Source organism: Spermophilus citellus, assembly GCF_964194105.1.
Source record: "Spermophilus citellus genome assembly, chromosome: 1".
NCBI classification, from domain to species: domain Eukaryota; kingdom Metazoa; phylum Chordata; class Mammalia; order Rodentia; family Sciuridae; genus Spermophilus; species Spermophilus citellus.
This window is the reverse complement of record NC_138182.1, coordinates 105,534,948-105,607,036: the sequence shown is the minus strand read 5'-3', so window position 1 is coordinate 105,607,036 and position 72,089 is coordinate 105,534,948.

Here is a 72,089-nt window from a genome sequence, read left to right as displayed (position 1 = left end):
GAAATTTGGTGAGCCAAGTGGGATTGGGGTACTGATCATTACCTGAAAGTGTCATCAAGATTGGGTGAAAAAATGTGTGCTGATATTTCAGGAAACTCGTAGTTTTTTGGCAGCTTGGCAACTCCTTTCCATGAAAGTGATTTGCGCCAGTCTCTGCTTAGGGCTACATCAATAGGAAACAAACCATAGAGACAGAACTTGGAACCACTTTATTGTGTCAAGTTTCAAAGAGCTAGCAGAAACCGTGTTTGATTTAGAGTTCCAACTACATGTATCCATATAGGAGAAAACAGAGTGAAAACTAAAAATTTAAACTGTTACTGCCAACGAACGGTTTAACCTAGAAGAACAAAATTTGGTGAGCCAAGTGGGATTGGGGTACTGGTCATTACCTTAAAGTGTTATCAAGATTGGGTGAAAAAATGTGTGCTGAGATATCAGGAAACACGTAGTTTTTTGGAAGCTTGGCCACCCCTTTCCATGAAAGTGATTTGCGCCAGTCTCTGCTTAGGGCTACACCAATAGTAAACAAACCATAGAGATAGAACTTGGAACTACTTTATTGTGTCAAGTTTCAAAGGCCTAGCAAAAACCGTGTTTGATTTAGAGTTCCAACTACATGTATCCATATAGGAGAAAACAGAGTGAAACCTAAAAAGTAAAACTGTTACTGCCAACGAACTGTTTAAACTTGAAGAACGGAATTTGGTGAGCCAATTGGGATTGGGGTACTGATCATTACCTGAAAGTGTCATCAAGATTGGGTGAACAAATGTGTGCTGAGATTTCAGGAAACTCGTAGTTTTTTGAAAGCTTGCAACAGCTTTCCATGAAAGTGATTCGTGCCACTTTCTGCTTAGGGCTACATCAATAGAAAATAATCCATACAGATAGAAATTAGAACTACTTTATTGTGTCAAGTTTCAAAGAGCTAGCACAAACCGTCTTCGATTTAGAGTTCCAACTACATGTATCCACATAGGAGAAAACAGAGTGAAACCTAAAAACTAAGTGTTACTGCCAACGAACCATTTAACCTAGAACAACGAAATTTGGTGAGCCAAGTGGGATTGGGGTACTGATCATTACCTGAAAGTGTCATCAAGATTGGGTGAAAAAATGTGTGCTGAGATTTCAGGAAACTCGTATTTTTTTGGAAGCTTGCCAACCCTTTTCCATGAAATTGATTTGCGACAGTCTCTGCTTAGGGCTACATCAATAGGAAACAAACCATAGAGATAGAACTTGGAACTATTTTATTTTGTAAAGTTTCAAAAAGCTAGCACAAACCGTATTTGATTTAGAGTTCCAACTACATGTATCCATATAGGAGAAAACAGAGTGAAACCTGAAAATTAAAACTGTTACTGCCAATGAACGGTTTAACCTAGAAGAATGAAATTTGGTGAGCCAAGTGGGATTGGTGTACTGATCATTACCTGAAAGTGTCATCAAGATTGGGTGAAAAAATGTGTGCAGATATTTCAGGAAACTCTTAGTTTTTTGGCAGCTTGGCAACTCCTTTCCATGAAAGTCTTTTGCAGTCTCTGCTTAGGGCTACATCAATAGGAAACAAACCCTAGAGATAGAACTTGGAACTACTTTATTGTGTCAAGTTTCAAAGAGCTAACAGAAACCGTGTTTGATTTAGAGTTCCAACTACATGTATCCATATAGGAGAAAACAGAGTGAAACCTAAAAATTTAAACTGTTACTGCCAACGAACGGTTTAACCTAGAAGAACGAAATTTGGTGAGCCAAGTGGGATTGGGGTACTGGTCATTACCTTAAAGTGTTATCAAGATTGGGTGAAAAAATGTGTGCTGAGATATCAGGAAACACGTAGTTTTTTGGAAGCTTGGCAACCCCTTTCCATGAAAGTGATTTGCGCCAGTCTCTGCTTAGGGCTACATCAATAGTAAACAAACCATAGAGATAGAACTTGGAACTACTTTATTGTGTCAAGTTTCAAAGAGCTAGCACAAACCGTCTTTGATTTAGAGTGCCAACTACATGTATCCATATAGGAGAAAACAGAGTGAAACCTAAAAACTAAGTGTTACTGCCAACGAACCATTTATCCTAGAACAACGAAATTTGGTGAGCCAAGTGGGATTGGGGTACTGATCATTACCTGAAAGTGTCATCAAGATTGGGTGAAAAAATGTGTGCTGACATTTCAGGAAACTCGTATTTTTTTGGAAGCTTGCCAACCCTTTTCCATGAAATTGATTTGCGACAGTCTCTGCTTAGGGCTACATCAATAGGAAACAAACCATAGAGATAGAACTTGGAATTATTTTATTTTGTAAAGTTTCAAAAAGCTAGCACAAACCGTATTTGATTTAGAGTTCCAACTACATGTATCCATATAGGAGAAAACAGAGTGAAACCTGAAAATTACAACTGTTACTGCAAATGAACGGTTTAACCTAGAAGAATGAAATTTGGTGAGCCAAGTGGGATTGGGGTGCTGATCATTACCTGAAAGTGTCATCAAGATTGGGTGAAAAAATGTGTGCTGAGATTTCAGGAAACTTGTAGTTTTTTGGAAGCTTGGCCACCCCTTTCCATCAAAGTGATTTGCGCAGGTCTCTGCTTACGGCTACATTAATAGGAAACAAAACATAGAGATAGAACTTGGAACTACTTTATTGTTTCAAGTATCACAGAGCTAGCACAAACCGAGTTTGATTTAGAGTTCCAACTACATGTATCCATATAGGAGAAAACTTAGTGAAACCTAAAAATTAAAACCGTTACTGCCAACGAACGGTTTAAACTAGGAGAATGAAATTTGGTGACCAAGTGGGATTGGGGTACTGACCATTACCTGAAAGTGTCATCAAGATTGGTTGAAAAAAATGTGTGCTGAGATATCAGGAAACTCGTAGTTTTTTGGAAGCTTGGCAACCCCTTTCCATGAAAGTGATTTGCGCCGGTCTCTGCTTATGGCTACATCAATAGGAAACAAACCATAGAGATAGAACTTGCAAGTACTATATTCTGTCAAATTTCAAAGAGCTAGCACAAACCGTGTTTGATTTATAGTTCCAAATACATGTATCCATATAGGAGAAAACAGAGTGAAACCCGAAAATTAAAACTGTTACTGCCAACGAACGGTTTAACCTAGAAGAATGAAATTTGGTGAGCAAAGTGGGATTGGGGTACTGATCATTACCTGAAAGTGTCATCAAGATTGGGTGAAAAAATGTGTGCTGAGATTTCAGGAAACTCGTAGTTTTTGAGAAGCTTGGCAACCCATTTCCATGAAAGTGATTTGCGCCAGTCTATGCCTAGGGCTACTTCAATAGGAAACAAACCATAGAGATAGAACTTGGAACTACTTTATTGTGTCAAGTTTCAAAGGCCTAGCAAAAACCGTGTTTGATTTAGAGTTCCAACTGCATGTATCCATATAGGAGAAAACAGAGTGAAACCTAAAAATTAAAACTGTTACTGCCAACGAACGGTTTAAACTTGAAGAACGGAATTTGGTGAGCCAATTGGGATTGGGGTACTGATCATTACCTGAAAGTGTCATCAAGATTGGGTGAAAAAATGTGTGCTGAGATTTCAGGAAACTCGTAGTTTTTTGAAAGCTTGCAACAGCTTTCCATGAAAGTGATTCGTGCCACTTTCTGCTTAGGGCTACATCAATAGGAAACAAACCATAGAGATAGAACTTGGAACTGTGTCAAGTTTCAAAGAGCTAGCAGAAACCGTGTTTGATTTAGAGTTCCAACTACATGTATCCGTAAAGGAGAAAACAGAGTGAAACCTAAAAATTAAAACTGTTACTGCCAACGAACGGTTTAACCTAGAAGAATGAAATTTGGTGTGCCAAGTGGGATTGGGGTACTGATCATTACCTGAAAGTGTCATCAAGATTGGGTGAAAAAATATGTGCTGAGATTTCAGGAAACTCCTAGTTTTTTGGAAGCTTGTCAACCCATTTCCATGAAAGTGATTTGCGCCAGTTTCTGCTAAGGGCTACATCAATAGGAAACAAACCATAGAGAGGAACTTGGAACTACTTTATTGTGTCAAGTTTCAAAGAGCTAGCACAAACCGTGTTTGATTTAGAGTTCCAACTACATGTATCCATATAGGAGAAAACAGAGTGAAACCTAAAAATTAAAACTGTTAATGCCAACGAAGGGTTTAACCTAGAAGAACGAAATTTGGTGAGCCAAGTGGGATTGGGGTACTGATCATTACCTGAAAGTGGCAACAAGATTGGGTGAAAAAATGTGTGATGAGATTTCAAGAAACTCGTATTTTTTTGGAAGCTTGGCAACCGCTTTCCATGAAAGTGATTTGGGCCAGTCTCTGTTAGGGCTACATCAATAGGAAACAAACCATAGAGATAGAACTTGTAACTACTTTATTGTGTCAAGATTCAAAGAGCTAGCACAAACCGTCTTTGATTTAGAGTTCCGACTACATGTATCCATATAGGAGAAAACAGAGTGAAACCTAAAAATTAAAACTGTCACTGACAACGAACGGTTTAACCTAGAAGAACAAAATTTGGTGAGCCAAGTGGGATTGGGGTACTGATCATCACCTGAAAATGTCATCAAGATTGGGTGAAAAAATGTGTGCTGAGATTTCAGTAAACTCTTAGTTTTTGGGAAGCTTGGCAACCCCTTTCAATGAAAGTGATTTGCGCCAGTCTCTGTTTAGGGCTACATCAATTGGAAACAAACCATAGAGATAGAACTTGGAACCACTTTATTGTGTCAAGTTTCAAAGAGCTAGCGCAAACCGTGTTTGATTTAGAGTTCCAACTACATGTATCCATACAGGAGAAAACAGAGTGAAAACTAAAAATTAAAACTGTTAATGCCAACGAATGGTTTAACCTAGAACAACGAAATTTGGTGAGCCAAGTGGGATTGGGGTACTGATCATTACCTGAAAGTGTCATCAAGATTGGGTGAAAAAATGTGTGCTGATATTTCAGGAAACTCGTAGTTTTTTGGCAGCTTGGCAACTCCTTTCCATGAAAGTGATTTGCGCCAGTCTCTGCTTAGGGCTACATCAATAGGAAACAAACCATAGAGACAGAACTTGGAACCACTTTATTGTGTCAAGTTTCAAAGAGCTAGCAGAAACCGTGTTTGATTTAGAGTTCCAACTACATGTATCCATATAGGAGAAAACAGAGTGAAAACTAAAAATTTAAACTGTTACTGCCAACGAACGGTTTAACCTAGAAGAACAAAATTTGGTGAGCCAAGTGGGATTGGGGTACTGGTCATTACCTTAAAGTGTTATCAAGATTGGGTGAAAAAATGTGTGCTGAGATATCAGGAAACACGTAGTTTTTTGGAAGCTTGGCCACCCCTTTCCATGAAAGTGATTTGCGCCAGTCTCTGCTTAGGGCTACACCAATAGTAAACAAACCATAGAGATAGAACTTGGAACTACTTTATTGTGTCAAGTTTCAAAGGCCTAGCAAAAACCGTGTTTGATTTAGAGTTCCAACTACATGTATCCATATAGGATAAAACAGAGTGAAACCTAAAAAGTAAAACTGTTACTGCCAACGAACGGTTTAAACTTGAAGAACGGAATTTGGTGAGCCAATTGGGATTGGGGTACTGATCATTACCTGAAAGTGTCATCAAGATTGGGTGAACAAATGTGTGCTGAGATTTCAGGAAACTCGTAGTTTTTTGAAAGCTTGCAACAGCTTTCCATGAAAGTGATTCGTGCCACTTTCTGCTTAGGGCTACATCAATAGAAAATAATCCATACAGATAGAAATTAGAACTACTTTATTGTGTCAAGTTTCAAAGAGCTAGCACAAACCGTCTTCGATTTAGAGTTCCAACTACATGTATCCATATAGGAGAAAACAGAGTGAAACCTAAAAACTAAGTGTTACTGCCAACGAACCATTTAACCTAGAACAACGAAATTTGGTGAGCCAAGTGGGATTGGGGTACTGATCATTACCTGAAAGTGTCATCAAGATTGGGTGAAAAAATGTGTGCTGAGATTTCAGGAAACTCGTATTTTTTTGGAAGCTTGCCAACCCTTTTCCATGAAATTGATTTGCGACAGTCTCTGCTTAGGGCTACATCAATAGGAAACAAACCATAGAGATAGAACTTGGAACCACTTTATTGTGTCAAGTTTCAAAAAGCTAGCACAAACCGTATTTGATTTAGAGTTCCAACTACATGTATCCATATAGGAGAAAACAGAGTGAAACCTGAAAATTAAAACTGTTACTGCCAATGAACGGTTTAACCTAGAAGAATGAAAATGGTGAGCCAAGTGGGATTGGTGTACTGATCATTACCTGAAAGTGTCATCAAGATTGGGTGAAAAAATGTGTGCAGATATTTCAGGAAACTCTTAGTTTTTTGGCAGCTTGGCAACTCCTTTCCATGAAAGTCTTTTGCAGTCTCTGCTTAGGGCTACATCAATAGGAAACAAACCCTAGAGATAGAACTTGGAACTACTTTATTGTGTCAAGTTTCAAAGAGCTAACAGAAACCGTGTTTGATTTAGAGTTCCAACTACATGTATCCATATAGGAGAAAACAGAGTGAAACCTAAAAATTTAAACTGTTACTGCCAACGAACGGTTTAACCTAGAAGAACGAAATTTGGTGAGCCAAGTGGGATTGGGGTACTGGTCATTACCTTAAAGTGTTATCAAGATTGGGTGAAAAAATGTGTGCTGAGATATCAGGAAACACGTAGTTTTTTGGAAGCTTGGCAACCCCTTTCCATGAAAGTGATTTGCGCCAGTCTCTGCTTAGGGCTACATCAATAGTAAACAAACCATAGAGATAGAACTTGGAACTACTTTATTGTGTCAAGTTTCAAAGAGCTAGCACAAACCGTCTTTGATTTAGAGTTCCAACTACATGTATCCATATAGGAGAAAACAGAGTGAAACCTAAAAACTAAGTGTTACTGCCAACGAACCATTTATCCTAGAACAACGAAATTTGGTGAGCCAAGTGGGATTGGGGTACTGATCATTACCTGAAAGTGTCATCAAGATTGGGTGAAAAAATATGTGCTGACATTTCAGGAAACTCGTATTTTTTTGGAAGCTTGCCAACCCTTTTCCATGAAATTGATTTGCAACAGTCTCTGCTTAGGGCTACATCAATAGGAAACAAACCATAGAGCTAGAACTTGGAATTATTTTATTTTGTAAAGTTTCAAAAAGCTAGCACAAACCGTATTTGATTTAGAGTTCCAACTACATGTATCCATATAGGAGAAAACAGAGTGAAACCTGAAAATTACAACTGTTACTGCCAATGAACGGTTTAACCTAGAAGAATGAAATTTGGTGAGCCAAGTGGGATTGGGGTGCTGATCATTACCTGAAAGTGTCATCAAGATTGGGTGAAAAAATGTGTGCTGAGATTTCAGGAAACTTGTAGTTTTTTGGAAGCTTGGCCACCCCTTTCCATCAAAGTGATTTGCGCAGGTCTCTGCTTACGGCTACATTAATAGGAAACAAAACATAGAGATAGAACTTGGAACTACTTTATTGTGTCAAGTATCACAGAGCTAGCACAAACCGAGTTTGATTTAGAGTTCCAACTACATGTATCCATATAGGAGAAAACTTAGTGAAACCTAAAAATTAAAACCGTTACTGCCAACGAACGGTTTAAACTAGAAGAATGAAATTTGGTGACCAAGTGGGATTGGGGTACTGACCATTACCTGAAAGTGTCATCAAGATTGGTTGAAAAAATGTGTGCTGAGATATCAGGAAACTCGTAGTTTTTTGGAAGCTTGGCAACCCCTTTCCATGAAAGTGATTTGCGCCGGTCTCTGCTTATGGCTACATCAATAGGAAACAAACCATAGAGATAGAACTTGCAAGTACTATATTCTGTCAAATTTCAAAGAGCTAGCACAAACCGTGTTTGATTTATAGTTCCAAATACATGTATCCATATAGGAGAAAACAGAGTGAAACCCGAAAATTAAAACTGTTACTGCCAACGAACGGTTTAACCTAGAAGAATGAAATTTGGTGAGCAAAGTGGGATTGGGGTACTGATCATTACCTGAAAGTGTCATCAAGATTGGGTGAAAAAATGTGTGCTGAGATTTCAGGAAACTCGTAGTTTTTGAGAAGCTTGGCAACCCATTTCCATGAAAGTGATTTGCGCCAGTCTATGCCTAGGGCTACTTCAATAGGAAACAAACCATAGAGATAGAACTTGGAACTACTTTATTGTGTCAAGTTTCAAAGGCCTAGCAAAAACCGTGTTTGATTTAGAGTTCCAACTGCATGTATCCATATAGGAGAAAACAGAGTGAAACCTAAAAATTAAAACTGTTACTGCCAACGAACGGTTTAAACTTGAAGAACGGAATTTGGTGAGCCAATTGGGATTGGGGTACTGATCATTACCTGAAAGTGTCATCAAGATTGGGTGAAAAAATGTGTGCTGAGATTTCAGGAAACTCGTAGTTTTTTGAAAGCTTGCAACAGCTTTCCATGAAAGTGATTCGTGCCACTTTCTGCTTAGGGCTACATCAATAGGAAACAAACCATAGAGATAGAACTAGGAACTACTTTATTGTGTCAAGTTTCAAAGAGCTAGCACAAACCGTCTTTGATTTAGAGTTCCAACTACATGTATCCATATAGGAGAAAACAGAGTGAAACCTAAAAACTAAGTGTTACTGCCAACGAACCATTTAACCTAGAACAACGAAATTTGGTGAGCCAAGTGGGATTGGGGTACTGATCATCACCTGAAAGTGTCATCAAGATTGGGTGAAAAAATGTTTGCTCAGATTTCAGTAAACTCGTAGTTTTTGGGAAGCTTGGCAACCCCTTTCAATGAAAGTGATTTGCGCCAGTCTCTGTTTAGGGCTACATCAATTGGAAACAAAGCATAGAGATAGAACTTGGAACTAATTTATTGTGTCAAGTTTCAAAGAGCTAGCACAAACCGTGTTTGATTTAGAGTTCCAACTACATGTATCCATACAGGAGAAAACAGAGTGAAACCTAAAAATTAAAACTGTTACTGCGAACGAACGATTTAACCTAGAAGAACGAAATTTGGTGAGCCAAGTGGGATTGGGGTACTGATCATTACCTGAAAGTGTCATCAAGATTGGGTGAAAAAATGTGTGCAGATATTTCAGGAAACTCGTAGTTTTTTGGCAGCTTGGCAACTCCTTTCCATGAAAGTCTTTTGCGCCAGTCTCTGCTTAGGGCTACATCAATAGAAAATAATCCATACAGATAGAAATTAGAACTACTTTATTGTGTCAAGTTTCAAAGAGCTAGCACAAACCGTGTTTTATTTAGAGTTCCAACTACATGTATCCATATAGGAGAAAACAGAGTGAAACCTAAAAATTAAAACTGTTACCCCCAACGAACGTTTTAACCTTGAATAACGAAATTTGGTGAGCCAAGTGGGACTGGTGTACTGGTCATTACCTGAAAGTGTCATAGAGATTGGGTGAAAAAATGTGTGCTGAGATTTCAGGAAACTCGTAGTTTTTTGGAAGCTTGGCAAACCCTTTCCATGAAAGTGAGTTGCGCCAGGCTCTGCTTAGGGCTACATCAATAGGAAACAAAACATAGAGACAGAACTTGGAACTACTTTATTGTGTCAAGTTTCAAAGAGCTAGTACAAACCGTCTTTGATTTAGAGTTCCAACTACATGTATCCATATAGGAGAAAACAGAGTGAAACCTAAAAATTAAAACTGTTACTGCCAACGAACGCTTTAACCTAGAAGAACGAAATTTGGTGAGCCAAGTGTGATTGGGGTACTGATCATTACCTGAAAGTGTCATCAAGATTGGATGAAAAAATTTGTGCTGAGATTTCAGGAAACTCGTAGTTTTTTGGAAGCTTGGCAACTCCTTTCCATGAAAGTGATTTGCGCCCGTCTCTACTTAGGGCTACATCAATAGGAAACAAACCATAGTGATAGAACTTGGAACTACTTTATTGTGTCAAGTTTCAAATAGCTAGCACAAACCGTGTTTGATTTAGAGTTCCAACTACATGTATCCATATAGGAGAAAACAGAGTGAAACATAAAAATTAAAACTGTTACTGCCAACGAACGGTTTAACCTAGAAGAATGAAATTTGATGAGCCAAGTGGGATTGGGGTACTGATCATTACCGGAAAGTGTCATCAAGATTGGGTGAAAAATTGTGTGCTGAGATTTCAGGAAACTCGTAGATTTTGGAAGCTTGGCAACCACTTTCCATGAAAGTGATTTGCGCCAGTCTCTGCTTAAGGCTACATCAATAGGAAACAAACCGTAGAGATAGAACTTGGTACTGTGTCAAGTTTCAAAGAGCTAGCAGAACCCGTGTTTGATTTTGAGTTCCAACTACATGTATCCATATAGGAGAAACTTAGTGAAACCGAAAAATTAAAACTGTTACTGCCAACGAACGGTTTAACCTAGAAGAACGAAATTTGGTGAGCCAAGTGGGATTGGGGTACTGATCATTACCTGAAAGTGTCATCAAGATTGGATAAAAAAATATATGCTGAGATTTCAGGAAACTCGTAGATTTTGGAAGCTTGGCAACCCCTTTCCATGAAAATGATTTGCGCCATTCTCTGCTTAGGGCTACATCAATAGGAAACAAACCGTAGAGATAGAACTTGGAACTATTTTATTGTGTCAAGTTTCAAAGAGCGAGCACATACCGTGTTTGATTTAGAGTTCCAACTACATGTATCCATATAGGAGAAAACAGAGTGAAACCTAAAAATTAAAACTGTTACTGCCAACGAACGGTTTAATCTAGAAGAACGAAATTTGGTGAGTCAAGTGGGATTCGGGTACTGATCATTACCTGAAAGTGTCATCAAGATTGGGTGAAAAAATGTGTGCTGAGATATAAGGAAACTCGTAGATTTTGGAAGCTCGGCAACGACTTTCCATGAAAGTGATTTGCGCCAGTCTCTGCTTAGGGTTACATCAACAGGAAACAAACCATAGAGATAGAACTTGGAACTGTATCAAGTTTCAAAGAGCTAGCAGAACCCGTGTTTGATTTAGAGATCCAACTACATGTATCCATATAGGAGAAAACAGAGTGAAACCTAAAAATTGAAACTATTACTGCCAACGAACGGTTTAACCTAGAAGAATGAAATTTGGTGAGCCAAGTGGGATTGGGGTACTGATCATTACCTGAAAGTGCCATCAAGATTGGGTGAAAAAATGTGTGCTGAGATTTCAGGAAACTCGTAGATTTTGGAAGCTTGGCAACCATTTTCCATGAAAGTGATTTGTGCCAGTCTCTGCTTCGGGCTACATCAATAGAAAACAAACCATAGTGATAGAACTTGGAACTGTGTCAAGTTTCAAAGAGCTAGCAGAACCCGTGTTTGATTTAGAGTTCCAAATACATGTATCCATATAGGAGAAAACAGAGTGAAACCTAAAAATTAAAACTGTTACTGCCAACGAACGGTTTAACCTAGAAGAACGAAATTTGGTGAGCCAAGTGGGATTGGGGTACTGATCATTACCTGAAAGTGTCATCAAGATTGGGTGAAAAAATGTGTGCTGAGATTTCAGGAAACTCGTAGTTTTTTGAAAGCTTGCAAATCTTTTCCATGTAAGTGATTCGCGCCACTTTCTGCTTAGGGCTACATCAATAGGAAAGAAACCATAGAGATAGAACTTGGAACTACTGTATTGTGTCAAGTTTCAAGGAGATAGCAAAAACCATCTTTAAATTAGAGTTCCAACTACATGTATCCATATAGGAGAAAACAGAGTGAAACCTAAAAATTAAAACTGTTACTGGCAACGAACGCTTTAACCTAGAAGAACGAAATTTGGTGAGCCAAGTGGGATTGGGGTACTGATCATCACCTGAAAGTGTCATCAAGATTGGGTGAAAAAATGTGTGCTGAGATTTCAGGAAACTCGTAGTTTTTTGGAAGCTTGGCAACCCCTTTCCATTAAAGTGATTTGAGCCAGTCTCTGCTTAGGGCTACAACAATAGGAAACAAACCATAGAGATAGAACTTGGAACTACTTTATTGTGTCAAGTTTCAAAGAGTTAGTACAAACTGTGTTTGATTTAGAGTTCCAACTACATGTATCCATATAGGAGAAAACTGAGTGAAACCTAAAAATTAAAACTGTTACTGCCAACGAACGGTTTAACCTAGAAGAACGAAATTTGGTGAGCCAAGTGGGATTGGGGTACTGATCATTACCTGAAAGTGTCATCAAGATTGGGTGAAAAAATGTGTGCTGAGATTTCAGGAAACTTGTAGTTTTTTGGAAGCTTGGCCACCCCTTTCCATCAAAGTGATTTGCGCAGGTCTCTGCTTACGGCTACATTAATAGGAAACAAAACATAGAGATAGAACTTGGAACTACTTTATTGTGTCAAGTATCACAGAGCTAGCACAAACCGAGTTTGATTTAGAGTTCCAACTACATGTATCCATATAGGAGAAAACTTAGTGAAACCTAAAAATTAAAACCGTTACTGCCAACGAACGGTTTAAACTAGAAGAATGAAATTTGGTGACCAAGTGGGATTGGGGTACTGACCATTACCTGAAAGTGTCATCAAGATTGGTTGAAAAAATGTGTGCTGAGATATCAGGAAACTCGTAGTTTTTTGGAAGCTTGGCAACCCCTTTCCATGAAAGTGATTTGCGCCGGTCTCTGCTTATGGCTACATCAATAGGAAACAAACCATAGAGATAGAACTTGCAAGTACTATATTCTGTCAAATTTCAAAGAGCTAGCACAAACCGTGTTTGATTTATAGTTCCAAATACATGTATCCATATAGGAGAAAACAGAGTGAAACCCGAAAATTAAAACTGTTACTGCCAACGAACGGTTTAACCTAGAAGAATGAAATTTGGTGAGCAAAGTGGGATTGGGGTACTGATCATTACCTGAAAGTGTCATCAAGATTGGGTGAAAAAATGTGTGCTGAGATTTCAGGAAACTCGTAGTTTTTGAGAAGCTTGGCAACCCATTTCCATGAAAGTGATTTGCGCCAGTCTATGCCTAGGGCTACTTCAATAGGAAACAAACCATAGAGATAGAACTTGGAACTACTTTATTGTGTCAAGTTTCAAAGGCCTAGCAAAAACCGTGTTTGATTTAGAGTTCCAACTGCATGTATCCATATAGGAGAAAACAGAGTGAAACCTAAAAATTAAAACTGTTACTGCCAACGAACGGTTTAAACTTGAAGAACGGAATTTGGTGAGCCAATTGGGATTGGGGTACTGATCATTACCTGAAAGTGTCAACAAGATTGGGTGAAAAAATGTGTGCTGAGATTTCAGGAAACTCGTAGTTTTTTGAAAGCTTGCAACAGCTTTCCATGAAAGTGATTCGTGCCACTTTCTGCTTAGGGCTACATCAATAGGAAACAAACCATAGAGATAGAACTAGGAACTACTTTATTGTGTCAAGTTTCAAAGAGCTAGCACAAACCGTCTTTGATTTAGAGTTCCAACTACATGTATCCATATAGGAGAAAACAGAGTGAAACCTAAAAACTAAGTGTTACTGCCAACGAACCATTTAACCTAGAACAACGAAATTTGGTGAGCCAAGTGGGATTGGGGTACTGATCATCACCTGAAAGTGTCATCAAGATTGGGTGAAAAAATGTTTGCTCAGATTTCAGTAAACTCGTAGTTTTTGGGAAGCTTGGCAACCCCTTTCAATGAAAGTGATTTGCGCCAGTCTCTGTTTAGGGCTACATCAATTGGAAACAAAGCATAGAGATAGAACTTGGAACTAATTTATTGTGTCAAGTTTCAAAGAGCTAGCACAAACCGTGTTTGATTTAGAGTTCCAACTACATGTATCCATACAGGAGAAAACAGAGTGAAACCTAAAAATTAAAACTGTTACTGCGAACGAACGATTTAACCTAGAAGAACGAAATTTGGTGAGCCAAGTGGGATTGGGGTACTGATCATTACCGGAAAGTGTCATCAAGATTGGGTGAAAAAATGTGTGCAGATATTTCAGGAAACTCGTAGTTTTTTGGCAGCTTGGCAACTCCTTTCCATGAAAGTCTTTTGCGCCAGTCTCTGCTTAGGGCTACATCAATAGAAAATAATCCATACAGATAGAAATTAGAACTACTTTATTGTGTCAAGTTTCAAAGAGCTAGCACAAACCGTGTTTTATTTAGAGTTCCAACTACATGTATCCATATAGGAGAAAACAGAGTGAAACCTAAAAATTAAAACTGTTACTCCCAACGAACGTTTTAACCTAGAATAACGAAATTTGGTGAGCCAAGTGGGACTGGTGTACTGGTCATTACCTGAAAGTGTCATAGAGATTGGGAGAAAAAATGTGTGCTGAGATTTCAGGAAACTCGTAGTTTTTTGGAAGCTTGGCAAACCCTTTCCATGAAAGTGAGTTGCGCCAGGCTCTGCTTAGGGCTACATCAATAGGAAACAAAACATAGAGACAGAACTTGGAACTACTTTATTGTGTCAAGTTTCAAAGAGCTAGTACAAACCGTCTTTGATTTAGAGTTCCAACTACATGTATCCATATAGGAGAAAACAGAGTGAAACCTAAAAATTAAAACTGTTACTGCCAACGAACGCTTTAACCTAGAAGAACGAAATTTGGTGAGCCAAGTGTGATTGGGGTACTGATCATTACCTGAAAGTGTCATCAAGATTGGATGAAAAAATGTGTGCTGAGATTTCAGGAAACTCGTAGTTTTTTGGAAGCTTGGCAACTCCTTTCCATGAAAGTGATTTGCGCCCGTCTCTACTTAGGGCTACATCAATAGGAAACAAACCATAGTGATAGAACTTGGAACTACTTTATTGTGTCAAGTTTCAAATAGCTAGCACAAACCGTGTTTGATTTAGAGTTCCAACTACATGTATCCATATAGGAGAAAACAGAGTGAAACATAAAAATTAAAACTGTTACTGCCAACGAACGGTTTAACCTAGAAGAATGAAATTTGATGAGCCAAGTGGGATTGGGGTACTGATCATTACCGGAAAGTGTCATCAAGATTGGGTGAAAAATTGTGTGCTGAGATTTCAGGAAACTCGTAGATTTTGGAAGCTTGGCAACCACTTTCCATGAAAGTGATTTGCGCCAGTCTCTGCTTAAGGCTACATCAATAGGAAACAAACCGTAGAGATAGAACTTGGTACTGTGTCAAGTTTCAAAGAGCTAGCAGAACCCGTGTTTGATTTTGAGTTCCAACTACATGTATCCATATAGGAGAAAACTTAGTGAAACCGAAAAATTAAAACTGTTACTGCCAACGAACGGTTTAACCTAGAAGAATGAAATTTGGTGAGCCAAGTGGGATTGGGGTACTGATCATTACCTGAAAGTGTCATCAAGATTGGATAAAAAAATATATGCTGAGATTTCAGGAAACTCGTAGATTTTGGAAGCTTGGCAACCCCTTTCCATGAAAATGATTTGCGCCATTCTCTGCTTAGGGCTACATCAATAGGAAACAAACCGTAGAGATAGAACTTGGAACTATTTTATTGTGTCAAGTTTCAAAGAGCGAGCACAAACCGTGTTTGATTTAGAGTTCCAACTACATGTATCCATATAGGAGAAAACAGAGTGAAACCTAAAAATTAAAACTGTTACTGCCAACGAACGGTTTAATCTAGAAGAACGAAATTTGGTGAGTCAAGTGGGATTCGGGTACTGATCATTACCTGAAAGTGCCATCAAGATTGGGTGAAAAAATGTGTGCTGAGATTTCAGGAAACTCGTAGATTTTGGAAGCTTGGCAACCATTTTCCATGAAAGTGATTTGCGCCAGTCTCTGCTTCGGGCTACATCAATAGAAAACAAACCATAGTGATAGAACTTGGAACTGTGTCAAGTTTCAAAGAGCTAGCAGAACCCGTGTTTGATTTAGAGTTCCAAATACATGTATCCATATAGGAGAAAACAGAGTGAAACCTAAAAATTAAAACTGTTACTCCCAACGAACGTTTTAACCTAGAATAACGAAATTTGGTGAGCCAAGTGGGACTGGTGTACTGGTCATTACCTGAAAGTGTCATAGAGATTGGGTGAAAAAATGTGTGCTGAGATTTCAGGAAACTCGTAGTTTTTTGGAAGCTTGGCAAACCCTTTCCATGAAAGTGAGTTGCGCCAGGCTCTGCTTAGGGCTACATCAATAGGAAACAAAACATAGAGACAGAACTTGGAACTACTTTATTGTGTCAAGTTTCAAAGAGCTAGTACAAACCGTCTTTGATTTAGAGTTCCAATTACATGTATCCATATAGGAGAAAACAGAGTGAAACCTAAAAATTAAAACTGTTACTGCCAACGAACGCTTTAACCTAGAAGAACGAAATTTGGTGAGCCAAGTGTGATTGGGGTACTGATCATTACCTGAAAGTGTCATCAAGATTGGATGAAAAAATGTGTGCTGAGATTTCAGGAAACTCGTAGTTTTTTGGAAGCTTGGCAACTCCTTTCCATGAAAGTGATTTGCACCCATCTCTACTTAGGGCTACATCAATAGGAAACAAACCATAGTGATAGAACTTGGAACTACTTTATTGTGTCAAGTTTCAAATAGCTAGCACAAACCGTGTTTGATTTAGAGTTCCAACTACATGTATCCATATAGGAGAAAACAGAGTGAAACATAAAAATTAAAACTGTTACTGCCAACGAACGGTTTAACCTAGAAGAATGAAATTTGATGAGCCAAGTGGGATTGGGGTACTGATCATTACCGGAAAGTGTCATCAAGATTGGGTGAAAAATTGTGTGCTGAGATTTCAGGAAACTCGTAGATTTTGGAAGCTTGGCAACCACTTTCCATGAAAGTGATTTGCGCCAGTCTCTGCTTAAGGCTACATCAATAGGAAACAAACCGTAGAGATAGAACTTGGTACTGTGTCAAGTTTCAAAGAGCTAGCAGAAACCGTGTTTGATTTTGAGTTCCAACTACATGTATCCATATAGGAGAAAACTTAGTGAAACCGAAAAATTAAAACTGTTACTGCCAACGAACGGTTTAACCTAGAAGAACGAAATTTGGTGAGCCAAGTGGGATTGGGGTACTGATCATTACCTGAAAGTGTCATCAAGATTGGATAAAAAAATATATGCTGAGATTTCAGGAAACTCGTAGGTTTTGGAAGCTTGGCAACCCCTTTCCATGAAAATGATTTGCGCCATTCTCTGCTTAGGGCTACATCAATAGGAAACAAACCGTAGAGATAGAACTTGGAACTATTTTATTGTGTCAAGTTTCAAAGAGCGAGCACATACCGTGTTTGATTTAGAGTTCCAACTACATGTATCCATATAGGAGAAAACAGAGTGAAACCTAAAAATTAAAACTGTTACTGCCAACGAACGGTTTAATCTAGAAGAACGAAATTTGGTGAGTCAAGTGGGATTCGGGTACTGATCATTACCTGAAAGTGTCATCAAGATTGGGTGAAAAAATGTGTGCTGAGATATAAGGAAACTCGTAGATTTTGGAAGCTCGGCAACGACTTTCCATGAAAGTGATTTGCGCCAGTCTCTGCTTAGGGTTACATCAACAGGAAACAAACCATAGAGATAGAACTTGGAACTGTATCAAGTTTCAAAGAGCTAGCAGAACCCGTGTTTGATTTAGAGTTCCAACTACATGTATCCATATAGGAGAAAACAGAGTGAAACCTAAAAATTGAAACTATTACTGCCAACGAACGGTTTAACCTAGAAGAATGAAATTTGGTGAGCCAAGTGGGATTGGGGTACTGATCATTACCTGAAAGTGCCATCAAGATTGGGTGAAAAAATGTGTGCTGAGATTTCAGGAAACTCGTAGATTTTGGAAGCTTGGCAACCATTTTCCATGAAAGTGATTTGCGCCAGTCTCTGCTTCGGGCTACATCAATAGAAAACAAACCATAGTGATAGAACTTGGAACTGTGTCAAGTTTCAAAGAGCTAGCAGAACCCGTGTTTGATTTAGAGTTCCAAATACATGTATCCATATAGGAGAAAACAGAGTGAAACCTAAAAATTAAAACTGTTACTGCCAACGAACGGTTTAACCTAGAATAACGAAATTTGGTGAGCCAAGTGGGATTGGGGTACTGATCATTACCTGAAAGTGTCATCAAGATTGGGTGAAAAAATGTGTGCTGAGATTTCAGCAAACTCGTAGTTTTTTGAAAGCTTGCAAATCTTTTCCATGTAAGTGATTCGCGCCACTTTCTGCTTAGGGCTACATCAATAGGAAAGAAACCATAGAGATAGAACTTGGAACTACTGTATTGTGTCAAGTTTCAAGGAGATAGCAAAAACCATCTTTAAATTAGAGTTCCAACTACATGTATCCATATAGGAGAAAACAGAGTGAAACCTAAAAATTAAAACTGTTACTGGCAACGAACGCTTTAACCTAGAAGAACGAAATTTGGTGAGCCAAGTGGGATTGGGGTACTGATCATCACCTGAAAGTGTCATCAAGATTGGGTGAAAAAATGTGTGCTGAGATTTCAGGAAACTCGTAGTTTTTTGGAAGCTTGGCAACCCCTTTCCATTAAAGTGATTTGAGCCAGTCTCTGCTTAGGGCTACAACAATAGGAAACAAACCATAGAGATAGAACTTGGAACTACTTTATTGTGTCAAGTTTCAAAGAGTTAGTACAAACTGTGTTTGATTTAGAGTTCCAACTACATGTATCCATATAGGAGAAAACTGAGTGAAACCTAAAAATTAAAACTGTTACTGCCAACGAACGGTTTAACCTAGAAGAACGAAATTTGGTGAGCCAAGTGGGATTGGGTACTGATCATTACCTGAAAGTGTCATCAAGATTGGGTGAAAAAATGTGTGCTGAGATTTCAGGAAACTTGTAGTTTTTTGGAAGCTTGGCCACCCCTTTCCATCAAAGTGATTTGCGCAGGTCTCTGCTTACGGCTACATTAATAGGAAACAAAACATAGAGATAGAACTTGGAACTACTTTATTGTGTCAAGTATCACAGAGCTAGCACAAACCGAGTTTGATTTAGAGTTCCAACTACATGTATCCATATAGGAGAAAACTTAGTGAAACCTAAAAATTAAAACCGTTACTGCCAACGAACGGTTTAAACTAGAAAAATGAAATTTGGTGACCAAGTGGGATTGGGGTACTGACCATTACCTGAAAGTGTCATCAAGATTGGTTGAAAAAATGTGTGCTGAGATATCAGGAAACTCGTAGTTTTTTGGAAGCTTGGCAACCCCTTTCCATGAAAGTGATTTGCGCCGGTCTCTGCTTATGGCTACATCAATAGGAAACAAACCATAGAGATAGAACTTGCAAGTACTATATTCTGTCAAATTTCAAAGAGCTAGCACAAACCGTGTTTGATTTATAGTTCCAAATACATGTATCCATATAGGAGAAAACAGAGTGAAACCCGAAAATTAAAACTGTTACTGCCAACGAACGGTTTAACCTAGAAGAATGAAATTTGGTGAGCAAAGTGGGATTGGGGTACTGATCATTACCTGAAAGTGTCATCAAGATTGGGTGAAAAAATGTGTGCTGAGATTTCAGGAAACTCGTAGTTTTTGAGAAGCTTGGCAACCCATTTCCATGAAAGTGATTTGCGCCAGTCTATGCCTAGGGCTACTTCAATAGGAAACAAACCATAGAGATAGAACTTGGAACTACTTTATTGTGTCAAGTTTCAAAGGCCTAGCAAAAACCGTGTTTGATTTAGAGTTCCAACTGCATGTATCCATATAGGAGAAAACAGAGTGAAACCTAAAAATTAAAACTGTTACTGCCAACGAACGGTTTAAACTTGAAGAACGGAATTTGGTGAGCCAATTGGGATTGGGGTACTGATCATTACCTGAAAGTGTCATCAAGATTGGGTGAAAAAATGTGTGCTGAGATTTCAGGAAACTCGTAGTTTTTTGAAAGCTTGCAACAGCTTTCCATGAAAGTGATTCGTGCCACTTTCTGCTTAGGGCTACATCAATAGGAAACAAACCATAGAGATAGAACTAGGAACTACTTTATTGTGTCAAGTTTCAAAGAGCTAGCACAAACCGTCTTTGATTTAGAGTTCCAACTACATGTATCCATATAGGAGAAAACAGAGTGAAACCTAAAAACTAAGTGTTACTGCCAACGAACCATTTAACCTAGAACAACGAAATTTGGTGAGCCAAGTGGGATTGGGGTACTGATCATCACCTGAAAGTGTCATCAAGATTGGGTGAAAAAATGTTTGCTCAGATTTCAGTAAACTCGTAGTTTTTGGGAAGCTTGGCAACCCCTTTCAATGAAAGTGATTTGCGCCAGTCTCTGTTTAGGGCTACATCAATTGGAAACAAAGCATAGAGATAGAACTTGGAACTAATTTATTGTGTCAAGTTTCAAAGAGCTAGCACAAACCGTGTTTGATTTAGAGTTCCAACTACATGTATCCATACAGGAGAAAAGAGAGTGAAACCTAAAAATTAAAACTGTTACTGCGAACGAACGATTTAACCTAGAAGAACGAAATTTGGTGAGCCAAGTGGGATTGGGGTACTGATCATTACCGGAAAGTGTCATCAAGATTGGGTGAAAAAATGTGTGCAGATATTTCAGGAAACTCGTAGATTTTTGGCAGCTTGGCAACTCCTTTCCATGAAAGTCTTTTGCGCCAGTCTCTGCTTAGGGCTACATCAATAGAAAATAATCCATACAGATAGAAATTAGAACTACTTTATTGTGTCAAGTTTCAAAGAGCTAGCACAAACCGTGTTTTATTTAGAGTTCCAACTACATGTATCCATATAGGAGAAAACAGAGTGAAACCTAAAAATTAAAACTGTTACTCCCAACGAACGTTTTAACCTAGAATAACGAAATTTGGTGAGCCAAGTGGGACTGGTGTACTGGTCATTACCTGAAAGTGTCATAGAGATTGGGTGAAAAAATGTGTGCTGAGATTTCAGGAAACTCGTAGTTTTTTGGAAGCTTGGCAAACCCTTTCCATGAAAGTGAGTTGCGTCAGGCTCTGCTTAGGGCTACATCAATAGGAAACAAAACATAGAGACAGAACTTGGAACTACTTTATTGTGTCAAGTTTCAAAGAGCTAGTACAAACCGTCTTTGATTTAGAGTTCCAACTACATGTATCCATATAGGAGAAAACAGAGTGAAACCTAAAAATTTAAACTGTTACTGCCAACGAACGCTTTAACCTAGAAGAACGAAATTTGGTGAGCCAAGTGTGATTGGGGTACTGATCATTACCTGAAAGTGTCATCAAGATTGGATGAAAAAATGTGTGCTGAGATTTCAGGAAACTCGTAGTTTTTTGGAAGCTTGGCAACTCCTTTCCATGAAAGTGATTTGCGCCCGTCTCTACTTAGGGCTACATCAATAGGAAACAAACCATAGTGATAGAACTTGGAACTACTTTATTGTGTCAAGTTTCAAATAGCTAGCACAAACCGTGTTTGATTTAGAGTTCCAACTACATGTATCCATATAGGAGAAAACAGAGTGAAACATAAAAATTAAAACTGTTACTGCCAACGAACGGTTTAACCTAGAAGAATGAAATTTGATGAGCCAAGTGGGATTGGGGTACTGATCATTACCGGAAAGTGTCATCAAGATTGGGTGAAAAATTGTGTGCTGAGATTTCAGGAAACTCGTAGATTTTGGAAGCTTGGCAACCACTTTCCATGAAAGTGATTTGCGCCAGTCTCTGCTTAAGGCTACATCAATAGGAAACAAACCGTAGAGATAGAACTTGGTACTGTGTCAAGTTTCAAAGAGCTAGCAGAACCCGTGTTTGATTTTGAGTTCCAACTACATGTATCCATATAGGAGAAAACTTAGTGAAACCGAAAAATTAAAACTGTTACTGCCAACGAACGGTTTAACCTAGAAGAACGAAATTTGGTGAGCCAAGTGGGATTGGGGTACTGATCATTACCTGAAAGTGTCATCAAGATTGGATAAAAAAATATATGCTGAGATTTCAGGAAACTCGTAGATTTTGGAAGCTTGGCAACCCCTTTCCATGAAAATGATTTGCGCCATTCTCTGCTTAGGGCTACATCAATAGGAAACAAACCGTAGAGATAGAACTTGGAACTATTTTATTGTGTCAAGTTTCAAAGAGCGAGCACAAACCGTGTTTGATTTAGAGTTCCAACTACATGTATCCATATAGGAGAAAACAGAGTGAAACCTAAAAATTAAAACTGTTACTGCCAACGAACGGTTTAATCTAGAAGAACGAAATTTGGTGAGTCAAGTGGGATTCGGGTACTGATCATTACCTGAAAGTGTCATCAAGATTGGGTGAAAAAATGTGTGCTGAGATATAAGGAAACTCGTAGATTTTGGAAGCTCGGCAACGACTTTCCATGAAAGTGATTTGCGCCAGTCTCTGCTTAGGGTTACATCTACAGGAAACAAACCATAGAGATAGAACTTGGAACTGTATCAAGTTTCAAAGAGCTAGCAGAACCCGTGTTTGATTTAGAGTTCCAACTACATGTATCCATATAGGAGAAAACAGAGTGAAACCTAAAAATTGAAACTATTACTGCCAACGAACGGTTTAACCTAGAAGAATGAAATTTGGTGAGCCAAGTGGGATTGGGGTACTGATCATTACCTGAAAGTGCCATCAAGATTGGGTGAAAAAATGTGTGCTGAGATTTCAGGAAACTCGTAGATTTTGGAAGCTTGGCAACCATTTTCCATGAAAGTGATTTGCGCCAGTCTCTGCTTCGGGCTACATCAATAGAAAACAAACCATAGTGATAGAACTTGGAACTGTGTCAAGTTTCAAAGAGCTAGCAGAACCCGTGTTTGATTTAGAGTTCCAAATACATGTATCCATATAGGAGAAAACAGAGTGAAACCTAAAAATTAAAACTGTTACTCCCAACGAACGTTTTAACCTAGAATAACGAAATTTGGTGAGCCAAGTGGGACTGGTGTACTGGTCATTACCTGAAAGTGTCATAGAGATTGGGTGAAAAAATGTGTGCTGAGATTTCAGGAAACTCGTAGTTTTTTGGAAGCTTGGCAAACCCTTTCCATGAAAGTGAGTTGCGCCAGGCTCTGCTTAGGGCTACATCAATAGGAAACAAAACATAGAGACAGAACTTGGAACTACTTTATTGTGTCAAGTTTCAAAGAGCTTGTACAAACCGTCTTTGATTTAGAGTTCCAATTACATGTATCCATATAGGAGAAAACAGAGTGAAACCTAAAAATTAAAACTGTTACTGGCAACGAACGCTTTAATCTAGAAGAACGAAATTTGGTGAGCCAAGTGGGATTGGGGTACTGATCATCACCTGAAAGTGTCATCAAGATTGGGTGAAAAAATGTGTGCTGAGATTTCAGGAAACTCGTAGTTTTTTGGAAGCTTGGCAACCCCTTTCCATTAAAGTGATTTGAGCCAGTCTCTGCTTAGGGCTACAACAATAGGAAACAAACCATAGAGATAGAACTTGGAACTACTTTATTGTGTCAAGTTTCAAAGAGTTAGTACAAACTGTGTTTGATTTAGAGTTCCAACTACATGTATCCATATAGGAGAAAACTGAGTGAAACCTAAAAATTAAAACTGTTACTGCCAACGAACGGTTTAACCTAGAAGAACGAAATTTGGTGAGCCAAGTGGGATTGGGGTACTGATCATTACCTGAAAGTGTCATCAAGATTGGATAAAAAAATATATGCTGAGATTTCAGGAAACTCGTAGGTTTTGGAAGCTTGGCAACCCCTTTCCATGAAAATGATTTGCGCCATTCTCTGCTTAGGGCTACATCAATAGGAAACAAACCGTAGAGATAGAACTTGGAACTATTTTATTGTGTCAAGTTTCAAAGAGCGAGCACAAACCGTGTTTGATTTAGAGTTCCAACTACATGTATCCATATAGGAGAAAACAGAGTGAAACCTAAAAATTAAAACTGTTACTGCCAACGAACGGTTTAATCTAGAAGAACGAAATTTGGTGAGTCAAGTGGGATTCGGGTACTGATCATTACCTGAAAGTGTCATCAAGATTGGGTGAAAAAATGTGTGCTGAGATATAAGGAAACTCGTAGATTTTGGAAGCTCGGCAACGACTTTCCATGAAAGTGATTTGCGCCAGTCTCTGCTTAGGGTTACATCAACAGGAAACAAACCATAGAGATAGAACTTGGAACTGTATCAAGTTTCAAAGAGCTAGCAGAACCCGTGTTTGATTTAGAGTTCCAACTACATGTATCCATATAGGAGAAAACAGAGTGAAACCTAAAAATTGAAACTATTACTGCCAACGAACGGTTTAACCTAGAAGAATGAAATTTGGTGAGCCAAGTGGGATTGGGGTACTGATTATTACCTGAAAGTGCCATCAAGATTGGGTGAAAAAATGTGTGCTGAGATTTCAGGAAACTCGTAGATTTTGGAAGCTTGGCAACCATTTTCCATGAAAGTGATTTGCGCCAGTCTCTGCTTCGGGCTACATCAATAGAAAACAAACCATAGTGATAGAACTTGGAACTGTGTCAAGTTTCAAAGAGCTAGCAGAACCCGTGTTTGATTTAGAGTTCCAAATACATGTATCCATATAGGAGAAAACAGAGTGAAACCTAAAAATTAAAACTGTTACTGCCAACGAACGGTTTAACCTAGAATAACGAAATTTGGTGAGCCAAGTGGGATTGGGGTACTGATCATTACCTGAAAGTGTCATCAAGATTGGGTGAAAAAATGTGTGCTGAGATTTCAGGAAACTCGTAGTTTTTTGAAAGCTTGCAAATCTTTTCCATGTAAGTGATTCGCGCCACTTTCTGCTTAGGGCTACATCAATAGGAAAGAAACCATAGAGATAGAACTTGGAACTACTGTATTGTGTCAAGTTTCAAGGAGATAGCAAAAACCATCTTTAAATTAGAGTTCCAACTACATGTATCCATATAGGAGAAAACAGAGTGAAACCTAAAAATTAAAACTGTTACTGGCAACGAACGCTTTAACCTAGAAGAACGAAATTTGGTGAGCCAAGTGGGATTGGGGTACTGATCATCACCTGAAAGTGTCATCAAGATTGGGTGAAAAAATGTGTGCTGAGATTTCAGGAAACTCGTAGTTTTTTGGAAGCTTGGCAACCCCTTTCCATTAAAGTGATTTGAGCCAGTCTCTGCTTAGGGCTACAACAATAGGAAACAAACCATAGAGATAGAACTTGGAACTACTTTATTGTGTCAAGTTTCAAAGAGTTAGTACAAACTGTGTTTGATTTAGAGTTCCAAGTACATGTATCCATATAGGAGAAAACTGAGTGAAACCTAAAAATTAAAACTGTTACTGCCAACGAACGGTTTAACCTAGAAGAACGAAATTTGGTGAGCCAAGTGGGATTGGGGTACTGATCATTACCTGAAAGTGTCATCAAGATTGGGTGAAAAAATGTGTGCTGAGATTTCAGGAAACTCGTAGTTTTTTGGAAGCTTGGCAACCCCTTTCCATGAAAGTGATTTGCGCCAGTCTCTGCTTAGGACTACATCAATAGGAAACAAACCATAGAGATAGAACTTTGAACTACTTTATTTGGTAAAGTTTCAAAGAGCTAGCACACACTGTGTTTGATTTAGAGTTCCAACTACATGTGTCCATATAGGAGAAAACAGAGTGAATCCTAAAAATTAAAACTGTTACTGCCAACGAACTGTTTAACCTAGAAGAACGAAATTTGGTGAGCCAAGTGGGATTGGGGTATTGATCATTACCTGAAAGTGTCATCAAGATTGGGGGAAAAAAAATGTGTGCTGAGATTTCAGGAAACTCGTAGTTTTTTGAAACCTTGCAACCCCTTTCCATGAAAGTGATTGGCGCCAGTCTATGCTTAGGGCTACATCAATAGGAAACAAACCATAGAGATAGAACTTGGAACTACTTTATTGTGTCCAGTTTCAAAGAGATAGCACAAACCGTCTTTGATTTAGAGTTCCAAATACATGTATCCATATAGGAGAAAACGGAGTGAAACCTAAAAATTAAAACTGTTACTGCCAACGAACGGTTTAACTTAGAAGAACGAAATTTGGTGAGCCAAGTGGGATTGGGATACTGATCATTACCTGAAAGTGTCATCAAGATTGGGAAAATAAATGTGTGCTGAGATTTCAGGAAACTCGTAGTAATTTGAAAGCTTGCAAACCCTTTCCATGAAAGTGATTCACGCCAGTCTCTGCTTAGGGCAATATCAATAGGAAACAAACGATAGAGTTAGAAATTGGAACTACTTTATTGTGTCAAGTTTCAAAGATCTAGCCCAAACCGTGTTTGATTTAGAGTTCCAACTACATGTATCCATACAGGAGAAAACAGAGTGAAACCTAAAATTAAAACTGTTACTGCCAAAGAACGGTTTAACCTAGAAGACGAAATTTGGTGAGCCAAGTGGGATTGGGGTACTGATCATTACCGGAAAGTGTCTTCAAGATTGGGTGAAAAAATGTGTGCTGATATTTCAGGAAACTCGTAGTTTTTGGAAGCTTGGCAACGCCTTCCCATGAAAGTCTTTTGCGCCAGTCTCTGCTTAGGGCTCCATCAATGGGAAACAAACCATAGAGATAGAACTTGGATCTACTTTATTGTGTCAAGTTTCGAAGAGCTAGCACAAACCGTGTTTGATTTAGAGTTCCAACTACATGGATCCATACAGGAGAAAACAGAGTGAAACCTAAAAATTAAAACTGTTACTGCCAACGAACGGTTTAACCTAGAAGAACGAAATTTAGTGAGACAATTGGGATTCGGGTACTGATCATTTCCTGAAAGTGTCATAAAAATTGGGTGAAAAAATGTGTGCTGAGATTTCAGGAAACTCGTAGTTTTGGAAGCTTGGCAACTCCTTTCAATGGAAGTGATTTGAGCCAGTCTCTGCTTATGGCTACATCAATAGGAAACAAACCATAATGATAGAACTTGGAGCTACTTTCTTGTGTTAAGTTTCAAAGAGCTAGCACAAACCGTGTTTGATTGAGAGTTCCAACTACATATATCCATATAGGAGAAAACAGAGTGAAACCTAAAACTTAAAACTGTTTTGCCATCGAACGGTTCAACATAGAAGAACGAAATTTGGTGAGCCAAGTGGGATTGGTGTTCTGATCATTTCCTGAAAGTGTCATCAAGATTGAGTGAAAAAATGTCTGCTGAGATTTCAGGAAACTCGTAGTTTTTTGGAAGTTTGGCAACCCCTTTCCATGAAAGTGATTTGCGCCAGTCTCTGTTTAGGGCTACATCAATAGGAAAAAATCCATAGAGAGAGAACTTGGAACTACTTTATTGTGTCAAGTTTCAAAGAGCTAGCACAAACCGTGTTTGATTTAGAGTTTCAACTACATGTATGCATAAAGGAGAAAACAGAGTGAAACCTAAAAATTAAAACTGTTACTGCCAATGAACGGTTTAACCTAGAAGAATGAAATTTAGTGAGACAATTGGGAATCGGGTACTGATCATTTCCTGAAAGTGACATCAAGATTGGGTGAAAAAATGTATGCTGAGATTTCAGGAAACTCGTAGTTTTTTGGTAGCTTGGCAACCCCTTTCCATGAAAGTGATTTGCGCCAGTCTCCGCTTAGGGCTACATCAATAGGAAACAAACCATAGAGATAGAACTTTGAACTACTTTATTTTGTAAAGTTTCAAAGAGCTAGCACAAACTGTGTTTGATTTAGAGTTCCAACTACATGTATCCATATAGGAGAAAACAGAGTGAATCCTAAAAATTAAAACTGTTACTGCCAACGAACTGTTTAACCTAGAAGAAAGAAATTTGGTGAGCCAAGTGGGATTGGGGTAATGATCATTACCTAAAAGTCTCATCAAGATTGGGTGAAAAAATGTGGGCTTAGATTTCAGGAAACTCGTAGTTTTTTGAAAGCTTGCAACCCCTTTCCATGAAAGTGATTTGCGCCAGTCTCTGCTTAGGGCTACATCAATAGGAAACAAACCATAGAGATAGATTTTGGAACTACTTTATTGTGTCAAGTTTCAAAGAGCTAGCACAAACCATGTTTGATTTAGTATTCCAAAAGCATGTATCCATATAGGAGAAAACAAAGTGAAACCTAACAATTAAGACGGTTACTGAAAACGAACGGTTTAACATAGAAGAACGAAATTTGGTGAGCCAAGTGGGAATGGGGTACTGATCATTAAATGAAAGTGTCATCAAGATTGGGTGAAAAAATGTGTGCTGATTTCAGGAAACTCGTAGTTTTTTGGAAGCTTGGCAACCCGTTTCCATGAAAGTGATTTGCGCCAGCTTCTGCTTAGGGCTACATCAATAGGAAACAAACCATAGAGATAGAACTTTGAACTATTTTATTGTGTCAAGTTTCAAAGAGCTAGCACAAACCGTGTTTGATTTAGAGTTCCAACTACAAGTATGCATATAGGAGAAAACAGAGTGAAACCTAAAAATTAAAACTGTTACTGCCATCGAACGGTTTCTCCGAGAAGAACGAAATTTGGTGAGCCAAGTGGGATTGGGGTACTGATCATTACTTGAAAGTGTCATCAAGATTGGGTGAAAAAATATGTGCTGAGATTTCAGGAAACTCGTAGTATTTTAGAAGATTCGCAACTCCTTTCCATGGAAGTGATTTGCACCAGTCTCTACTTAGGGCTACATCAATAGGAAACAAACCATAAAGATGGAACTTGGAACTTCTTTCTTGTGTCAAGATTGAAAGAGCTAGCACGAAACGTCTTTGATTTAGACTTCCAAAATATGTATCCATATAGGAAAAAACAGATTGAAACATAAAAATTGAAACTGTTACTGCCAACGAACTGTTTAAACTAGAAGAACGAAATTTGGTGAACCAAGTGGGATTGGCGTACTGATCATTACCTGAAAGTGTCATCAAGATTGGGTGAAAAAATGTGTGCTGAGATTTCAGGAAACTCGTAGTTTCTTGGAAGATTGGCCACCCCTTTCCATGAAAGTGATTCGCGCCAGTCTCTGCTTAGGGCTACATCAATAGGAAACAAACCATAGAGATAGAATTTGGAACTTCTTTATTGTGTCAAGTTTCAAAGAGCTAGCACAAACCGTGTTTGATTTAGAGTTCCAACTACATGTATCCATGTAGGAGAAAACAGAGTGAAACCTAAAATTTAAAACTCTTACTGCCAACGAACGGTTTAACCTAGAAGAACGAAATTTGGTGAGCCTAGTGGGATTTTGGTACTGATCATTTCCTGAAAGTGTCATCAAGATTGGGTGAAAAAATGTATGCTGAGATTTCAGGAAACTCATAGTTTTTTGGAAGCTTGGCATCCTCATTCCATGAAAGTGATTTGCGCCAGTCTCTGCTTATGAGTACAGCTATAGGAAACAAACCATAGAGATAGAACTTGGAGCTACTTTCTTGTGTCAAGTTTCAAAGAGCTAGCACAAACCTTCTTTGATTTAGACTTCCAAAACCTGTATCCATATAGGAGAAAACAGATTGAAACCTAAAAATTAAAACTGTTACTGCCAACGAATGGTTTAACCTAGAAGAACGAAATTTGGTGAGCCAAGTGGGATTGGGGTACTGATCATTACCTGAAAGTCTCATCAAGATTGGGTGAAAAAATGTGGCTTTGATTTCAGGAAACTCGTAGTTTTTTGAAAGCTTGCAACCCCTTTCCATGAAAGTGATTTGCGCCAGTCTCTGCTTAGGGCTACATCAATAGGAAAAAAACCATAGAGATAGATTTTGGAACTACTTTATTGTGTCAAGTTTCAAAGAGCTAGCACAAACCCTGTTTGATTTTGAATTCCAAATACATGTATCCATATAGGAGAAAACAAAGTGAAACCTAACAATTAAGACTGTTACTGAGAACGAACGGTATAACATAGAAGAACGAAATTTGGTGAGCCAAGTGGGATTGGGGTGCTGATCATTACCTGAAAGTGTCATCAAGATTGGGAGAAAAAATGTGTGCTGATATTTCAGGAAACTCGTAGTTTTTTGCAAGCTTGGCAACCCGTTTCCATGAAAGTGATTTGCGCCAGCTTCTGCTTAGGGCTACATCAATAGGAAACAAACCATAGAGATAGAACTTGGAACTACTTTATTGTGTCAAGTTTCAAAGAGCTAGCACCAACTGTGTTTGATTTAGAGTTCCACCTAAAAGTATGCATATATAAGAAAACAGAGTGAAACCTAAAAAGTTAAACTGTTACTGCCAACGAACGGTTTAACCAAGAAGAACGAAATTTTGTGAGCCAAGTGGGATTGGGGTACTGATCATTTCCTGAAAGTGACATCAAGATTGTTTGAAAAAATGTATGCTGAGATTTCAGGAAACTCGTAGTGTTTTGGAAGCTTGGCAACCCCTTTCCATGAAAGTGATTAGTGCCAGCCTCTGCTTAGGGCTACATCAATAGGAAACAAACCATAAAGATAGAACTTGAAACTTCTTTCTTGTGTCAAGATTCAAAGAGCAAGCACAAACCGTCTTTGATTTAGACTTCCAAAATATGTATCTATGTAGGAGAAAACAGATTGAAACATAAAAATTAAAACTGTTACTGCCAACGAACGGTTTAAACTAGAGGAACGAAATTTGGTGAGCCAAGTGGGATTGGGCTACTGATCATTACCTGAAAGTGTCATCAAGATTGGGTGAAAAAATGTGTGCTGAGATTTCAGGAAACTCGTAATTTTTTGGAAGCTTGGCAACCCCTTTCAATGAAAGTAATTTGCGCAAGTCTATGCTTAGGGCTACATCAATAGGAAACAATGCATAGGGATAGAATTTGGAACTACTTTATTGTGTCAAGTTTCAAGGAGCTACCAGAAACCGTCTTTGATTTAGAGTTCCAAATACATGTATCCATATAGGAGTAAACAGAGTGAAACCTAAAAAGTTAAACTGTTACTGCCAAGGAACGGTTTAACCTAGAAGAACGAAATTTGGTGAGCCAAGTGGGAATGGGGTACTGATCATTTCCTGAAAGTGTCATCAAATTGGTTGAAAAAATGTGTGCTGAGATTTCAGGAAACTCGTAGTTTCTTGGAAGATTAGAAACCCCTTTCCATGAAAGTGATCCGCGCCATTCTCTGCTTAGGGCTACATCAATAGGAAACAAACCATAGAGATAGAACTTGGAACTTCTTTATTGTGTCAAGTTTCAAAGAGCTAGCACAAACCGTGTTTGATTTAGAGTTCCAACTACATGTATCCATATAGGAGAAAACAGAGTGAAACCTAAAAATTAAAACTGTTACTGCCATCGAACGGTTTAACCTAGAAGAAGGAAATTTGGTGAGACAAGTGGGATTGGGGTACTGATCATTACCATTAAGTGTCATCAAGATTGGTTGAAAAAATGTGTGCTGAGATTTCAGGAAACTCGTAGTTTTTGGAAGCTTGGCAACCCCTTTCCATGAAAGTGATTTGCGCCAGTCTCTGCTTAGGGCTACATCAATAGGAAACAATGCATAGGGATAGAAATTGGAACTACTTTATTGTGTCAAGTTTCAAAGAGCTAGCACAAACCGTCTTTTATTTAGAGCTCCAACTACATGTATCCATATAGGAGAAAACAGACTGAAACCTAAAAATTAAAACTGTTACTGCCACCGAACGATTTAACCTAGAAGAACGAAATTTGGTGAGCCAAGTGGGATTGGGGTACTGATCATCACCTGAAAGTGTCATCAAGATTGTTTGAAAAAATGTGTGCTGAGGTTTCAGGAAACTCGTAGTTTTTTCGAAGCTTGGCAACCCCTTTCCATGAAAGTGATTTGTGCCAGTCTCTGCTTAGTGCTACATCAACAGTAAACAAACCATAGAGATAGAACTTGGAACTCCTTTATTGTGTCAAGTTTCAAAGAGCTAGCAGAAACCGTGTTTGATTTAGAGTTCCAACTACATGTATCCATATAGGAGAAAAAAGAGTGAAACCTAAAAATTAAAACTGTTACTGCCAATGAACGGTTTAATCTAGAAGAACGAAATTTGGTGAGCCAAGTGGGATTGGGGTACTGATCATTACCTGAAAGTGTCATCAAGATTGGGTGAAAAAATGTGTGCTGAGATTTCAGGAAACTCGTAGTTTTTTGAAAGCTTGCAACACCTTTCCATGAAAGTGATTTGCGCCAGTCTCTGCTTAGGGCTACATCACTAGGAAACGAACCATAGAGATAGAACTTGGAACTACTTTATTGTGTTAAGTTTCAAAGAGCTAGCGCAAAACATCTCTTATTTAGACTTCCAACTATATGTATCTATATAGGAGAAAACAGAGTGAAACCTAAAAATTAAAACTGTTACTGCCAACGAACGGTTTAACCAATAAGAACGAAATTTGGTGAGCCAAGTGGGATTGGGGTACTGATCATTACCTGAAAGTGACATCAAGGTTGGGTGAAAAAATGTATGCTGAGATTTCAGGAAACTCGTAGTTTTTTGGTAGCTTGGCAACCCCTTTCCATTAAAGTGATTTGCGCCAGTCTCTGCTTAGGGCTACATCAATAGGAAACAAACCATAAAGATAGAACTTGGAACTACTTTATTGTGTCAAGTTTTAAAGAGCTAGCACAAACCTTCTTTGATTTAGACTCCAAAACATGTATCCATATAGGAGAAAACAGATTGAAACCTAAAAATTAAAACTGTTACTGCCAACGAACGGTTTAACCTAGAAGAATGAAATTTGGTGAGCCAAATGGGATTGGGGTACTGATCATTACCTGAAAGTCTCATCAAGATTGGGTGAAAAAATGTGGGCTTAGATTTCAGGAAACTCTTAGTTTTTTGAAAGCTTGCAACCCTTTTCCATGAAAGTGATTTGCGCCAGTCTCTGCTTAGGGCTACATCAATAGGAAACAAACCATAGAGATAGATTTTGGAACTACTTTATTGTGTCAAGTTTCAAAGAGCTAGCACAAACCATGTTTGATTTAGAATTCCAAATACATGTATCCATATAGGAGAAAACAAAGTGAAACCTAACAATTAAGACTGTTACTGAGAACGAACGGTATAACATAGAAGAACGAAATTTGGTGAGCCAAGTGGGATTGGGGTACTGATCATTACCTGAAAGTGTCATCAAGATTGAGTGAAAAAATGTGTGCTGATAATTCAGGAAACTCGTAGTTTTTTGGAAGCTTGGCAACCCGTTTCCATGAAAGTGATTTGTACCAGCCTCTGCTTAGGGCTACATCAATAGGAAACAAACCATAGAGATAGAACTTGGAACTACTTTATTGTGTCAAGTTTCAAAGAGCTAGCACAAACCGTGTTTGATTTAGAGTTCCAACTACATGTATCCATATAGGAGAAAACAGAGTGAAACATAAAAATTGAAACTGTTACGTCCAACGAACGGTTTAACCTAGAAGAATGAAATTTGGTGAGCCAAGTTGGATTGGGGTAGTGATCATTACCTGAAAGTGTCATCAAGATTGGGTGAAAAAATGTGTGCAGAGATTTCAGGAAACTCGTAGTTTCTTGGAAGACTGGCAACCCCTTTCCATGAAAGTGATTCGCACCAGTCTCTGCTTAGGGCTACATCAATAGGAAACAAACCATAGAGTTAGAACTTGGAACTACTTTATTGTGTCAAGTTTCAAAGAGCTAGCACAAACCGTGTTTGATTTAGAGTTCCAACTACATGTATCCATATAGGAGAAAACAGAGTGAAACCTAAAAATTAAAACTGTTAATGCCAACGAACGATTTAACCTAGAAGAACGAATTTTGGTGAGCCAAGTGGGATTGGGGTACTGATCATCACCTGAAAGTGTCATCAAGATTGTTTGAAAAAATGTGTCCTGAGATTTCAGGAAACTCGTAGTTTTTTGGATGCTTTGCAACCCCTTTCAATGAAAGTGATTTGCGCCAGTCTCTGCTTAGGGCTACATCAATAGGAAACAAACCATAGAGATAGAACTTGTAACTACTTTATTGTGTCAAGTTTCAAAGAGCTAGCACAAACCGTCTTTGATTTAGACTTCCAAAACATGTATCCATATAGGAGAAAACAGAGTGAAACCCAGTAATTGAAACTGTTACTGCCAACGAACGGTTTAACCTAGGAGAATGAAATTTGGTGAGCCAACTGGGATTGGGGTACTGATCATTACCTGAAAGTGTCATCAAGATTGGGTGAAAAAATGTGTGCTGAGATTTCAGGAAACTCGTAGTTTTTTGGAAGCTTGGCAACCCCTTTCCATGAAAGTGATTTGCGCCAGTTTCTGCTTAGGGCTACATCAATAGGAAACAATGCATAGGGATAGAACTTGGAACTACTTTATTGTGTCAAGTTTCAAGGAGCTAGCACAAACCGTCTTTGATTTAGAGTTCCAACTACATGTATCCATATAAAAGAAAACAGAGTGAAACCTAAAAAGTTAAACTGTTACTGCCAACGAACGGTTTAACCAAGAAGAACGAAATTTGGTGAGCCAACTGGGATTGGGGTACTGATCATTACCTGAAAGTGTCATCAAGATTGGGTGAAAAAATATGTGCTGAGATTTCAGGAAACTCGTAGTTTTTTGGAAGCTTGGCAACCCCTTTCCAATAAAGTGATTTGCGCCAGCCTCTGCTTAGGGCTACATCAATAGGAAACAAACCATAAAGATAGAACTTGGAACTTCTTTCTTGTGTCAAGATTCAAAGAGCTAGCACAAACCGTCTTTGATTTAAACTTCCAAAATATGTATCCATATAGGAGAAAACAGATTGAAACATAAAAATTAAAACTGTTACTGCCAACGAACGGTTTAAACTAGAAGAACGAAATTTGGTGAGCCAAGTGGGATTGGGGTACTGATCATTACCTGAAAGTCTCACCAAGATTGGGTGAAAAAATGTGTGCTGAGATTTCAGGAAACTCATAGTTTTTTGGAAGCTTGGCAACCCCTTTCCATGAATGTGATTTGTGCCAGTCTCTGCTTAGGGCTACATCAATAGGAAAGAAGCCATAGAGATAGAACTTGGAACTACTTTATTCTTTCAAGTTTCAAAGAGCTAGCACAAACCGTGTTTGATTTAGAGTTCCAACTACATGTATCCATATAAAAGAAAACAGAGTGAAACCTAAAAATTTAAAATGTTACTGCCAACGAACGGTTTAACCTAGAAGAAAGAAATTTGGTGAGCCCAATGGGATTGGGGTACTAATCATTACCTGAAAGTGTCATCAAGATTGGGTGAAAAAATGTGTGCTGAGAATTCAGGAAACTCGTAGTATTTCGGAAGCTTTGCAACCCCTTTGCATGAATGTGATTTGTGCCAGTCTCTGCTTAGGGCTACATCAATAATAAACAAACCATAGAGAGAGAACTTGGAACTACTTTATTGTGTCAAGTTTCAAAGAGCTAGCAAAAACCGTGTTTGATTTAGAGTTCCAAAAATATGGATCCATATAGGAGAAAACAGAGTGAAACCGAAAAATTAAAACTGTTACTGCCAACGAACCGTTTAACGTAGAAGAACGAAATTTGTTCACCCAAGTGGGTTTGGGGTACTCATCATTACCTGAAAGTGTCATCAAGATTGGGTAACAAAATGTGTGCTGAGATTTCAGGAAACTCGTAGATTTTTGGAAGCTTGGCAACCCCTTTCCATGAAAGAGATTTGCGCCCGTATCTGCTTAGGGCTACATCAATAGGAAACAAACCATAGAGATAGAACTTGAAACTACTTTATTGTGTGAAGTTTCAAAGAGCTAGCACAAACTTCTTTGATTTAGAGTTCCAACTACATGTATCCATATAGGAGAAAACAGAGTGATACCTAAAAATTAAAATTGTTACAGCCAATGAACGGTATAAACTAGAAGAACAAAATTTGGTGAGCCAAGTGGGATTGGTGTATTGATCATTACCTGAAAGTGTCATCAAGATTGGGTGAAAAAATGTGTGGTGAGATATCAGGAAACTCGTAGTTTTTTGGAAGCTTGCCAACCCCTTTCCATGAAAGTGATTTGCGCCAGTATCTGTTTAGGGCTACATCAATAGGAAACAAAACATAGAGATAGAACTTGGAACTACTTTATTGTGTCAAGTTTCAAAGAGCTAGCACAAACTGTGTTTGATTTAGTGTTCCAACTACATGTATCCATATAGGAGAAAACAGAGTGAAACCTAAAAATTAAAACTGTTATTACCAACGAACGGTTTAACCTAGAAGAACAAAATTTGGTGAGCCAAGTGGGATTAAGGTACTGATCATTACCTGAAAGTATCATCAAGATTGGGTGAAAAAATATGTGCTGAGATTTCAGGAAACTCATACTTTTCTAAGCTTGCCAACCCCTTTTCATGAAGGTGATTTGTGCCAGTGTCTGCTTAGGGCTACATCAATAGGAAACAATCCATAGATGTAGATCTTGGAACTATTTTATTGTGTCAAGTTTCAAAGAGCTAGCACAAACAGTGTTTGATTTAGAGTTCCAACTACATGTATCCATATAGGAGAAAACAGAGTGAAACCTGAAAATTAAAAGTGTTACTGCCAACGAACGGTTTAACCTAGAAGAACGAAATTTGGTGAGCCAAGCGGGATTGGGGTACTGATCATTACCTGAAATTGTCATCAAGATTGGGTGCAAAAATGTGTGCTGAGATTTCAGGAAACTCGTAGTTTTTTGGAAGCTTGGCAACCCCTTTCCATGAAAGTGATTTTAGCCAGTCTCTGCTTAGGGCTACATCAATAGGAAACAAACCATAGAGATAGAACTTGGAACTACTATATTGTGTCAAGTTTCAAAGAGCTAGCACAAACGTTGTTTGATTTAGAGTTCCAATTACATGTAACCATATAGGACAAAACAGAGTGAAACCTAAAAATTAAAACTGTTACTGCCAACGAACGGTTTAATTTAGAAGAACGAAATTTGGTGAGCCAAGTGGGATTAGATTACTGATCATTACCTGAAAGTGTCATCAAGATTGGGTGAAAAAATGTGTGCTGAGATTTCAGGAAAATCGTAGTTTTTTGGAAGCTTCGTAACCCCTTTCCATGAAAGTGATTTGCGCCAGTCCCTGATTAGGGCTACATCAATTGGAAACAAACCATAGAGATAGAAGTTGGAACTACTTTATTGAGTCAAGTTTCAAAGAAATAGCACAAACCGTGTTTGATTTACAGTTCCAACTACATGTATCCATATGGGAGAAAACAGAGTGAAACCAAAAAATTAAAACTCTTAATGCCAACAAACGATTTAACCTAGAAGAACGAAATTTGGTGAGACAAGCGGAACTGGGGTACTGATCATTACCTGAAAGTGTCATCAAGATTGGGAGAAAAAATGTGTGCTGAGATTTCAGGAAACTCGAATTTTTTTGGAAGCTTGGCAACCCCTTTCCATTAAAGAGATTTGCGCCAGTTTCTGCTTAGGGGTACATCAATATGAAACTAAACATCGAGATAGAACTTGGAACTACTTTATTGTGTAAAGTTTCAAAGAACTAGCACAAACCGTGTTTGATTTAGAGTTCCAACGACATCTATCCGTATAGGAAAAAACAGAGTGAAACCTAAAAATGAAAACTGTTACTGCCAACGAAAGGTTGAACCTAGAAGAAGGAAATTTGTTGATCCCAGTGGCATTGGGGTACTGATCATTACCTGAATGTGTCATAAAGATTGGGTGAAAAATGTTTGCTGATATTTCAGGAAACTCGTAGTTTTTTGTAAGCTAGGCAACCCCTTTCAATGAAAGTGATTTGCGCCAGTCTCTGCTTAGGGCTACATCAATAGGAAAGAAAATATAGAGATAGAAAGTGCAACTACTTTACTGTGCAAGTTTCAAATTCTAACACAAACCATCTTTGATTTAGAGTTCCTACTACATTTATCCTTATAGGAGAAAACAGAGTGAAACCTAAAAATTAAAACTGTTACTGCCAACGAACCGTTTAACCTAGAAGAACGAAATTTAGTGAGCCCAGTGTGATTGGGGTACTGATCATTACCTGAAAGTGTCATCAAGATTGGGTGAAAAAATGTGTGCTGAGATTTCAGGAAACTCATAGTTTTTTGGAAGCTTGGCAACCCCTTTCAATAAATGTGATTTGTGCCAGTCTCTGCTTAGGGCTACATCAATAGGAAAGAAGCCATAGAGATAGAACTTGGAACTACTTTATTCTTTCAAGTTTCAAAGAGCTAGCACAAACCGTGTTTGATTTAGAGTTCCAACTACATGTATCCATATAGGAGAAAACAGAGTGAAACATAAAAATTTAAAATGTTACTGCCAACGAACGGTTTAACCTAGAAGAACTAAATTTGGTGAGCCCAATGGGATTGGGGTACTGATCATTACCTGAAAGTGTCATCAAGTTTGGGTGAAAAAATGTGTGCTGTGAATTCAGGAAACTCGTAGTATTTTGGAAGCTTGGCAAACCCTTTGCATGAATGTGATTTGTGCCAGGTTCTGCTTAGAGCTACATCAATAGTAAACAAACCATAGAGAGAGAACTTGGAACTACTTTATTGTGTCAAGTTTCAAAGAGCTAGCACAAACCGTGTTTGATTTAGAGTGTCAACTACATGTATCCATATAGGAGAAAACAGAGTGAAACCTAAAAATTAAAACTCTTATTGCCAAGGAACGGTTTAACCTAGAAGAACAAAATTAGGTGAGCCAAGTGGGATTGGGGTACTGATCATTAACTGAAAGTGTCATCAAAATTGGGTGAAAAAATGTGTGCTGAGATTTCAGGAAACTCGTAGTTTTTTGGAAGCTTGCCAACCCCTTTCCATGAAAGTGATTTGCGCCAGTCTCTGCTTAGGGCTACATCAATTGGAACAATCCATACAGATAGAACTTGGAACTATTTTCTTGTATCAAGGTCCAATGAGCTAGCACAGACCGTGTTTGATTTAGAGTTCCAACTACATGTATCCCTATAGGAGTAAACAGAGTGAAACCTAAAAATTAAAACTGTTGATGCTAACGAACGGTTTAACCTAGAAGAACGAAATTTGGTCAGCCAAGCGGGATTGGGGTACTGATCATAAACTGAAAGTGTCATCAAGATTGGGTGAAAAAAGGTGTGCTGAGATTTCAGGAAACTGGTAGTTTTTTGGAAGCTTGGCCACCCCTTTCCATGAAAGTGATTTGCGCCAGTCTCTGCTTAGGTCTACATCAATTGGAACAATCCATAGAGATAGAACTTGGAACTATTTTATTGTGTCAAGTTTCAAAGAGCTAGCACAAACCATGTTTGATTTAGAGTTCCAACTACATGTATCCATATAGGATAAAACAGAGTGAAACCTAAAAATTAAAATTGTTACTCCCAACGAACCGTTTAACCAAGAAGAACAAAATTTGGTGAGCCAAGAGGGATTGGGGTAGTTATCATTACATGAAAGTGTCATCAAGATTGGGTGAAAAAATGTGTGCTGAGATTTCAGGAAACTCCTAGTTTTTGGAAGATTGTCAACCCCTTTCCATGAACATGATTTGCACTAGTCTCTGCCTAGGGCTACAACAATAGGAAACAAACCGTAGTGATAGAACTTGGAACTATTTTATTGTGTCCTGTTTCAAAGAGCTAGCACAAACCGTGTTTGATTTTGTGTTCCAACTACATGTATCCATATAGGAGAAAACAGAGTGAAACCTAAAAATTAAAACTCTTACTGCCAACGAACGGTTTAACCTAGTAGAACGAAAATTGGTGAGCCAAGTGGGATTGTGGTACTGATCATTACCTGAACTGTCATCAAGATTGGGTGAAATAATGTGTGCTGAGATTTCAGGAAACTCGTAGTTATTTGGTAGCTTGGCAACCCCTTTCCATGAAAGTGATTTGCGCCAGTCTCTGCTTAGGACTACATCAATAGGAAACAAACCATAGAGATAGAACTTGGAACTACTTTATTGTGTCAAGTTTCAAAGAGCTAGCACAAACCGTGTTTGATTTAGAGTTGCAACTACATATATCCATATAGGAGAAAACAGAGTGAATCCTAAAAAATAAAACTGTTAATGATAACGAACGGTGTAACCTAGAAGAACGAATTTTGGTTACCAACTGGGATCGGGGTACTGATCATTACCTGAAAGTATCATCAAGATTGGGTGAAAAAATGTGTGCTGAGGTTTCAGGAAACTCGTAGTTTTTTTGAAGCTTGGCAACCCCTTTCCAAGAAAGTGATTTGCGCCAGTCTCTGCTAAGGGCTACATCAACAGGAAACAAACCATAGAGATAGAACTTGGAAATACTTTATTGTGTCCTGTTTCAAAGAGCTAGCACAAACCGTGTTTGATTTTGTGTTCCAACTACATGTATCCATATAGGAGAAAACAGAGTGAAACCTAAAAATTAAAACTCTTACTGCCAACGAACGGTTTAACCTAGTAGAACGAAAATTGGTGAGCCAAGTGGGATTGTGGTACTGATCATTACCTGAACTGTCATCAAGATTGGGTGAAATAATGTGTGCTGAGATTTCAGGAAACTCGTAGTTATTTGGTAGCTTGGCAACCCCTTTCCATGAAAGTGATTTGCGCCAGTCTCTGCTTAGGACTACATCAATAGGAAACAAACCATAGAGATAGAACATGGAACTACTTTATTGTGTCAAGTTTCAAAGAGCTAGGACAAACCGTGTTTCATTTAGAGTTCCAACTACATGTATCCATATAGGAGAAAATGGAGAGAAACCTAAAAATTAAAACTGTTACTGCCAACAAATGGTTTAACCTAGAAGAACGAAATTTGGTGAGCCAAGTGGGATTGGGGTACTGATCATTACCTGAAAGTGTCATCAAGTTTGGGTGAAACAATGTGTGCTGAGATTTCAGAAAACTCGTAGTTTTTTGGAAGCTTGGCAACCCCTTTCCATGAAAGTGATTTGCGCCAGTCTCTGCTTAGGGCTACATCAATAGGAAACAAACCATAGAGATGGAACTTGGAACTACTTTATTGTGTCATGTTTCAAAGAGCTAGCACAAACCGTCTTTGATTTAGAGTTCCATCTACATGTATCCATATAGGAGAAAACAGAGTGATCCCTAAAAATTAAAACTGTTAATGCCAAAGTACGGTTTAACCTAGAAGAACGAAATTTGGTGACCAAGTGGGATTGTGGTACTGATCATTACCTGAAAGTGTCATCAAGATTGTGTGAAAAAATGTGTGCTGAGATTTCAGGAAACTCGTAGTTATTTGGAAGCTTGGCAACCCCTTTCCATGAAAGTGATTTGTGCCAGTCTCTGCTTAGGGCTACATCAATAGGCAACAATCCATAGAGATAGAACTTGGAACTATTTTATTGTGTCAAGTTTCAAAGAGCTAGCAAAAACCGTGTTTGATTTAGAGTTCCATCTACATGTATCCATATAGGAGAAAACAGAGTGATCCCTAAAAATTAAAACTGTTAATGCCAGATTACGGTTTAACCTAGAAGAACGATATTTGGTGACCAAGTGGGATTGGGGAACTGATCATTACCTGAAAGTGTCATCAAGATTGGGTGAAACAATGTGTGCTGATATTTCAGAAAACTCGTAGTTTTTTGGAAGCTTGGCAACCCCTTTCCATGAAAGTGATTTGCGCAGGTCTCTGCTTAGGGCTACATCAATAGGAAACAATCCATAGAGATAGAACTTGGAACTATTTTTGGTGTCAAGTTTCAAAGAGCTAGCACAAACTGTGTTTGATTTAGAGTTCCATCTACATGTATCCATATAGGAGAAAATAGAGTGAAACCTAAAAATTAAAACTGTTACTGCCAACGAACGGTTTAACCTAGAAGAACGAAATTTGGTGAGCCAAGTGGGATTGGGGTACTGATCATTACCTGAAAGTGTCATCAAGTTTGGGTGAAACAATGTGTGCTGAGATTTCAGGAAACTCGTAGTTTTTTGGAAGCTTGACAACCCCTTTCCATGAAAGTGATTTGCGCCAGTCTCTGCTTAGGGCTACATCAATAGGAAACAAACCATAGAGATAGAACTTGGAACTACTTTATTGTTTCAAGTTTCAAAGAGCTAGCACAAACCGTCTTTGGTTTAGAGTTCCAACTACATGTATCCATATAGGAGAAAACAGATTGAAACCTAAAAATTAAAACTGTTACTGCCAACGAAACGTTTAACCTAGAAGAACAAAATTGATGAGCCAAGAGGGATTGGGGTACTGATCATTACCTGCAAGTGTCATTAGATTGGGTGAAAAAATGTGTGCTGAGATTTCAGGAAACTCGTAGTTTTTTGGAAGCTTGGCAACCCCTTTCCATGAAAGTGATTTGTGCCAGTCTCTGCTTAGGGCTATATCAAGAGGCAACAATCCATAGAGATAGAACTTGGAACTATTTTATTGTGTCAAGTTTCAAAGAGCTAGCACAAACCGTGTTTGATTTAGAGTTCCAACTACATTTATCCATACAGGAGAAAACAGAGTGATCCCTAATATTAAAACTGTTAATGCCAAAGAACGGTTTAACCTAGAAAAACGAAATTTGGTGACCAAGTGGGATTGCGGTACTGATCATTACCTGAAAGTGTCATCAAGTTTGGGTGAAACAATGTGTGCTGAGATTTCAGAAAACTCGTAGTTTTTTGGAAGCTTGGCAACCCCTTTCCATGAAAGTGATTTGTGCCAGTCTCTGCTTAAGACTATAGCAAGAGGAAACAATCCATAGAGATAGAACTTGGAACTACTATATTGTGTCAAGTTTCAAAGAGCTAGCACAAACGTTGTTTGATTTAGAGTTCCAATTACATGTAACCATATAGGAGAAAACAGAGTGAAACCTAAAAATTAAAACTGTTACTGCCAACGAACGGTTTAATTTAGAAGAACGAAATTTGGTGAGCCAAGTGGGATTAGATTACTGATCATTACCTGAAAGTGTCATCAAGATTGGGTGAAAAAATATGTGCTGAGATTTCAGGAAAATCGTAGTTTTTTGGAAGCTTCGTAACCCCTTTCCATGAAAGTGATTTGCGCCAGTCCCTGATTAGGGCTACATCAATTGGAAACAAACCATAGAGATAAAAGTTGGAACTACTTTATTCTTTCAAGTTTCAAAGAGCTAGCACAAACCGTGTTTGATTTAGAGTTCCAACTACATGTATCCATATAAAAGAAAACAGAGTGAAACCTAAAAATTTAAAATGTTACTGCCAACGAACGGTTTAACCTAGAAGAACGAAATTTGGTGAGCCAAGTGGGATTGGGGTACTGATCATTACCTGAAAGTGTCATTAAGTTTGGGTGAAACAATGTGTGCTGAGATTTCATGAAACTCGTAGTTTTTTGGAAGCTTGGCAACCCCTTTCCATGAAAGTGATTTGCGCCAGTCTCTGCTTAGGGCTACATCAATAGGAAATAAACCATAGAGATAGAACTTGGAACTACTTTATTGTGTCAAGTTTCAAAGAGCTAGCACAAACCGTCTTTGATTTAGAGTTCCAACTATATTTATCCATATAGGAGAAAACAGATTGAAACATAAAAATTAAAATTGTTACTGCCAATGAAAAGTTTAACTTAGAAGAACGAAATATGATGAGCCAAGTGGGATTGGGGTACTGTTCATTACCTGCAAGTGTCATCAAGATTGGGTGAAACAATGTGTGCTGATATTTCAGGATACTCATAGTTTTTGGGAAGCTTGGCATCCCCTTTCCATGAAAGTGATTTGCGCCAGTCTCTGCTTAGGGCTACATCAATAGGAAACAAACCTTAGAGAAAAAACTTGGAACTACTTTATTGTGTCAAGTTTCAAAGAGCTAGCACAAACCGTGTTTGATTTAGAGTTCCAACTACATTTATCCATAAGGAGAAAACAGAGTGAAACCTAAAATTTAAAACTGTTACTGCCAACGAATGGTTAAACCTAGAAGAAGGAAATTTGGTGAGCCAAGTGGGATTGGTGTACTGATCATTACCTGAAAGTGTCATCAAGTTTGGGTGAAAAATGTGTGCTGATATTTCAGGAAACTCGTAGTTATTTGGAAGCTTGGCAACCCCCTTCTATGAAAGTGATTTGCGCCAGTCTCTGCTTAGGGCTACATTAATAGGAAACAAACCATAGAGATAGAACTTGGAACTACGTTATTGTCTCAAGTTTCAAAGAGCTAGCACAAACCGTGTTTGATTTAGAGTTCCAACTACATGTATCCATATAGGAGAAAACAGAGTGAAACCTAAAAATTAAAACTGTTACTGCCAACGAACGGTTTAACCTAGAAGAACAAAATTTGGTGAGCCAAGTGGGATTGGGGTACTGATCATTACCTGAAAGTGTCATCAAGATTGTGTGAAAAAATGTGTACTGAGATTTCATGAAACTCATAGTTTTTTGGAAGCTTGGCAACCCCTTTCCATGAAAGGGATTTGCGCAGGTCTCTGCTTAGGGCTACATCAATAGGAAACAATCCATAGAGATAGAACTTGGAACTATTTTATGGTGTCAAGTTTCAAAGAGCTAGCACAAACCGTGTTTGATTTAGAGTTCCATCTACATGTATCCATATAGGAGAAAACAGAGTGATCCCTAATATTAAAACTGTTAATGCCAAAGAGCAGTTTAACCTAGAAAAACGAAATTTGGTGATCAAGTGGGATTGGGGTACTGATCATTACCTGAAAGTGTCATCAATATTGGGTGAAACAATGTGTGCTGAGATTTCAGAAAACTCGTAGTTTTTTGGAAGCTTGGCAACCTTTTTCCATGAAAGTGATTTGAGCCAGTCTCTGCTTAGGGCTACATCAATAGGAAACAAACCATAATGATAGAACTTGGAGATACTTTCTTGTGTCAAGTTTCAAAGAGCTAGCACAAACCGTGTTTGATTGAGAGTTCCAACTACATATATCCATATAGGAGAAAACAGAGTGAAACCTAAAACTTAAAACTGTTACTGCCATCGAACGGTTCAACATAGAAGAACGAAATTTGGTGAGCCAAGTGGGATTGGTGTTCTGATCATTTCCTGAAAGTGTCATCAAGATTGGGTGAAAAAATGTCTGCTGAGATTTCAGGAAACTCGTAGTTTTTTGGAAGCTTGGCAACCCCTTTCCATGAAAGTGATTTGCGCCAGTCTCTGTTTAGGGCTACATCAATAGGAAAAAATCCATAGAGAGAGAACTTGGAACTACTTTATTCTTTCAAGTTTCAAAGAGCTAGCACAAACCGTGTTTGATTTAGAGTTTCAACTACATGTATGCATAAAGGAGAAAACAGAGTGAAACCTAAAAATTAAAACTGTTACTGCCAACGAACGGTTTAACCTAGAAGAATGAAATTTAGTGAGACAATTGGGATTCGGGTACTTATCATTTCCTGAACGTGACATCAAGATTGGGTGAAAAAATGTATGCTGAGATTTCAGGAAACTCGTAGTTTTTTGGTAGCTTGGCAACCCCTTTCCATGAAAGTGATTTGCGCCAGTCTCTGCTTAGGGCTACATCAATAGGAAACAAACCATAGAGATAGAACTTGGAACTACTTTATTGTGTCAAGTTTCAAAGAGCTAGCACAAACCGTCTTTGATTTAGACTTCCAACTACATGTATCCATATAGGAGAAAACAGAGTGAAACCTAAAAATTAAAACTGTTACTGCCAACGAACGGTTTAACCTAGAAGAACGAAATTTGGTTAGCCAAGTGGGATTGGGGTACTGATCATTACCTGAAAGTGACATCAAGATTGGGTGAAAAAATATGTGCTGAGATTTCAGGAAACTCGTATTTTTTTGGAAGCTTGCAACCCCATTCCATGAAAGTGATTTGCACCAGTCTCTGCTTAGGGCTACATCAATAGGAAACAAACCATAGAGATAGAACTTGGAACTATTGTATTGTGTCAAGTTTCAAAGAGCTAGCACAAACCGTGTTTGATTTAAAGTTCCAAATACATGTATTCATGTAGGAGAAAACAGAGTGAAACCTAAAATTTAAAACTGTTACTGCCAACGAACGGTTTAACCTAGAAGAACGAAATTTGGTGAGCCTAGTGGGATTGGGGTACTGATCATTTCCTGAAAGTGACATAAAGATTGGGTGAAAAAATGTATGCTGAGATTTCAGGAAACTCATAGTTTTTTGGAAGCTTGGCATCCTCATTCCATGAAAGTGATTTGCGCCAGTCTCTGCTTAGGAGTACAGCAATAGGAAACAAACCATAGAGATAGAAATTGGAACTACTTTCTGGTGTCAAGTTTAAAAGAGCTAGCATAAACCGTCTTTGATTTAGACTTCCAAAACCTGTATCCATATAGGAGAAAACAGATTGAAACCTAAAAATTAAAACTGTTACTGCCAACGAATGGTTTAACCTGGAAGAACGAAATTTGGTGAGCCAAGTGGGATTGGGGTACTGATCATTACATAAAAGTCTCATCAAGATTGGGTGAAAAAATGTGGGCTTAGATTTCAGGAAACTCGTAGTTTTTTGAAAGCTTGCAACCCCTTTCCATGAAAGTGATTTGCGCCAGTCTCTGCTTAGGGCTACATCAATAGGAAACAAACCATAGAGATAGATTTTGGAACTACTTTATTGTGTCAAGTTTCAAAGAGCTAGCACAAACCATGTTTGATTTAGAATTCCAAAAGCATGTTTCCATATAGGAGAAAACAAAGTGAAACATAACAACTAAGACTGTTACTGAGAACAAACGGTTTATCATAGAACAACGAAATTTGGTGAGCCAAGTGGGATTGGGGTACTGATCATTACCTGAAAGTGTCATCAAGATTGGGTGAAAAAATGTGTGCTGATATTTCAGGAAACTCGTAATTTTTTGGAAGCTTGGCAACCCGTTTCCATGAAAGTGATTTGCGCCAGCTTCTGCTTAGGGCTACATCAATAGGAAACAAACCATAGAGATAGAACTTGGAACTACTTTATTGTGTCAAGTTTCAAAGAGCTAGCACAAACCGTGTTTGATTTAGAGTTCCAACTACAAGTATGCATATAGGAGAAAACAGAGTGAAACCTAAAAATTAAAACTGTTACTGCCATCGAACGGTTTCTCCGAGAAGAACGAAATTTGGTGAGCCAAGTGGGATTGTGGTACTGATCATTACCAGAAAGTGTCATCAAGATTTGGTGAAAAAATGTGTGCTGAGATTTCAGGAAACTCGTAGTTTTTTGGAAGCTTGGCAATCCCTTTGCATGAAACTGATTTTCGCCAGTCTCTGCTTAGTGCTACATCAATAGGAAACAAACCATAGAGATAGAACTTGGAACTACTTATTGTGTCAAGTTTCAAAGAGCTAGCACAAACAGTGTTTGATTTAGAGTTCCAACTACATGTATCCATATAGGAGAAAACAGAGTGAAACCTAACAATTAAGACTGTTACTGAGAACGAACGGTTTAACCTAGAAGAACAAAAGTTGGTGAGCCAAGTGGGATTGGGGTACTGATCATTACCTGAATGTGTCATCAAGATTGGGTGAAAAAATGTGTGCTGAGATTTCAGGAAACCCGTAGTTTTTTGGAAGCTTGGCAACCCCTTTCCGTGCAAGTGATTTGCGCCAGCCTCTGCTTAGGGCTACATCAATAGGAAACAAACCATAGAGATAGAACTTGGAACTACTTTATTGTGTCAAGTTTCAAAGAGCTAGCACAAACCGTGTTTAATTTAGAGTTCCAACTACATGTATCCATATAGGAGAAAACAGAGTGAAACCTAAAAATTAAAACTGCTACTGCCAACGAACGGTTTAACGTAGAAGAACTAAAGTTGGTGAGGCAAGTGGGATTGGGGTACTGATCATTACCTGAAAGTGTCATCAAGATTGGGTAAAAAATGTGTGCTGAGATTTCAGGAAACTCTTAGTTTTTTGAAAGCTTGCAACCCCTTTCCATGTAAGTGATTTGCGCCAGTCTCTGCTTAGGGCTACATCAATAGGAAACAAACCATAGAGATAAAACTTGGAACTACTTTATTGTGTCAAGTTTCAAAGAGCTAGCACAAAATGTGTTTGATTTAGAGTTCCAAATACATCTATCCATATAGGACAAAACAGAGTGAAACCTAACAATTAAGACTGTTAGTGAGAACGAACGGTTTAACCTAGAAGAACGAAATTTGGTGAGCCAAGTGGGATTGGGGTACTGATCATTACCGGAAAGTGTCATCAGATTGGGTGAAAAAATGTGTGCTGAGATTTCAGGAAACTCATAAAATTGTTGAAGCTTGGCAACCCGTTTCCATGAAAGTGTTTAGCGCCAGCCTCTGCTTAGGGGTACATCAATACGAAACCAACCATAGAGATAGAACTTGGAACTATTTATTGTGTCGAGTTTCAAAGAGCTAGCACAAACCGTGTTTGATTTAGAGTTCCTACTACATGTATCCACATAGTAGAAAACAGAGTGAAACCTAAAAATTAAAACTGTTACTCCCAACGAACGGTTGAACCTAAAAAGAACGAAATTTGGTGAGCCAAGTGGGATTGGCGTACTGATCATTACCTGAAAGTGTCATCAAGATTGGGTGAAAAAATGTGTGCTGAGATTTCAGGGAACGCGTAGTTTTTTCGAAGCTTGGCAACCTCTTCCCATGAAAGTGATTTGTGCCAGTCTCTGCTTAGGGCTACATCAATAGGAAACAAACCATAAAGATAGAACTTGGAACTTCTTTCTTGTGTCAAGATTGAAAGAGCTAGCACGAACCGTCTTTGATTTAGACTTCCAAAATATGTATCCATATAGGAGAAAACAGATTGAAACATAAAAATTAAAACTGTTACTGCCAACGAACAGTTTAAACTAGAAGAATGAAATTTGGTGAGCCAAGGGGGATTGGCGTACTGATCATTACCCGAAAGTGTCATCAAGATTGGGTGAAAAAATGTGTGCTGAGATTTCAGGAAACTCGTAGTTTCTTGGAAGATTGGCAACCCCTTTCCATGAAAGTGATTCGCGCCAGTCTCTGCTTAGGGCTACATCAATAGGAAACAAACCATAGAGATAGAATTTGGAACTTCTTTATTGTGTCAAGTTTCAAAGAGCTAGCACAAACCGTGTTTGATTTAGAGTTCCAACAACATGTATCCATGTAGGAGAAAACAGAGTGAAACCTAAAATTTAAAACTGTTACTGCCAACGAACGGTTTAACCTAGAAAAACGAAATTTGGTGAGCCTAGTGGGATTTGGGTACTGATCATTTCCTGAAAGTGACATCAAGATTGGGTGACAAAATGTATGCTGAGATTTCAGGAAACTCGTAGTTTTTTGGAAGCTTGGCATCCTCATTCCATTAAAGTGATTTGCGCCAGTCTCTGCTTAGGAGTACAGCAATAGGAAACAAACCATAGAGATAGAACTTGGAACTACTTTCTGGTGTCAAGTTTCAAAGAGCTAGCACAAACCGTCTTTGATTTAGACTTCCAAAACATGTATCCATATAGGAAAAAACAGATTGAAACCTAAAAATTAAAACTGTTACTGCGAACAAACGCTTTAACCTAGAAGAACGAAAGTTGGTGAGCCAAGTGGGATTGGGGTACTGATCATTACCTGAAAGTCTCATCAAGATTGGGTGAAAAAATGTGGGCTTAGATTTCAGGAAACTCTTAGTTTTTTGAAAGCTTGCAACCCTTTTCCATGAAAGTGATTTGCGCCAGTCTCTGCTTAGGGCTACATCAATAGGAAACAAACCATAGAGATAGATTTTGGAACTACTTTATTGTGCCAAGTTTCAAGGAGCTAGCACAAAACATGTGTGATTTAGAATTCCAAATACATGTATCCATATAGGAGAAAACAAAGTGAAACCTAACAATTAAGACTGTTACTGAGAACGAACGGTTTAACATAGAAGAACGAAATTTGGTGAGCCAAGTGGGATTGGGGTACTGATCATTACCTAAAAGTCTCATCAAGATTGGGTGAAAAAATGTGGGCTTAGATTTCAGGAAACTCTTAGTTTTTTGAAAGCTTGCAACCCTTTTCCATGAAAGTGATTTGCGCCAGTCTCTGCTTAGGGCTACATCAATAGGAATCAAACCATAGAGATAGATTTTGGAACTACTTTATTGTGCCAAGTTTCAAAGAGCTAGCACAAACCATGTGTGATTTAGAATTCCAAAAGCATGTATCCATATAGGAGAAAACAAAGTGAAACCTAACAACTAAGACTGTTACTGAGAACAAACGGTTTAACATAGAAGAACGAAATTTGGTGAGCCAAGTGGGATTGGGGTGCTGATCATTACCTGAAAGTGTCATCAAGATTGGGTGAAAAAATGTGTGCTGATATTTCAGGAAACTCGTAGTTTTTTGCAAGCTTGGCAACCCGTTTCCATGAAAGTGATTTGCGCCAGCTTCTGCTTAGGGCTACATCAATAGGAAACAAACCATAGAGATAGAACTTGGAACTACTTTATTTTGTCAAGTTTCAAGGAGCTACCACAAACCGTGTTTGATTTAGAGTTACAACTACAATATGCATATAGGAGAAAACAGAGTGAAACCTAAAAATTAAACCTTTTACTGCCATCGAACGGTTTCTTCGAGAAGAACGAAATTTGGTGAGCCAAGTGGGATTGTGGTACTGATCATTACCAGAAAGTGTCATCAAGATTGGGTGAAAAAATGTGTGCTGAGATTTCAGGAAACTCTTAGTTTTTTGAAAGCTTGCAACCCCTTTCCATGAAAGTTTAACCTAGAAGAATGAAATTTGGTGAGCCAACTGGGATTGGGGTACTGATCATTACCTGAAAGTGTCATCAAGATTGGGTGAAAAAATGTGTGCTGAGATTTCAGGAAACTCGTAGTTTCTTGGAAGATTGGCAACCCCTTTCCATGAATGTGATTTGTGCCAGTCTCTGCTTAGAGCTACATCAATAGGAAACAAACCATAGAGATAGAACTTGGAACTACTTTATTGTGTCGAGTTTCAAAGAGCTAGCACAAACCTGTTTGATTTAGAGTTCCTACTACATGTGTCCATATAGTAGAAAACAGAGTGAAACCTAAAAATTAAAACTGTTACTGCCAACGAATGGTTGAACCTAAAAAGAAAGAAATTTGGTGAGCCAAGTGGGATTGGCGTACTGATCATTACCTGAAAGTGTCATCAAGATTGGGTGAAAAAATGTGTGCTGAGATTTTAGGAAACTGGTAGTTTTTTGGAAGCTTGGCAACCCCTTTCCATGAAAGTGATTTGTGCCAGTCTCTGCTTAGGGCTACATCAATAGGAAACAATCCATAGAGATAGAACTTGGTACTATTTTATTGTGTCAAGTTTCAAAGAGCTAGCACAAACCGTGTTTGATATAGATTTCAAACTACATGTATCCATATAGGAGAAAACAGTGTGAAACCTAAAAATTAAAACTGTTAATGCCAACGAACGGTGTAACCTAGAAGAAGGAACTTTGGTGAGCCAAGTAGGATTGGGGTACTGATCATTAACTGAAAGTGTCATCAAGATTGGGTGAAAAAATGTGTGCTGAGATTTCAGGAAACTCCTGGTTATTTGGAAGCTTGGCAACCCCTTTCCATGAAAGTGATGCGCCAGCCTCTGCTTGGGGCTACATCAATAGGAACAAACCATAGAGATAGAACTTGGAACTACTTTATTGTGTCAAGTTTGAAACCTAGCACAAACCGTGTTGGCTTTAGAGTTCCAACTACATGTATCCATATAGGAGAAAACAGCGTGAAACCTAAAAATTAAAACTGTTACAGCCAACGAACCGTTTAACCTAGAAGAATGAAATTTGGTGAGCCAAGGGTAATTGGGGTACTGATCATTACCTGCAATTGTCATCAAGATTGGGTGAAAAAATGTGTGCTGAGATTTCAGGAAACTCGTAGTTTTTTGGAAGCTTGGCAACCCATTTCCATGTAAGTGATTTGCGCCAGTCTCTGCCTAGGGCTACTTCAATAGGAATCAAACTATAGAGATAGAACTTGGAATTACTTTATTGTGTCAATTTCAAAGAGCTTGCACAAACAGTGTTTGATTTACAGTTCCAACTACATGTATCCATATAGGAGAAAACAGAGTGAAACCTAAAAATTAAAACTGTTACTGCCAACGAACGGTTTAACTTAGAAGAACGAAATGTGGTGAGCCACGTGGGATTGGGGTACTGATCATTACCTGAAAGTGTCGTCAAGATTGGGTGAAAAAATGTGTGCTGACATTTCAGGAAACTCGTAGTTTTTTGGTAGCTTGGCAACCCCTTTCCATGAAAGTGATTTGCGCCAGTCTCTGCTTAGGACTACATCAATAGGAAACAAACCATAGAGATAGAACTTGGAACTACTTTATTGTGTCAAGTTTCAAAGAGCTAGCACAAACCGTGTTTGATTTAGAGTTGCAACTACATGTATCCATATAGGAGAAAACAGAGTGAAACCTAAAAATTAAAACTGTTACTACCAACGAACGGTATAACCTAGAAGAACGAAATTTGGTGAGCCAAGTGGGATTGGGGTACTGATCATTACCTGAAAGTGTCATCAAGATTGGGTGAAAAAATGTGTGCTGAGATTTCAGGAAACCCATAGTTATTTGGAAGCTTGGCAACCCATTTCCATGAAAGTGATATGCGCCAGTCTCTGCTTAGGGCTACATCAATAGGAAACAATCCATAGAGATAGAACTTGGAACTATTTTATTGTGTCAAGTTTCAAAGAGCTAGCACAAACCGTGTTTGATTTAGAGTTTCATCTACATGTATCCATATAGGAGAAAACAGAGTGAAACCTAAAAATTAAAACTGTTACTGCCAACGAATGGTTTAACCTAGAAGAACGAAATTTGGTGAGCCAAGTGTGATTGGGGTACTGATCATTAACTGAAAGTGTCATCAAGATGGGGTGAAAAAATGTGTGCTGAGATTTCAGGAAACTCCTGGTTATTTGGAAGCTTGGCAACCCCTTTCCATGAAAGTGATTTGTGCCAGTCTCTGCTTAGGGCTACATCAATAGAAAAAAATCCATAAAGATAGAACTTGGAACTACTTTATTGTGTCAAGAATCAAAGAGCTAGCACAAACCGTGTTTGCTTTAGAGTTCCAAGTACATGTATCCAAATAGGAGAAAACAGAGTGAAACCTAAAAATTAAAACTGTTACTGCCAACGAACCGTTTAACCTAGAAGAACGAAATTTGGTGAGCCAAGTGGGATTGGGCTACTGATCATTACCTGAAAGTGTCATCAAATTGGGTGAAAAAATGTGTGCTGACATTGAGGAAACTGGTAGTTTTTGGAAGCTTGGCAATCCCTTTGCATGAAAGTGATTTGCGCCAGTCTCTGCTTAGGGATACATCAATAGGAAACAATCCATAGAGATAGAACTTGGAACTACTTTATTGTGTCAAGTTTCAAAGAGCTAGCCCAAACCGTGTTTGATTTAGAATTCCAACTACATGTATCCATATAGGAGAAAACAGAGTGAAACCTAAAAATTAAAACTGTTACTGCCAACGAACCGTTTTACCTAGAAGGACAAAATTTGGTGAGCCAAGTGGGATTGGGGTACTGATCTTTACCTGAAAGTGTCATCAAATTGTGTGAAAAAATGTGTGCTGACATTTCATTAAACTCGTAGTTTTTTGGAAGCTTGGCAATCCCTTTGCATGAAAGTGATTTGCGCCAGTCTCTGCTTAGGGCTACATCAATAGGAAACAATCCATAGAGATAGAACTTGGAACTACTTTATTTAGTCAAGTTTCAAAGAGCTAGCACAAACCGTGTTTGATTTACAGTTCCAACTACATGTATCCATATAGGAGAAAACAGAGTGAAACCTAAAAATTAAAACTGTTACTGCCAATTAACGGTTTAACCTAGAAGAACAAAATTTGGTGAGCCAAGTGGGATTGGGGTACTGATCATTACCTGAAAGTGTCATCAAGATTGGGTGAAAAAATGTGTGCTGAGATTTTAGGAAACTGGTAGTTTTTTGGAAGCTTGGCAACCCCTTTCCATGAAAGTGATTTGCGCCAGTCTCTGCTTAGGGCTACATCAATAGGAAACAATCCATAGAGATAGAACTTGGAACTGTTTTATTGTGTCAAGTTTCAAAGAGCTAGCACAAACCATGTTTGATTTAGAGTTTCATCTACATGTATCCATATAGGAGAAAACAGAGTGAAACCTAAAAATTAAAACTGTTACTGCCAACGAACGGTTTAACTTAGAAGAACTAAATTTGGTGAGCCAAGTGTGATTGGGGTACTGATCGTTACCTGAAAGTGTCATCAAGATTGGGTGAAAAAATGGGTGCTGAGATTTCAGGAAACTGGTAGTTTTTGGAAGCTTGGCAACACCTTTCCATGAAAGTGATTTGCGCCAGTCTCTGCTTAGGGCTACATCAGTAGGAAACAAACCATAGAGATCGAACTTGGAACTACTTTATGGTGTCAAGTTTCAAAGAGCTAGCACAAACCGTCTTTGATTTAGAGTTCCAACTACATGTATCCATATAGGAGAAAGCAGAGTGAACCTAAAAATTTAAACTGTTACTGCCAACGAACGGTTTAACCTAGAAGAACGAAATTTGGTGAGCCATGTGGGATTGGGGTACTGATCATTACCTGAAAGTGTCATCAAATTGGGTGAAAAAATGTGTGCTGACATTTCAGGAAAATCGTAGTTTTTTGGAAGCTTGGCAATCCCTTTGCATGAAACTGATTTGCGCCAGTCTCTGCTTAGTGCTACATCAATAGGAAACAAACCATAGAGATAGAACTTGGAACTAATTTATTGTGTCAAGTTTCAAAGAGCTAGCACAAACCGTGTTTGAATTACAGTTCCAACTACATGTATCCATATAGGAGAAAACAGAGTGAAACCTAAAAATTAAAACTGTTACTGCCAATGAACGGTTTAACCTAGAAAAACGAAATTTGGTGTGCCAAGTGGGATTGCAGTACTGATCATTACCTGAAAGTGTCGTCAAGATTGGGTGAAAAAATGTGTGGTGAGATTTCAGAAAACTCCTAGTTTTTTGGTAGCTTGGCAACCCCTTTCCATGAAAGTGATTTGCGCCAGTCTCTGCTTAGGACTACATCAATAGGAAACAAACTATAGAGATAGAACTTGGAAATACTTTATTGTGTCATGTTTCAAAGAGCTAGCACAAACCGTGTTTGATTTAGAGTTGCAACTACATGTATCCATATAGGAGAAAACAGAGTGAAACCTAAAAATTAAAACTGTTAATGCCAACGAACAGTTTAACCTAGAAGAACGAAATTTGGTGAGCCAAGTGGGATTGGGGTACTGATCATTACCTGAAAGTGTCATCAAGATTGGGTGGAAAAATGTGTGCTGAGATTTCAGGAAACACATAGTTATTTGGAAGCTTGGCAACCCCTTTCCATGAAAGTGATTTGCGCCAGTCTCTGCTTAGGGCTACATCAATAGGAAACAATCCATAGAGATAGAACTTGGAACTATTTAATTGTGTCAACTTTCAAAGAGCTAGCACAAACCGTGTTTGATTTAGAGTTTCATCTACATGTATCCATATAGGAGAAAACAGAGTGAAAAATAAAAATTAAAACTGTTACTGCCAACGAACGGTTTAACTTAGAAGAACTAAATTTGGTGAGCCAAGTGGGATTGGGGTACTGATCATTACCTGAAAGTGGCATGAAGATTGGGTGAAAAAATGTGTGCTGAGATTTCAGGAAACTGGTAGTTTTTTGGAAGCTTGGCCACCCCTTTCCATGAAAGTGATTTGCGCCAGTCTCTGCTTAGGGCTACATCAATAGGAAACAAACCATAGAGATCAAACTTGGAACTACTTTATGGTGTCAACTTTCAAAGAGCTAGCACAAACGGTGTTTGATTTACAGTTCCAACTACATGTATCCATATAGGAGAAAACAGAGTGAAACCTAAAAATTAAAACTGTTACTGCCAACGAACGGTTTAACCTAGAAGAACGAAATTCGGTGAGCCAACTGGGATTGGGGTACTGATCATTACCTGAAAGTGTCGTCAAGATTGGGTGAAAAAATGTGTGCTGAGATTTCAGGAAACTGGTAGTTTTTTCATAGCTTGGCAACCCCTTTCCATGAAAGTGATTTGCGCCAGTCTCTGCTTAGGACTACATCAATAGGAAACAAACCATAGAGATAGAACTTGGAACTACTTTATTGTGTCAAGTTTCAAAGAGCTAGCACAAACCGTGTTTGATTTAGAGTTGCAACAACATGTATCCATATAGGAGAAAACAGAGTGAAACCTAAAAATTAAAACTGTTACTGCCAACGAACTGTTTAACCAAGAAGAACGAAATTTGGTGAGCCAAGTGGGATTGTGGTACTGATCATTACCTGAAAGTGTCATCAAGATTGGGTGAAAAAATGTGTGCTGAGATTTCAGGAAACACATAGTTATTTGGAAACTTGGCAACCCCTTTCCATGAAAGTGATTTGCGCCAGTCTCTGCTTAGGGCTACATCAATAGGAAACAATCCATAGAGATAGAACTTGGAACTATTTTATTGTGTCAAGATTCAAAGAGCTAGCACAAACCATGTTTGATTTAGAGTTTCATCTACATGTATCTATATAGGAGAAAACAGAGTGAAACCTAAAAATTAAAACTGTTACTGCCAACGAACGGTTTAACTTAGAAGAACGAAATGTGGTGAGCCAAGTGGGACTGGGGTACTGATCATTACCTGAAAGTGTCATCAAGATTGGGTGAAAAAATGTGTGCTGACAATTCAGGAAACTCGTAGTTTTTTGGTAGCTTTGCAACCCCTTTCCATGAAAGTGATTTGCGCCAGTCTCTGCTTAGGACTACATCAATCGGAAAGAAACCATAGACATAGAACTTGGAACTACTTTATTGTGTCAAGTTTCAAATAGCTAGCACAAACCGTTTTTGATTTAGAGTTCCAACTACATGTATCCATATAGGAGAAAACAGAGTGAAACCTAAAAATTAAAACTTACTGCCAACGAACGGTTTAACCTAGAAGAACGAAATTTGGTGACCAAGTGGGATTTGGGTACAGATCATTACCTGAAAGTGTCATCAAGATTGGTTGAAAAAATGTGTGCTGAGATTTCAGGAAACTCGTAGTTTTTTGGTAGCTTTGCAAGCCCTTTCCATGAAAGTGATTTGCGCCAGTCTCTGCTTAGGACTACATCAATAGGAAAGAAACCATAGACATAGAACTTGGAACTACTTTATTGTGTCAAGTATCAAAGAGCTAGCACAAACCGTGTTTGATTTTGAGTTGCATCTACATGTATCCATATAGGAGAAAACAGAGTGAAACCTAAAAATTAAAACTGTTACTGCCAACGAACGGTTTAACCAAGAAGAACGAAATTTGGTGAGCCATGTGGGATTGGGGTACTGATAATTACATGAAAGTGTCATAAAATTGGGTGAAAAAATGTGTGCTGACATTTCAGGAAAATCGTAGTTTTTTGGAAGCTTGGCAATCCCTTTGCATGAAACTGATTTTCGCCAGTCTCTGCTTAGTGCTACATCAATAGGAAACAATCCATAGAGATAGAACTTGGAACTATTTTATGGTGTCAAGTTTCAAAGAGCTAGCACAAACCGTGTTTGATTTAGAGTTCCATCTACATGTATGCATATAGGAGAAAACAGAGTGATCCCTAATATTAAAACTGTTAATGCCAAAGAGCAGTTTAACCTAGAAAAACGAAATTTGGTGATCAAGTGGGATTGGGGTACTGATCATTACCTGAAAGTGTCATCAATATTGGGTGAAACAATGTGTGCTGAGATTTCAGAAAACTCGTAGTTTTTTGGAAGCTTGGCAACCTTTTTCCATGAAAGTGATTTGAGCCAGTCTCTGCTTAGGGCTACATCAATAGGAAACAAACCATAATGATAGAACTTGGAGCTACTTTCTTGTGTCAAGTTTCAAAGAGCTAGCACAAACCGTGTTTGATTGAGAGTTCCAACTACATATATCCATATAGGAGAAAACAGAGTGAAACCTAAAACTTAAAACTGTTACTGCCATCGAACGGTTCAACATAGAAGAACGAAATTTGGTGAGCCAAGTGGGATTGGTGTTCTGATCATTTCCTGAAAGTGTCATCAAGATTGGGTGAAAAAATGTCTGCTGAGATTTCAGGAAACTCGTAGTTTTTTGGAAGCTTGGCAACCCCTTTCCATGAAAGTGATTTGCGCCAGTCTCTGTTTAGGGCTACATCAATAGGAAAAAATCCATAGAGAGAGAACTTGGAACTACTTTATTCTTTCAAGTTTCAAAGAGCTAGCACAAACCGTGTTTGATTTAGAGTTTCAACTACATGTATGCATAAAGGAGAAAACAGAGTGAAACCTAAAAATTAAAACTGTTACTGCCAACGAACGGTTTAACCTAGAAGAATGAAATTTAGTGAGACAATTGGGATTCGGGTACTTATCATTTCCTGAACGTGACATCAAGATTGGGTGAAAAAATGTATGCTGAGATTTCAGGAAACTCGTAGTTTTTTGGTAGCTTGGCAACCCCTTTCCATGAAAGTGATTTGCGCCAGTCTCTGCTTAGGGCTACATCAATAGGAAACAAACCATAGAGATAGAACTTGGAACTACTTTATTGTGTCAAGTTTCAAAGAGCTAGCACAAACCGTCTTTGATTTAGACTTCCAACTACATGTATCCATATAGGAGAAAACAGAGTGAAACCTAAAAATTAAAACTGTTACTGCCAACGAACGGTTTAACCTAGAAGAACGAAATTTGGTTAGCCAAGTGGGATTGGGGTACTGATCATTACCTGAAAGTGACATCAAGATTGGGTGAAAAAATATGTGCTGAGATTTCAGGAAACTCGTATTTTTTTGGAAGCTTGCAACCCCATTCCATGAAAGTGATTTGCACCAGTCTCTGCTTAGGGCTACATCAATAGGAAACAAACCATAGAGATAGAACTTGGAACTATTGTATTGTGTCAAGTTTCAAAGAGCTAGCACAAACCGTGTTTGATTTAAAGTTCCAAATACATGTATTCATGTAGGAGAAAACAGAGTGAAACCTAAAATTTAAAACTGTTACTGCCAACGAACGGTTTAACCTAGAAGAACGAAATTTGGTGAGCCTAGTGGGATTGGGGTACTGATCATTTCCTGAAAGTGACATAAATATTGGGTGAAAAAATGTATGCTGAGATTTCAGGAAACTCATAGTTTTTTGGAAGCTTGGCATCCTCATTCCATGAAAGTGATTTGCGCCAGTCTCTGCTTAGGAGTACAGCAATAGGAAACAAACCATAGAGATAGAAATTGGAACTACTTTCTGGTGTCAAGTTTAAAAGAGCTAGCATAAACCGTCTTTGATTTAGACTTCCAAAACCTGTATCCATATAGGAGAAAACAGATTGAAACCTAAAAATTAAAACTGTTACTGCCAACGAATGGTTTAACCTGGAAGAACGAAATTTGGTGAGCCAAGTGGGATTGGGGTACTGATCATTACATAAAAGTCTCATCAAGATTGGGTGAAAAAATGTGGGCTTAGATTTCAGGAAACTCGTAGTTTTTTGAAAGCTTGCAACCCCTTTCCATGAAAGTGATTTGCGCCAGTCTCTGCTTAGGGCTACATCAATAGGAAACAAACCATAGAGATAGATTTTGGAACTACTTTATTGTGTCAAGTTTCAAAGAGCTAGCACAAACCATGTTTGATTTAGAATTCCAAAAGCATGTTTCCATATAGGAGAAAACAAAGTGAAACATAACAACTAAGACTGTTACTGAGAACAAACGGTTTATCATAGAAGAACGAAATTTGGTGAGCCAAGTGGGATTGGGGTACTGATCATTACCTGAAAGTGTCATCAAGATTGGGTGAAAAAATGTGTGCTGATATTTCAGGAAACTCGTAATTTTTTGGAAGCTTGGCAACCCGTTTCCATGAAAGTGATTTGCGCCAGCTTCTGCTTAGGGCTACATCAATAGGAAACAAACCATAGAGATAGAACTTGGAACTACTTTATTGTGTCAAGTTTCAAAGAGCTAGCACAAACCGTGTTTGATTTAGAGTTCCAACTACAAGTATGCATATAGGAGAAAACAGAGTGAAACCTAAAAATTAAAACTGTTACTGCCATCGAACGGTTTCTCCGAGAAGAACGAAATTTGGTGAGCCAAGTGGGATTGTGGTACTGATCATTACCAGAAAGTGTCATCAAGATTTGGTGAAAAAATGTGTGCTGAGATTTCAGGAAACTCGTAGTTTTTTGGAAGCTTGGCAACCCCTTTCCATGAAAGTTATTTGCGCCAGTCTCTGCTTAGGGCTACATCAATAGGAAACAAACCATAGAGATAGAACTTGGAACTACTTATTGTGTCAAGTTTCAAAGAGCTAGCACAAACAGTGTTTGATTTAGAGTTCCAACTACATGTATCCATATAGGAGAAAACAGAGTGAAACCTAACAATTAAGACTGTTACTGAGAACGAACGGTTTAACCTAGAAGAACAAAAGTTGGTGAGCCAAGTGGGATTGGGGTACTGATCATTACCTGAATGTGTCATCAAGATTGGGTGAAAAAATGTGTGCTGAGATTTCAGGAAACCCGTAGTTTTTTGGAAGCTTGGCAACCCCTTTCCGTGCAAGTGATTTGCGCCAGCCTCTGCTTAGGGCTACATCAATAGGAAACAAACCATAGAGATAGAACTTGGAACTACTTTATTGTGTCAAGTTTCAAAGAGCTAGCACAAACCGTGTTTAATTTAGAGTTCCAACTACATGTATCCATATAGGAGAAAACAGAGTGAAACCTAAAAATTAAAACTGCTACTGCCAACGAACGGTTTAACGTAGAAGAACTAAAGTTGGTGAGGCAAGTGGGATTGGGGTTCTGATCATTATCTGAAAGTGTCATCAAGATTGGGTAAAAAATGTGTGCTGAGATTTCAGGAAACTCTTAGTTTTTTGAAAGCTTGCAACCCCTTTCCATGTAAGTGATTTGCGCCAGTCTCTGCTTAGGGCTACATCAATAGGAAACAAACCATAGAGATAAAACTTGGAACTACTTTATTGTGTCAAGTTTCAAAGAGCTAGCACAAAATGTGTTTGATTTAGAGTTCCAAATACATGTATCCATATAAGACAAAACAGAGTGAAACCTAACAATTAAGACTGTTAGTGAGAACGAACGGTTTAACCTAGAAGAACGAAATTTGGTGAGCCAAGTGGGATTGGGGTACTGATCATTACCGGAAAGTGTCATCAGATTGGGTGAAAAAATGTGTGCTGAGATTTCAGGAAACTCATAAAATTGTTGAAGCTTGGCAACCCGTTTCCATGAAAGTGTTTAGCGCCAGCCTCTGCTTAGGGGTACATCAATACGAAACCAACCATAGAGATAGAACTTGGAACTATTTATTGTGTCGAGTTTCAAAGAGCTAGCACAAACCGTGTTTGATTTAGAGTTCCTACTACATGTATCCACATAGTAGAAAACAGAGTGAAACCTAAAAATTAAAACTTACTCCCAACGAACGGTTGAACCTAAAAAGAACGAAATTTGGTTTGCCAAGTGGGATTGGCGTACTGATCATTACCTGAAAGTGTCATCAAGATTGGGTGAAAAAATGTGTGCTGAGATTTCAGGGAACGCGTAGTTTTTTCGAAGCTTGGCAACCTCTTCCCATGAAAGTGATTTGTGCCAGTCTCTGCTTAGGGCTACATCAATAGGAAACAAACCATAAAGATAGAACTTGGAACTTCTTTCTTGTGTCAAGATTGAAAGAGCTAGCACGAACCGTCTTTGATTTAGACTTCCAAAATATGTATCCATATAGGAGAAAACAGATTGAAACATAAAAATTAAAACTGTTACTGCCAACGAACAGTTTAAACTAGAAGAATGAAATTTGGTGAGCCAAGGGGGATTGGCGTACTGATCATTACCCGAAAGTGTCATCAAGATTGGGTGAAAAAATGTGTGCTGAGATTTCAGGAAACTCGTAGTTTCTTGGAAGATTGGCAACCCCTTTCCATGAAAGTGATTCGCGCCAGTCTCTGCTTAGGGCTACATCAATAGGAAACAAACCATAGAGATAGAATTTGGAACTTCTTTATTGTGTCAAGTTTCAAAGAGCTAGCACAAACCGTGTTTGATTTAGAGTTCCAACAACATGTATCCATGTAGGAGAAAACAGAGTGAAACCTAAAATTTAAAACTGTTACTGCCAACGAACGGTTTAACCTAGAAAAACGAAATTTGGTGAGCCTAGTGGGATTTGGGTACTGATCATTTCCTGAAAGTGACATCAAGATTGGGTGACAAAATGTATGCTGAGATTTCAGGAAACTCGTAGTTTTTTGGAAGCTTGGCATCCTCATTCCATTAAAGTGATTTGCGCCAGTCTCTGCTTAGGAGTACAGCAATAGGAAACAAACCATAGAGATAGAACTTGGAACTACTTTCTGGTGTCAAGTTTCAAAGAGCTAGCACAAACCGTCTTTGATTTAGACTTCCAAAACATGTATCCATATAGGAAAAAACAGATTGAAACCTAAAAATTAAAACTGTTACTGCGAACAAACGCTTTAACCTAGAAGAACGAAAGTTGGTGAGCCAAGTGGGATTGGGGTACTGATCATTACCTGAAAGTCTCATCAAGATTGGGTGAAAAAATGTGGGCTTAGATTTCAGGAAACTCTTAGTTTTTTGAAAGCTTGCAACCCTTTTCCATGAAAGTGATTTGCGCCAGTCTCTGCTTAGGGCTACATCAATAGGAAACAAACCATAGAGATAGATTTTGGAACTACTTTATTGTGCCAAGTTTCAAGGAGCTAGCACAAAACATGTGTGATTTAGAATTCCAAATACATGTATCCATATAGGAGAAAACAAAGTGAAACCTAACAATTAAGACTGTTACTGAGAACGAACGGTTTAACATAGAAGAACGAAATTTGGTGAGCCAAGTGGGATTGGGGTACTGATCATTACCTAAAAGTCTCATCAAGATTGGGTGAAAAAATGTGGGCTTAGATTTCAGGAAACTCTTAGTTTTTTGAAAGCTTGCAACCCTTTTCCATGAAAGTGATTTGCGCCAGTCTCTGCTTAGGGCTACATCAATAGGAAACAAACCATAGAGATAGATTTTGGAACTACTTTATTGTGCCAAGTTTCAAAGAGCTAGCACAAACCATGTGTGATTTAGAATTCCAAAAGCATGTATCCATATAGGAGAAAACAAAGTGAAACCTAACAACTAAGACTGTTACTGAGAACAAACGGTTTAACATAGAAGAACGAAATTTGGTGAGCCAAGTGGGATTGGGGTGCTGATCATTACCTGAAAGTGTCATCAAGATTGGGTGAAAAAATGTGTGCTGATATTTCAGGAAACTCGTAGTTTTTTGCAAGCTTGGCAACCCGTTTCCATGAAAGTGATTTGCGCCAGCTTCTGCTTAGGGCTACATCAATAGGAAACAAACCATAGAGATAGAACTTGGAACTACTTTATTTTGTCAAGTTTCAAGGAGCTACCACAAACCGTGTTTGATTTAGAGTTACAACTACAATATGCATATAGGAGAAAACAGAGTGAAACCTAAAAATTAAACCTTTTACTGCCATCGAACGGTTTCTTCGAGAAGAACGAAATTTGGTGAGCCAAGTGGGATTGTGGTACTGATCATTACCAGAAAGTGTCATCAAGATTGGGTGAAAAAATGTGTGCTGAGATTTCAGGAAACTCTTAGTTTTTTGAAAGCTTGCAACCCCTTTCCATGAAAGTTTAACCTAGAAGAATGAAATTTGGTGAGCCAACTGGGATTGGGGTACTGATCATTACCTGAAAGTGTCATCAAGATTGGGTGAAAAAATGTGTGCTGAGATTTCAGGAAACTCGTAGTTTCTTGGAAGATTGGCAACCCCTTTCCATGAATGTGATTTGTGCCAGTCTCTGCTTAGAGCTACATCAATAGGAAACAAACCATAGAGATAGAACTTGGAACTACTTTATTGTGTCGAGTTTCAAAGAGCTAGCACAAACCTGTTTGATTTAGAGTTCCTACTACATGTGTCCATATAGTAGAAAACAGAGTGAAACCTAAAAATTAAAACTGTTACTGCCAACGAATGGTTGAACCTAAAAAGAAAGAAATTTGGTGAGCCAAGTGGGATTGGCGTACTGATCATTACCTGAAAGTGTCATCAAGATTGGGTGAAAAAATGTGTGCTGAGATTTTAGGAAACTGGTAGTTTTTTGGAAGCTTGGCAACCCCTTTCCATGAAAGTGATTTGCGCCAGTCTCTGCTTAGGGCTACATCAATAGGAAACAATCCATAGAGATAGAACTTGGTACTATTTTATTGTGTCAAGTTTCAAAGAGCTAGCACAAACCGTGTTTGATATAGATTTCAAACTACATGTATCCATATAGGAGAAAACAGTGTGAAACCTAAAAATTAAAACTGTTAATGCCAACGAACGGTGTAACCTAGAAGAAGGAACTTTGGTGAGCCAAGTAGGATTGGGGTACTGATCATTAACTGAAAGTGTCATCAAGATTGGGTGAAAAAATGTGTGCTGAGATTTCAGGAAACTCCTGGTTATTTGGAAGCTTGGCAACCCCTTTCCATGAAAGTGATGCGCCAGCCTCTGCTTGGGGCTACATCAATAGGAACAAACCATAGAGATAGAACTTGGAACTACTTTATTGTGTCAAGTTTGAAACCTAGCACAAACCGTGTTGGCTTTAGAGTTCCAACTACATGTATCCATATAGGAGAAAACAGCGTGAAACCTAAAAATTAAAACTGTTACAGCCAACGAACCGTTTAACCTAGAAGAATGAAATTTGGTGAGCCAAGGGTAATTGGGGTACTGATCATTACCTGCAATTGTCATCAAGATTGGGTGAAAAAATGTGTGCTGAGATTTCAGGAAACTCGTAGTTTTTTGGAAGCTTGGCAACCCATTTCCATGTAAGTGATTTGCGCCAGTCTCTGCCTAGGGCTACTTCAATAGGAATCAAACTATAGAGATAGAACTTGGAATTACTTTATTGTGTCAATTTCAAAGAGCTTGCACAAACAGTGTTTGATTTACAGTTCCAACTACATGTATCCATATAGGAGAAAACAGAGTGAAACCTAAAAATTAAAACTGTTACTGCCAACGAACGGTTTAACTTAGAAGAACGAAATGTGGTGAGCCACGTGGGATTGGGGTACTGATCATTACCTGAAAGTGTCGTCAAGATTGGGTGAAAAAATGTGTGCTGACATTTCAGGAAACTCGTAGTTTTTTGGTAGCTTGGCAACCCCTTTCCATGAAAGTGATTTGCGCCAGTCTCTGCTTAGGACTACATCAATAGGAAACAAACCATAGAGATAGAACTTGGAACTACTTTATTGTGTCAAGTTTCAAAGAGCTAGCACAAACCGTGTTTGATTTAGAGTTGCAACTACATGTATCCATATAGGAGAAAACAGAGTGAAACCTAAAAATTAAAACTGTTACTACCAACGAACGGTATAACCTAGAAGAACGAAATTTGGTGAGCCAAGTGGGATTGGGGTACTGATCATTACCTGAAAGTGTCATCAAGATTGGGTGAAAAAATGTGTGCTGAGATTTCAGGAAACCCATAGTTATTTGGAAGCTTGGCAACCCATTTCCATGAAAGTGATTTGCGCCAGTCTCTGCTTAGGGCTACATCAATAGGAAACAATCCATAGAGATAAAACTTGGAACTATTTTATTGTGTCAAGTTTCAAAGAGCTAGCACAAACCGTGTTTGATTTAGAGTTTCATCTACATGTATCCATATAGGAGAAAACAGAGTGAAACCTAAAAATTAAAACTGTTACTGCCAACGAATGGTTTAACCTAGAAGAACGAAATTTGGTGAGCCAAGTGTGATTGGGGTACTGATCATTAACTGAAAGTGTCATCAAGATGGGGTGAAAAAATGTGTGCTGAGATTTCAGGAAACTCCTGGTTATTTGGAAGCTTGGCAACCCCTTTCCATGAAAGTGATTTGTGCCAGTCTCTGCTTAGGGCTACATCAATAGAAAAAAATCCATAAAGATAGAACTTGGAACTACTTTATTGTGTCAAGAATCAAAGAGCTAGCACAAACCGTGTTTGCTTTAGAGTTCCAAGTACATGTATCCAAATAGGAGAAAACAGAGTGAAACCTAAAAATTAAAACTGTTACTGCCAACGAACCGTTTAACCTAGAAGAACGAAATTTGGTGAGCCAAGTGGGATTGGGGTACTGATCATTACCTGAAAGTGTCATCAAATTGGGTGAAAAAATGTGTGCTGACATTTGAGGAAACTGGTAGTTTTTGGAAGCTTGGCAATCCCTTTGCATGAAAGTGATTTGCGCCAGTCTCTGCTTAGGGATACATCAATAGGAAACAATCCATAGAGATAGAACTTGGAACTACTTTATTGTGTCAAGTTTCAAAGAGCTAGCCCAAACCGTGTTTGATTTAGAGTTCCAACTACATGTATCCATATAGGAGAAAACAGAGTGAAACCTAAAAATTAAAACTGTTACTGCCAACGAACCGTTTTACCTAGAAGAACAAAATTTGGTGAGCCAAGTGGGATTGGGGTACTGATCTTTACCTGAAAGTGTCATCAAATTGTGTGAAAAAATGTGTGCTGACATTTCATTAAACTCGTAGTTTTTTGGAAGCTTGGCAATCCCTTTGCATGAAAGTGATTTGCGCCAGTCTCTGCTTAGGGCTACATCAATAGGAAACAATCCATAGAGATAGAACTTGGAACTACTTTATTTAGTCAAGTTTCAAAGAGCTAGCACAAACCGTGTTTGATTTACAGTTCCAACTACATGTATCCATATAGGAGAAAACAGAGTGAAACCTAAAAATTAAAACTGTTACTGCCAATTAACGGTTTAACCTAGAAGAACAAAATTTGGTGAGCCAAGTGGGATTGGGGTACTGATCATTACCTGAAAGTGTCATCAAGATTGGGTGAAAAAATGTGTGCTGAGATTTTAGGAAACTGGTAGTTTTTTGGAAGCTTGGCAACCCCTTTCCATGAAAGTGATTTGCGCCAGTCTCTGCTTAGGGCTACATCAATAGGAAACAATCCATAGAGATAGAACTTGGAACTGTTTTATTGTGTCAAGTTTCAAAGAGCTAGCACAAACCATGTTTGATTTAGAGTTTCATCTACATGTATCCATATAGGAGAAAACAGAGTGAAACCTAAAAATTAAAACTGTTACTGGCAACGAACGGTTTAACTTAGAAGAACTAAATTTGGTGAGCCAAGTGTGATTGGGGTACTGATCGTTACCTGAAAGTGTCATCAAGATTGGGTGAAAAAATGGGTGCTGAGATTTCAGGAAACTGGTAGTTTTTGGAAGCTTGGCAACACCTTTCCATGAAAGTGATTTGCGCCAGTCTCTGCTTAGGGCTACATCAGTAGGAAACAAACCATAGAGATCGAACTTGGAACTACTTTATGGTGTCAAGTTTCAAAGAGCTAGCACAAACCGTCTTTGATTTAGAGTTCCAACTACATGTATCCATATAGGAGAAAGCAGAGTGAACCTAAAAATTTAAACTGTTACTGCCAACGAACGGTTTAACCTAGAAGAACGAAATTTGGTGAGCCATGTGGGATTGGGGTACTGATCATTACCTGATAGTGTCATCAAATTGGGTGAAAAAATGTGTGCTGACATTTCAGGAAAATCATAGTTTTTTGGAAGCTTGGCAATCCCTTTGCATGAAACTGATTTGCGCCAGTCTCTGCTTAGTGCTACATCAATAGGAAACAAACCATAGAGATAGAACTTGGAACTAATTTATTGTGTCAAATTTCAAAGAGCTAGCACAAACCGTGTTTGAATTACAGTTCCAACTACATGTATCCATATAGGAGAAAACAGAGTGAAACCTAAAAATTAAAACTGTTACTGCCAATGAACGGTTTAACCTAGAAGAACGAAATTTGGTGTGCCAAGTGGGATTGCAGTACTGATCATTACCTGAAAGTGTCGTCAAGATTGGGTGAAAAAATGTGTGCTGAGATTTCAGAAAACTCGTAGTTTTTTGGTAGCTTGGCAACCCCTTTCCATGAAAGTGATTTGCGCCAGTCTCTGCTTAGGACTACATCAATAGGAAACAAACTATAGAGATAGAACTTGGAAATACTTTATTGTGTCATGTTTCAAAGAGCTAGCACAAACCGTGTTTGATTTAGAGTTGCAACTACATGTATCCATATAGGAGAAAACAGAGTGAAACCTAAAAATTAAAACTGTTAATGCCAACGAACAGTTTAACCTAGAAGAACGAAATTTGGTGAGCCAAGTGGGATTGGGGTACTGATCATTACCTGAAAGTGTCATCAAGATTGGGTGGAAAAATGTGTGCTGAGATTTCAGGAAACACATAGTTATTTGGAAGCTTGGCAACCCCTTTCCATGAAAGTGATTTGCGCCAGTCTCTGCTTAGGGCTACATCAATAGGAAACAATCCATAGAGATAGAACTTGGAACTATTTAATTGTGTCAACTTTCAAAGAGCTAGCACAAACCGTGTTTGATTTAGAGTTTCATCTACATGTATCCATATAGGAGAAAACAGAGTGAAAAATAAAAATTAAAACTGTTACTGGCAACGAACGGTTTAACTTAGAAGAACTAAATTTGGTGAGCCAAGTGGGATTGGGGTACTGATCATTACCTGAAAGTGGCATGAAGATTGGGTGAAAAAATGTGTGCTGAGATTTCAGGAAACTGGTAGTTTTTTGGAAGCTTGGCCACCCCTTTCCATGAAAGTGATTTGCGCCAGTCTCTGCTTAGGGCTACATCAATAGGAAACAAACCATAGAGATCAAACTTGGAACTACTTTATGGTGTCAACTTTCAAAGAGCTAGCACAAACGGTGTTTGATTTACAGTTCCAACTACATGTATCCATATAGGAGAAAACAGAGTGAAACCTAAAAATTAAAACTGTTACTGCCAACGAACGGTTTAACCTAGAAGAACGAAATTCGGTGAGCCAACTGGGATTGGGGTACTGATCATTACCTGAAAGTGTCGTCAAGATTGGGTGAAAAAATGTGTGCTGAGATTTCAGTAAACTGGTAGTTTTTTCATAGCTTGGCAACCCCTTTCCATGAAAGTGATTTGCGCCAGTCTCTGCTTAGGACTACATCAATAGGAAACAAACCGTAGAGATAGAACTTGGAACTACTTTATTGTGTCAAGTTTCAAAGAGCTAGCACAAACCGTGTTTGATTTAGAGTTGCAACAACATGTATCCATATAGGAGAAAACAGAGTGAAACCTAAAAATTAAAACTGTTACTGCCAACGAACTGTTTAACCAAGAAGAACGAAATTTGGTGAGCCAAGTGGGATTGTGGTACTGATCATTACCTGAAAGTGTCATCAAGATTGGGTGAAAAAATGTGTGCTGAGATTTCAGGAAACACATAGTTATTTGGAAACTTGGCAACCCCTTTCCATGAAAGTGATTTGCGCCAGTCTCTGCTTAGGGCTACATCAATAGGAAACAATCCATAGAGATAGAACTTGGAACTATTTTATTGTGTCAAGTTTCAAAGAGCTAGCACAAACCATGTTTGATTTAGAGTTTCATCTACATGTATCTATATAGGAGAAAACAGAGTGAAACCTAAAAATTAAAACTGTTACTGCCAACGAACGGTTTAACTTAGAAGAACGAAATGTGGTGAGCCAAGTGGGATTGGGGTACTGATCATTACCTGAAAGTGTCATCAAGATTGGGTGAAAAAATGTGTGCTGACAATTCAGGAAACTCGTAGTTTTTTGGTAGCTTTGCAACCCCTTTCCATGAAAGTGATTTGCGCCAGTCTCTGCTTAGGACTACATCAATCGGAAAGAAACCATAGACATAGAACTTGGAACTACTTTATTGTGTCAAGTTTCAAATAGCTAGCACAAACCGTTTTTGATTTAGAGTTCCAACTACATGTATCCATATAGGAGAAAACAGAGTGAAACCTAAAAATTAAAACTTACTGCCAACGAACGGTTTAACCTAGAAGAACGAAATTTGGTGACCAAGTGGGATTTGGGTACAGATCATTACCTGAAAGTGTCATCAAGATTGGTTGAAAAAATGTGTGCTGAGATTTCAGGAAACTCGTAGTTTTTTGGTAGCTTTGCAAGCCCTTTCCATGAAAGTGATTTGCGCCAGTCTCTGCTTAGGACTACATCAATAGGAAAGAAACCATAGACATAGAACTTGGAACTACTTTATTGTGTCAAGTATCAAAGAGCTAGCACAAACCGTGTTTGATTTTGAGTTGCATCTACATGTATCCATATAGGAGAAAACAGAGTGAAACCTAAAAATTAAAACTGTTACTGCCAACGAACGGTTTAACCTAGAAGAACGAAATTTGGTGAGCCATGTGGGATTGGGGTACTGATAATTACATGAAAGTGTCATCAAATTGGGTGAAAAAATGTGTGCTGACATTTCAGGAAAATCGTAGTTTTTTGGAAGCTTGGCAATCCCTTTGCATGAAACTGATTTTCGCCAGTCTCTGCTTAGTGCTACATCAATAGGAAACAAACCATAGAGATAGAACTTGGAACTAATTTATTGTGTCAAGTTTCAAAGAGCTAGCACAAACCGTGTTTGAATTACAGTTCCAACTACATGTATCCATATAGGAGAAAACAGAGTGAAACCTAAAAATTAAAACTGTTACTGCCAATGAACGGTTTAACCTAGAAGAACGAAATTTGGTGAGCCAAGTGGGATTGGGGTACTGATCATTACCTGAAAGTGTCATCAAGATTGGGTGGAAAAATGTGTGCTGAGATTTCAGGAAACACATAGTTATTTGGAAGCTTGGCAACCCCTTTCCATGAAAGTGATTTGCGCCAGTCTCTGCTTAGGGCTACATCAATAGGAAACAATCCATAGAGATAGAACTTGGAACTATTTAATTGTGTCAACTTTCAAAGAGCTAGCACAAACCGTGTTTGATTTAGAGTTTCATCTACATGTATCCATATAGGAGAAAACAGAGTGAAAAATAAAAATTAAAACTGTTACTGCCAACGAACGGTTTAACTTAGAAGAACTAAATTTGGTGAGCCAAGTGGGATTGGGGTACTGATCATTACCTGAAAGTGGCATGAAGATTGGGTGAAAAAATGTGTGCTGAGATTTCAGGAAACTGGTAGTTTTTTGGAAGCTTGGCCACCCCTTTCCATGAAAGTGATTTGCGCCAGTCTCTGCTTAGGGCTACATCAATAGGAAACAAACCATAGAGATCAAACTTGGAACTACTTTATGGTGTCAACTTTCAAAGAGCTAGCACAAACGGTGTTTGATTTACAGTTCCAACTACATGTATCCATATAGGAGAAAACAGAGTGAAACCTAAAAATTAAAACTGTTACTGCCAACGAACGGTTTAACCTAGAAGAACGAAATTCGGTGAGCCAACTGGGATTGGGGTACTGATCATTACCTGAAAGTGTCGTCAAGATTGGGTGAAAAAATGTGTGCTGAGATTTCAGGAAACTGGTAGTTTTTTCATAGCTTGGCAACCCCTTTCCATGAAAGTGATTTGCGCCAGTCTCTGCTTAGGACTACATCAATAGGAAACAAACCGTAGAGATAGAACTTGGAACTACTTTATTGTGTCAAGTTTCAAAGAGCTAGCACAAACCGTGTTTGATTTAGAGTTGCAACAACATGTATCCATATAGGAGAAAACAGAGTGAAACCTAAAAATTAAAACTGTTACTGCCAACGAACTGTTTAACCAAGAAGAACGAAATTTGGTGAGCCAAGTGGGATTGTGGTACTGATCATTACCTGAAAGTGTCATCAAGATTGGGTGAAAAAATGTGTGCTGAGATTTCAGGAAACACATAGTTATTTGGAAACTTGGCAACCCCTTTCCATGAAAGTGATTTGCGCCAGTCTCTGCTTAGGGCTACATCAATAGGAAACAATCCATAGAGATAGAACTTGGAACTATTTTATTGTGTCAAGTTTCAAAGAGCTAGCACAAACCATGTTTGATTTAGAGTTTCATCTACATGTATCTATATAGGAGAAAACAGAGTGAAACCTAAAAA